Here is a 72,089-nt window from a genome sequence, read left to right as displayed (position 1 = left end):
ATTCAGCGGAGTTTTCAAATAAAACCGTATTACAATGAACAGGTTTGGCAAATGTGTCATTAATTCAAACAATCATATGCCTGGCCATCCGGAAATTGCAGAATTGGCGTAAGATTTCTCACTATATACAGTTCAATTAGGCAGCGATACAAAACTTCAATGCTGCTGGCGTGATTGTTACGTTGTTTGAAGTATGTTCCAAACTATCACAGACACTCGTCTGACACAAGGGCAGGAATAGCTTCAGGACTTTCCGGGTTTTAAGTGTTGAAAAATGGACAGGGTCGGGTAACAGAGTGTAAAGTGAGTGCAATAGGAAACCAGGGATGATATCGTAGCTGCAGAAAGGGAGGACAACGTGGAGCGTTCGTTTGTTAATACACTGTGAGACTAACACTGAAACGTGAAGGGCCATCTGGAGTATTTTGTATAGCCGCCCACCAGATTAACAGAAGAAAACACACACACACACACACAACGGGAACAGCGAGGGACCGATCGGGAGCGGAACATGTACATCGACCATGTTACTGGCACGGGTAATTGAAACTTCCCTAATATTTTTTGGCACCTCCCCAGGTTTAAAGGTTTAGGTATGGCATAATTTCTCAGTTGTGTCCAGGAAAGATTCATGTCACTGTAAGAAGAAAGACGGACTAGCGAGCAGTCCTTACCGGATCTATTATTAGAAAAGGAACCGGGTCAGGTGACAAATCTCTCCGCGGGTCTGCATGTCAGAGCAAAACGGCAGAACTCCCCTATATTTACCTTGCACAGGGTTAGGACCAGGGAGCATGGAATTTGGGGTCTGCGAACTATGGTGCTACCTGGCAGGAACTTGGGAACGTACATTGGGAAATGATGCACTCAGGGAAATACGCAACAGATATGTGGAGATTGACATGGGGTTCAGTATAGGCTTATCTCAGTGACGCAGGGAAAGGATGATACCGTAACGTAATCCTGGGTGACAAGAAAATTTGAACGAGTCAAGAGGAAGAAAGAAAGAAACTTAACATTTTGTAAGAAGCGATCGGATAGGGTTATGGTGAATCACAGTGCAGACAGGAGAGAATGTTAAAATGGACTGAGCGGAGATAGAAGGGGACTTGAGAAGTCCTTGGCGAGTTGCAGTGTGAAGAACAGGAGAATGACTAGAGCGAGTCTGTGCTGGTCAGAAGGAAAAGAGGAAAATATGTGTCTGGAGTCCAAGAAGGCAGCGAAGCTCCTTACTGAATACATTGATGAATATGAACACATTCATATTCATCAGGCAGATATGCTCGAACTTGCCGACGCTAAGAAAGAGGATGTGCTGGATATTGAAAAGCATTATGATAGATGATTCTCCGGTGCCAGAAGGGATATAGTCCAGGTAATTTTAGAAAGACAGCGAAGATATTGCTGCGCTTTTGGAGGGGAAGATTGAGGTGAGGGTGGCAGATGTTATCCTATTACCTTTGTTGACGAAATGGGATACTCCTTCGAATTATAGACCAGTGAGACTTATATCAGCAGTGGATAAACTATTGGAGAAGATTATTATGGAGGGAATTTCTGAATAGTTGGAGAAATGTAGCCAGACTACTGAGAGTCAACATGGCTTTTTGAGTGGCATGTTGTCCTTTACGAACCAGATTGAACTCTTTGGAAAATAAAACAAGCAGAAGAATCAGATCAGTCGATGTGGGTGCATTAATTTCGGTCTGGCGTTTGATCAGTTCTCCATAATAGACTCATTCAGAAAGTGAGGAGGCAACGGGTCCAGGGAAACCTGGCTGCATTGATTCAGAATCGGCTTACTAACAGAAGGCTGATGATGTAGCAGACAGAGTGAATTCTGCTTGGAAGACAGCGGGCATCCGTGTTCCGCACGGAGGGTTAAAATTATATTTTAACTATATTTGGGCTCTGCAGTTACAGAGGGAAATATCCGATTTAATCTGACCACCGAGCAGCAGCTGGGTAATTTGTGGAATTAGGGCTAAGGATGTAAGCAAATCTCTGAGCTATTGACTGAACCGCCACGGTATCTAAACCGACCTGTCATTTACATATTACAGGGCAGATGCTACAATGACATCAAAACAATCTTTTGCAATGGAAACCTACAACTTCAAACCAGTGTTCCAAAGTGTTGAGCAGCAGCTTCTGCTGCTCCTTAGAAGAACCAGCCTTCCAAAATGTCAATTCCAAATTCGCAGTTCAAGTACACACCATTTTATCCTAATGCCAATTTACCTCTTAATTGTAGTTCTATCGTATCGGGTGTAGATGCAAATTTCGATCCCTTTAACCCGGAATCCACATGGCCGGTGTAGAGTCCGTATCTCCCTCTGAAATCAATGATAAATGAATCATACAAAACGACACAGACTTATAACGCTTTGACAGCAAAGCAAACATCCGTGCTCGTACTTCTCTTCCTTCAAAACCATAGCCGGCAAGTGGAGAATACAGAATAAACAACTTCCAAAGCAAAAGGCCTCAGCACGTGTTCTGAAGAACCTGGGAGAGTGAGATGTGGGGAGCTGAGGCTCACGTACACTAACACTTCATAGAATTTCGGAAAGATACGCAGCCTCCGAATTTCGCATCAGTTCTTGGAAATTACATCTCGCAAGGTGACACAAATTTTTTGTCATGTGTATGGTGAAAAAGAAGATCAATTCAATCATTCTCCCCAACACAAACTATAGAAACACACACCTCACATAAAGCCATTCATGGCCGTAATCTTTCTCTCTCTCTTTCAATTGAACTCACTTATGTCCAAACCTCGTGCTATATTTCAAATTGGCAATGCATTCATATTTTCAAAATATTGCAGAAAATGGCTTCCTGTTATGTGTTCAATAGTTAACAAACATCTGTAATTGCAGTCATACGGCTTTTAATGAAGCCTTTCGACTCCAAGACAAAGAGACGCAGAAAGTAACGTATCGTCCACGAGTTAATATTCAACACAATTAAAATATGATGTCTCCACAACTCCAAGCCTCCAACGACTGCCAAGAATTCTCACTTTCAATCTCTGACCAAGGATAGGATTCGGATTAAATGGATCCTTTGTTGTATAGTATCGGGGCGAATGATCCCCATTACCACGGATGAAGCAACAGATTTGTTAACTGTTCCGGGACAACTGTCACACCCACCTCCAGCCCGGAACTACTGTCTTTACCGCGTTACTGAAGGGGTGAACGTGTATTTCTGTCGTGTGACACCCTCGTTATCATCTCACATCTGCGCTTCAGTCTTCTCATGCTGTAACCATCCATTAACTCAGTCTCCGTGCTTCAGTGTGTGCAAAGACAGAGGGATCGAACAGTATCAACGACTTTCTAGATTGGTCGGTGCTGTGAGACACTAACGCTCTAACCCAGACATACAGTCAGACAGCCATAGGGAACCACTGCACAGAAACAGGGTCCTCAGTCCGTCAGGCCGTGAGGAATTATTTGCACTGCCTGCTCCCATCGACGTGCACCCGGACCATGACCATCCACATCCCTCTGATTTTTGTACTTATCCAATCATCTCTTAAATGCTGACATCGGAATCGCAATTACCGTTTGCGTTGGCAGCACTGTCAACACTCTCACCACCCTCCGGGTGAAGAAATTTACCCCCATGTTTCCCTTAAATATTTCACATTTCACCCTTCGCCCATGATCTCCAGTGGTATTCTCGCCCAACATCAGTGGAGAAAGCCCGATTGCATTTACACTGTCTCTACGCCTCGTCATTTGGTATACATCTATCAAATCTCCACTCAGTCTTCCACCTGCATTTCATCTGCCATTGCATCGCCTGTTCTCCATGTCCATCCCAGTCCTTCTGCAGACACCTACCTTCATATCAGTGGTAAAGTTCTTCTCCAAGTTATCAAGTCCTTCACACAAATCGTTGATTTCAATACCTACTACAGCGGAACACCACTATTTACTGGCAGCAAACAGAATAGGCTCACATTGTTCTGACTCCTTGCCTCCTGCCAGTAAACCAATCCTCGATCGATACTAGTACCTTTCGTGTAATACCGCGAGCTGTGATCTTGCTAAGCGGCCTCAGGTACAAGTCCTTGTTACGGACCATCTGAAAATCCAAGCAAACAACATCCATTGTCTCTCCTTTGTCTATGGACAGGGTAAGTGAGGGCAATAGAGCTGGTGGAATATGAAACAGATCGGCAAGATACAATACAACCGAAAGATGAGTATGAAACATAATACCATAAGACGTAGGAGCAGAATTAGATTATTTGGCCCATAGAGTCTGCTCCGCCATTTCCTCATGACTGATCCAATTTTCCTCGTGGCCCCAATCTCCTGCTTTCTCCCTGTATCCCTTCATGTCCAGACCAGTCAATAATCTATCAACCTCTGTTTAAATAAACATAAGGACTTTGCCTTCACAGCTGCCTGTAGCAACGAATTCCACAGATTCACCACTCTCCGTCTAATATCATCTTCATTTCAAAAGGACGCCCCTCTATTAACTGCCTCCTATGGTGCTAGTCTCTCCCACCTTAGGACACATCCTCTCCACATCCATCGAGACATTAGATAGGTTGCAATTATATCACCCCTCAAAATCTCTTTACATTGCGAGACATTCAATCCTGGAATCAGTGCCGTAAACCACCTTTAAATTCACTGCTGTGTCAGCCCATCCTTTCTAATATAAGTAGCCGAAAACTGCTTACAATATTCTAAGTGAGTCTTCACCAGTGCTTCATAAAGCCTCAAAATTAAGTTCGAACTTTTATATTCTAGTTCTGTTGAAATGAATGCTAAAATTGCCTTTGTCTCCCTCACCGCCGACTCACCCAGCAAGTTACCCATCAGATAATCCTGCACAAGGACTCCCATTCCCTTTGTGCATCGTTGTTGCTTTTTTAAAAATTTCTATTTAGAAAATATTCTACCTTTTATTTTTTTTTCCAAAGTGCATGACTATACACTTCCTTACACTGTATTCCATCTGTCTCCTTTTTGCCCTTTCCTGTAATCTGTCGAAGTCCTATCGTAGTCTATCTACTTCCTCAAAACTACCTGTTCCTCCAACTACCTTGGTATCATCGGCATACTTTGCAATAGAGCCGTCAATTCTGCATTCCAGGTCATTGTAATACAACATAAAAAGCATCAGTCCCAACACAGATCCCTGTGGAACACCACTGGTCACCGGCATCAAACCGGAGAAGGTTCCTTTTATTACTCTATTTTATTACTTTATTACTAATTTTGCCTCCAGCCAATCAGCCACTGCTTTATTCATTCAAGAATCTTTCCTGTAATATTTTGCGCTTATAACTTGATAGGCAGCCTCATGTGAACTTCTGAAACGACAGGTGCGCATCATCAGCCGATTCTCCGTTCTCTATCTCCCTTGTTATTTCTTCAATCAATTCAAAGGGTTTCAGCACACTTGTCAGACAAGAATTTCCCTTCAGGAAAACATGCTGAAAATGGCCAATTTTGTCATGAACCCCAAAGATACTGAAAACACATCCTCAACATCTGGCTCCAATATCTTCCCAACCAGAGAGGTCAGACTAACTGGTCTACAATTTCGGTTCTTCTCCCTCTCTATCTCCTTGAAGAGTGGAGTGATATCTCCAAATTTTCAGTCTTTCGGAACCATTACAGAATCCATTGATTCTTGAAAAATCATTACTAAATCTCCACAATCTCTTCAGCCAGCTCTTTCAGGACTCTCAGACGGACATCATTTGGTCCAGGTGACCTTTTTAGTTTCAGACCTTTCGGCTTCCCAAGAACCTTCTCCCGAGCAATGTAACTATACACGTCAGTGAAGTCAACTATTAAACACAACATTATCAATCCGCATCACCGCCTTCACTAATGGTTGGAATTCCATTACCTTGTCCGTCTCAGAAAGGCAGCGTCCATTATTCAGGACCAACAGCAGACAGGGCATGCCCTTTTCTCAGTATGACCGTCAGGTAGGAGGTACAGAAGCCTGAAGGCGCACGCTCATCGATTCAGGAACAGCTTCTTCCCCTCTGCCATCCGATTCCTAAATGGACATTTGATCTCTGGGTGCTAGCTCACTTTTCTATTTAATATACAGTATTTCTGTTCTTGCACGTTTGTTTTAATCTACTCAATATACGTAACTGACTTACATTTTTATAATTATTATTTTTTTATTTTATTTATAATTATTAATATTTGTCTTTGTTACGTTATGTATTGCACTGAACTGCTGCTGCTAAGTTAAAAAAAAATAACGTCACATACCGTTGATAAGAAACAGAAATCTAAATCTGATTCTGAATCAGTACTCACGAGAACTCCGTTACACTGTGAATGTCCTTACACTACTCACCCATGGACAATAATTATCACATACTTCAATATTGATGTTGATCTGCCAATCAGTGACAACTGATGGACTGAATACCATCACCCACGACCCATTAATTTATCACTGCAACGACTATCTAGTCACAGTTTAAGCGTCTTCTTTTACGCCATTCAGTTCAGACCATGCAATACATAAGCACTTCGTTGCGAACAATCAAAAGAATATAGAATATTGTCTTATATTTCCATATAAACATATAACAATTACAGCACGGAAACAGGTCAGCTCGGCCCTTCTAGTCCGTGCCGAACGTTTCCGCTCACCTAATCCCACCGACCTGTACTGAGTCCATAACCCTCCATTCCTTTCCTGTCCATATGCCAATCCTATTTTAATTTATATGACAATACCGAACCTGCCTATACCACTTCTGGTGGAAGCTCGTTCCACACAGCTACCACACTGAGTAAAGAAGTTGCCCCTCGTGTTACCCCTAAACTTTTGCCCCCTAACTCTCAGCTCATGTCCTCTTGTATGAATTTCCCCTACTCTCAATGGGAAAAGCCTATCCACGTCAACTCTATCTATCCCCCTCATAATCTTAAATAACTCTATCAAGTCCCCCCTCAACGTTCTACGCACCAAAGAATAAAGACCGAACTTCTTCAACCTTTCTCTGTAACTTAGTTGCTGAAACTCAGGTAACATTCTAGTAAATCTCCTCTGTACTCTCTCTATTTTGCTGACATTCTTCCTATATTTCGGTGACTAAAACTGTACATAATGCTCCAAATTTGGCCTTACCAAAGCCTGGTACCATTTTAACATTACATCCCAACTCCTATACTCAATGTTCTCCTTTATAAAGGCCAGCATATCAAAAGCTTTCTTCACCACCCTATCCACATGAGATTCCACATTCAGTGAGAAATACACCATTATTCTTAGATGACTCTATTCTGTTGCATTCTCGAACGCCCATCCATTTACCATGTATGTCCTACTTTGATTAGTCCTACCAAAATGTAGCACCTTGCGGTTATCAGCATCAAACCCCATCTGCCATATTTCAGCCCACTCTTCTAACTGGCCTAAATCTCTCTGCATGCTTTGAAAACCTACTTCATTATCCACAACGCCATCTATCTTTGTATCATCTGCATACGTACTAATCCAAATTACCACCCCGTCATCCAGATCATTAACGTATATGACAAACAACATTGGACCCAGTACAGATCCCTCAGGCACACCACTAGTCACCGTCCTCCAACGTGACAAACAGTTATCCACCACTACTCTCTGGCATCTCCCAACCATTCACTGTTGAATCCATTTTACTACTTCAATATTTATACCTAACGATGGAACCTTCCTTACTAACCTTCCTTGTGGTACCCTGTCAAAGGCCATACTAAAGTCCGTATAGACAACATCCACTGCTATACCCTCGTCAACTTTCCTAGAAACCTCCACATGACCTTCCACGCACAAATCCATGTTGATCGTACCTAATCAGATCCTGTCTATCCAGATAATTATATATACCATCTCTCAGAATACTTTCCATTAATTTCCCCACCACTGACGTCAAACGTACAGGCCGATAATTGCTAGGTTTACTCTTAGAACTCTTGTTAAACAATGGAACAATATGAGAAATACGCCAATCCCCCGGCACCATCTCCGTTTCTAGTGACATGTGAAATACTTCTGTAAGAGCACCTGCTATTTCTACACTAACTTCACTCAAGGTCCTAGGCAAATCCTGTCAGGATCCGGAAACTTATCCACTTTTATATTCCTTAAAAGCGCCAACAATTCCTCTTCTTTAATCATCATCGTTTCCATAACTTCCCAACTTGTTTCCCTTACCTTACACAATTCAATATCCTCCTCCTTAGTGAATACCGAAGAAAAGAAATTGTTCAAAATCTCCCCCATCCCTTTTGGCTCTACACATAGCTGTCCACTCTGATTATCTAAGGGACAATTTTATCCCTCGCTATCCTTTTGCTGTTAATATAACGGTAGAAACCCTTTGGATTTATTTTCACCTTGCTTGCCAAAGCAACCTCGTATCTTCTTTTAGTTTTTCTAATTTCTTTCTTAAGTTTCTTTTTACATTCTTTATATTCCTTGAGCACCACATTTACTCCATGCTGCCTATGTTTATTGTAGATATCTCTCTTTTTCCGAACCAAGTTTCCAATATCCGTTGAAAACCATGGCTCTCAAACTTTTAACCTTTCCTTTCAACCTAACAGGAACATAAAGATTCTGTTCCCTCAAAATTTCAATTTTAAATGACCTCCATTTTTCTATTACATCTTTCCCATGAAACAAATCGTCCCAGTCCACCCCTTCTAAGTCCTTTTGCATCTCCTCAAAGTTAGCCTTTCTCCAATCAAAAACCTCAACCCTAGGTCCCGTCCTATCCTTCTCCATAATTATATTGAAGCTAATGCCATTGTGATCACTGGACCCGAAGTGCTCCCCAACACCGACCTCCGTCTCCTGATGTATCTCATTCCCGAACGGGAGATACAACACTGCCCCTTCTGTAGTTGATATCTCCATGTATTACTGCAAAAAAGGTATCTGGCACACATTTTGCAAACTCCAAACCATCCAACGTTTTACAGTACGGGGTTCCCAGTTTATATGTGGACAATTAAAATCTTCCACAATCACAGCCCTGTGCTTTCTACAAATATCTGTTATCTCCTTACAAATTAGTTCCTCCAATTCTCGCTCTCCATTAGGTGGTCTATAATACACCCCTGTAAGTGTGACTACTCCGCTCCCATTCCTTAATTCCACCTAAATAGCCTCCCTAGACGAGCCCTCTAATCTATTTTGCCAAAGCACCGCTGTAATATTTTCTCTTACAAGCAATGCAATACCTCCTCGTCCTGTCGGTCCGATTCTATCACACCTGAAGCAACGAAATCCAGGAATATTTATTTGCCAATCGCACGTTTCCTGCAACCATGTTTCAGTAATAGCTACAACATCATATTTCCAAGTATCAATCCATGCTCTAAGCTCATCCATCTTTCCTACAATGCTCCTAGCATTAAACTAAATGCATTGAAGAAATGTTCCACCTCTTACTCTCTGTTTATCACTAACGGTGCCAACAACTTTACAATCTTCTTTTTCTTCCTTCTCCCATACATCTGTTCCTACACTCTAGTTCCCCTCCCTCTAGCTCTCCCCTTGTATCTAGTTTATATCCATTGTAGCATCTCTAGCAAACCGACCTGCAAGAATATTTTTCCCCCTCCAGTTCAGATGTAAAACGTTTTGCCAGTACAGGTTCCACCTTCCTTGGAAAACTGCCCAATTATCTATAAATCTGAAGCCCTCCCTCCTGCACCATGTCTTCAACTACGTGTTGATCCGCACTATCTTGCTATTTCTAAACCCACCTGCACGTGGCACTGGTTGCAATCCTGAGATTGCTATCCTATAGGTCCTGTCCTTTAACGTGGCGCCTAACTACTTAAACTCACCTTTCAGGACTTCCTCTCTCTTGCTACCCACGTCATTGGTCGCCACATGGACAACGACATCCAGCTGCTCACCCGCCCTCCTGAGAATACTGAGAACTCGATCCGAGATATCGAGGGCCTTGGCACCAGGGAGGCAGCAGGGATTCTCGATCCCTTTCACAGAACCTCTTATCTGTACCCCCATTTATCGAATCCCCTATCACTACTGCTCTCCTCTTTTCCCTCGTTCCCTTCTAAGCTGAGTGTCCAGTCTCGGTGCCAGAGACGCAACCACTGCAACTTGTCCCTGGTAGGTCGTCCCCATCAACAGTGTCCAAAACAGTATTTCCAATGAAAGCGCTGTTCGGTTCGTCAAATATGTTAATCCGGCTACCTACCTCATGGTCAACAAAGCTACCAATTTTGTGCATCTGCAAAACAATTGTCATTGTTGGTAAAAAAAAAAAAATGTAATGGATGCAGATGCTCTGTCGGTTTAAGCATTTTTAACCAATCCGAAGACGGTGTGTACGGTGATTTAATTGCTTTACGTCAGACCGTTGCGAACCTTGACTGGAGCTGGTTTACCATGTGGAGGGCTGCACCAACGCTGGAAGAACACAGCCGGTCCTGCAGGAACTGTGGAAATGAATCGGCCCTTGATGTTTCGGGCCCAAACCTGCAACAGCACTCGTGAAAAATGGAGGAAGGTGCCAGAATAAGAATGTTTGGGAGAGTGGGAGGAGGTCAAGCCGGAAGATGATAGGTGAAGCAAGGTGTTTGGAGTCGGGTGACCAAATAAGAGGCTGGAAGGTGATTAGCGGAAAAGGCAGAGTGTTTGAGAAGAAAGAATCTGATCGGAGAGGAGAGTGGATCATGGGAGAAAGGGAATGAGTAGGGGGATCAGTGGGGAGGGGTGATAGACAGATGAGAAGAAGAGTAAGATTCCAGAGTGGAGAAATGCAGAAGAGGGAAGGGAGAGAAGGAAATACCGGAAGATGGAGATATCCATGTCCATGCCATAAGATTGGAGGTTACTTTGACGGAACAGAAAGTGTTAATCCTCCAATCTGAGAGGGTCATATCGTGGCAGAAGAGGAGGGTATAGATATGTCGGACCGGGAATGGGGATAGAAATGGAAGCGGTTCGCCACTGGAATATTTTGTCGGTGGAGATAAGGCACTCGAAGACACGTTCATTAATGAGAAGAAGGGTCTCGGCCGGAGCGACGACTGTTGATATATTTCCACAGATGCTGCCTGACCTGTTGATTTCCTCCGGCATTTTGCATGAGTGGAATTCATTTGCTTAACGGTTTGGTGCGTTGACTATATTCTATTAGTTTAAGGCTCTTCACTATATTACAAGGAGATACAAACAACTTAATCTGTTTTATATAATTCTATTGTAAGATCTATCACCGAAGCAATTCTCAGAGTGAAACAGAGCAGTCAATGACAATACAGCATTGGCCTATGGTGGCCACGTCCATGAGGCCAACGACATTTCGCAAAACATTCACCAACGTACATCGTCTTTGAGATTTGGAAATTTCGTGTCAAGCTATCTATAGCTCATTACAATTGGGATTTTACTTGAATTACATCATGTGTATTTTTACCCCAACTGTTGGAAGACACGTCAGCCTTGTGTAATATTGAATATTCAGTGTGCTGGAGCGAGTATAAATGAATGACGGTGGAGATTCAACAGCTCAGAGTTTCTTCAGCGCGATCGCGAGCAGTTGAAAGACAGGCTGAATCTCACACAGCATGCTTGAAACATTTTTCCGTGTGAGAAAGATATATTTCTTGATCATTGCCTTTATTGGTGTTCCTGGTAAGAACAGAGGCGAACTAACATTTGCTGTTCTGTGAGCGCGGTCTTTGGACTCGGTGAGTTACCGAAAGCGTTGTGATGGCGGTGTATCAGAGAGTGCGGTGCAGACATTGTGACAAGCTCCGTGTTCGTTCAGAAGATCCCTTGAAGTTTGATCCGTGACCTCGACTGAAAATAAACCGGCAATTGAAACAGCTGCAGAGCGGAAGATAGAATAGATAGATCCATTTTGCGGATTCATGACAGACAGTTGTGATTTATCAATGCAAAGCCTCTGTCAAAGTAAACTCCGATAATCCAGCTCGCCCGGCACCTTTACCGGCTACTTGGTGTTATTCCATATCAATAGCGTAACATGCTTTACAGTCAGATTCATTGTATTGAGCCGTGTTTTAAGCAATTGCTTCAAGTTTGACTGGATCACGGAAACAGATCGCCGGTGAAGTTCAGGGGAGAATGGTAGACAACACTTGTGAGTTAGACTCCGAACCATTGTGAGATTGCAAAATTCAAATAATGGTCTGTGTGCGTTTTAGTGCACCAGGGTTCGTTTCCGCGTCCTACGATACATCTCGTGAAGAAGGAGTTAAAACCCAATCCAGCAGTGTCTGTTGCAGGTCAGACGGGATAAGGTACACGCGATACTCTGCTCTGGAACTATAAGCATCGCAGCATTTAGAATAATGCTGCAGTGATTTTGCAGCAACCTCTAAAAGAGGCAAATATTTTGCAAAAGATAAATTGGCTTTCCTTTGATAATTGGATGGTTCAAGCACTAACGTTCAAAATACAGGCAAAATCATTAAAATCGGGAAATGGAACTTCCTGGTTGCAATTGGTCACGGTCAAGCGCAGTTGCAGAATTTTATATTTTAAAGAGGCGAACCGACGGGAGTTGGGGAGGAGGCGAAGACATGGGAACGGGAGACAGAAGCTGAGGGAGCGGGGCTTCGCTGCATGGGGCTACTCCAGAACCCTGCTCCTCTTCCAGGACCGAGTAGTGTTTCCATTCACCCAGCATGTAATTGTACGAGGCACCTGCGAGTCCCTCTTTACACCTGTTAAAGTCCAGAAATGCGTTGTCTGCAAACTTCGATTGACAGTAATTCACTCATTCTTTGTTGTTTCTCCAGTGAATTTAGTGGCGATTGTGATCCTGTCTCGCGGAAAGTGCGGCCTGTCCACCTGCACCACGTGCTACCTGGTTGCCATGGCAACGGCGAATCTTCTGACAATCGTGTTTCAGGTTATATTGCGGGTCTTTCATTATTATTTGCCCGGGACGTTTCTGGACATAACCCCCGTATGTAGTGTGAATTATGTCCCCTTAAGGGTAGCCACAGACTGTTCTGTCTGGTTCACTGTCACCTTTAATTTTGATCGTTTTGTCGCCATTTGTTGCCAAAAGCTGAAAGCAAAATATTGCGCCGGGAAAACTGCAGCTGTAGTTTTGACAGCAACCGGCGTTCTTTTCTTTTTTAAAAATGTGCCATACTTCTTTATGTATCGACCAATGAAAGTGATTGACAATATACCCTGGGGCTGCATTCGCAAATCGAGCTACTATACGGATCCTGGGTGGGTGGGATACAGCTGGCTTTCTACCGTTCTAGCGCCATTACTCCCGTTCGTGTTAATATTACTGTTCAACGCTCTGACAATCAGACACATTTTAGTGACGAGTCGCGTCCGTAAGGGGCTGAGGGGTCAGAGCAAGGCGGAGAACCGCAGTGACCCGGAGATGGAGAGCAGGAGGAGGTCTGTGATCTTACTTTTCACCATCTCCGGGAGCTTCATCGCCCTGTGGTCGGTAAAAGTTGCCGAATTCCTTTATTACACCATTGCTGGATTGGATCAGAATAATTACAACGATTCGGAATACATATTTCAACACACCGGATACATGCTGATGATATTAAGTTGCTGCACAAACACATTTATTTATGGGGTAACTCAGTCCAAGTTCAGAGAGCAGTTCATCAGCGCAGCGAAATATCTGTTCACGTCAAATATTCAACTGATTAACAAACAAACTATCTAAGTTCTTCCCAGAGGCGGTCGCAGTTTTTATTTTCCAATCTCGACACGACAGAACTGACGGGCATCGGAGAACGAGGCAGCTGCGAGAGTGGTTGAGAGCCCGAGCGAGACCCAGATCCGGAACAGGCTCTTCGGCAACTGCAGCCGGCGGCTTCCACCGGTCATTAAACTCAAACCACCTTCTGTTTGTATTTCCACCTCCCACCGGTCATTAAACTCAAACCACCTTCTGTTTGTATTTCCACCTCCCACCGGTCATTAAACTCAAACCACCTTCTGTTTGTATTTCCACCTCCCACCGGTCATTAAACTCAAACCACCTTCTGTTTGTATTTCCACCTCCCACCGGTCATTAAACTCAAACCACCTTCTGTTTGTATTTCCTCCTCCCACCGGTCATTAAACTCAAACCACCTTCTGTTTGTATTTCCACCTCCCACCGGTCATTAAACTCAAACCACCTTCTGTTTGTATGTTTCACCACATTCCCGTTGCCGTTACCGCCACGCGTCTATCGATAACAAAACCCGCCCTCCAGTGTAAATGCTCACCAGTCAAGTGACCAACATATCTGTTGCTTCTCGGTGACGGAGAGGAAATGGAGCACCGAGCGGAAACACTGCCGGCACAAGGAGAACGGGCGGAATTCACACTGAGCGCACCGGAGACCAGCTCGGGACTGCTCCGTGCTCGCAGTGAGTAGACAACACCGAAGTGAGATTTAACTGTTCGCATCCAACATCGGATCGGCACGTCCGCCAACACGCATTGAGCAGACAACTTCTACGTTTACATACATCCTATTTTCAGCTGTCTCGCTTACCTGTGTCCAGTGAGTTTGTATCAATTTCCTGATGTGTTCACCTGCACAGGGAATGTCTGCATAAGAGTATAAGAGTTTAAAAAAAAATCCTCCAGAGTGATTAAAATTGTTAGGCCTGAATGGGGACAATTTAAAATACACTGTGCTATGGATATCTATATAGTAGCTAAATTATATAGTATACTGTATACATCATTGTGATGTTGAGTTGGAATTCATAGCAAAGCAGGGAGGAGTGTTGTGAATTTAATATTTCAGTAATACTTGATTAATATTGTGAATATATTGTTTAATTAAACAGTCCTTGTTTAAATAATTCATTATAGTTGTATGTACCAAGTGTGTGAATGGCACACATTGCTTAAGGTAAAAACAAAAGTAAACATACACGAGTCATCGCCCAGCTTCCTTTAATTAGTTTTCTGATTTGGAGCTATAAAACATAACAATGGTGTTATAACCAATTTAGCCTGTCTAATACAAATAGTGGTTCCTAAATGAGTTTTGGAACTGGGACATTAAATTGGAGTCATTGGTGAGGCTGCACATGGAATAATGTGTACGGGTTTGGCAATCTGTAATAGCTAAAAAGGTGGTTGAACTGGAAGGAGCGCAGAGAAGATTTACAAAGATGTTGCCAGGAGTCATATCGATAATAACCATCCCGATAGAATATTACAGGACAAACAAGCAAGAACAACTTCATTAATGGATCCATTCCCAATATACACAACATTCGGAAATCCAGGAGTGAAAACAGGAGGAATATCCTGACTTAAAGGAGAAAATTGACAGACTATGGTATGAACAGGGTATACATTGTACCGCTGGTAGCATTTACAACTGTTTCCACCTTAGCGTCACTACATAATAGTATTAAATAATTAGGCTGGCACAATAATATTTATATAAACACGACTAGATTAGTCGGAAAGTTTTTGGTAATTGAGAAGTCATTAACCTTTTTGTTACTCTGCCATCCCATCAGGCACCCGGGTAAATGGGGAGGAAACGAGCTTTTCACACAAAGTAATGCCAGTCACCTTCAGAAACAGGCTTTCTGCAGACATTCCTGTGACGTGTTGGATAGTTTCTGTATTCTCTTGCCATTTTCTCCTTTTGTCGTCTTGCTGATCTTTTATTGTGTATTTTAATATTCTTGTGTGAACCAGCTGATCCTATAATGCCACAGAGGGAATGGAAATTCCAAAAGCATCTTGTTTGGATGTGTTCAACTCCCTCACACTCTTCTTCGCTCCACTCTCTCAGTGCACTCGACTACTTCGGCTCTCCCTTTCTCCATACCCCTCACCGTCCTCACAGCCGACTCCAACAACTCCGTATAGCCTCCTATCCCTCAGCCTCGTTCCTCCATCCTCTCTTACTCTGCTCTCCCTACTCGACTTCGCCTTTCCCCGTCTCAGTCTTCTCACCCCATTTCCTTCATTCTCACTTCTCTTCCCCCTTTCATTCTAAAACCACATCAATTCAATTCAGTTTTAATCGTCATTTGTCCAAATATGGACACTCATGAATACAGACAGACGAGACAGCGTTACTACGGGGTCACGGTGCGAACACACGTTACCAAGACTCACACACAGTAAGCGCGCACATGTTCACAATCACGTGATAGGAGTCCCGAGGCCCACTTTCTCACTCCACCATCATCTCTACCCCGGTGACGCCGCGGTTTCATGCATGCGTCAACGAACCCACATAGAATATCAGCAAAAGTACAAGATTGAGAATAGATTTGGTTTAATATTCGACTCCTCAGTACACCGATATGATCTGTGGACTGTCGCCCGACGCCCGCTAAGCGGCACCGTGTCTTTGGAGCCCAGTTCTCGTCCCGACTACCGACTCCGAACATGTCCAAAGAGGGAAATGATGAAGTGGTGGGGGGCGGGTTCCCTGAACTTTGATAAATCGAAGTTTCTTCACTCCATTTTAAACCTTCAGTCGTCACAACTGCGGTACACTGCCCACGCCCGCTGGGTCGAACGCTTCATACCCGGTGGCTGAAAAGCAACCGGACCCGTATCTCTAAAGTATCTCACGACGTTAACACAGCAATTTTCCCTCAATTTCTCGCAGCGCATTCAGAAAACCTCCACGCTGCGTCTGGCCCCGGGAGTGTGTGATGGGACGGTGTGGAGGGAGCTTCAGTCTGTGCCTGACCACGGGAGTGTGTGATGGGACGGTGTGGAGGGAAATTCACTCTGTGTCTGACCCCGGGAGTGTGTTATGGGACGGTGTGGAGGGAGATTCACTCTGTACCTGACCCCGGGAGTGTGTGATGGGACGGTGTGGAGGGAGATTAACTCTGTGTCTCACCCGGGAGTGTGTGATGGGACGGTGTGGAGGGAGATTAACTCTGTGTCTCACCCGGGAGTGTATGATGGGACGGTGCAAAGGGAACTTCACTCTGTGTCTGACCACGGGAGTGTGTGATGGGACGGTATGGAGGTAGATTCACTCTGTGTCTGACCACGGGAGTGTGTGATGGGACGGTGTGGAGGGAAATTCACTCTGTGTCTGACCCCGGGAGTGTGTTATGGGACGGTGTGGAGGGAGATTTACTCTGTACCTGACCCCGGGAGTGTGTGATGGGACGGTGCAAAGGGAACTTCACTCTGTGACTGACCCCGGAAGTGAGTGGTGGGACGGTGCAAAGGGAACTTCACTCTGTGTCTGACCACGGGAGTGTGTGATGGGACGGTGCGGAGGGAGATTCACTCTGTGTCTGACCCCGGGAGTGTGTTATGGGACGGTGTGGAGGGAGACTCACTCTGTACCTGACCCCGGGAGTGTGTGATGGGACGGTGTGGAGGGAGATTAACTCTGTGTCTCACCCGGGAGTGTGTGATGGGACGGTGTGGAGGGAGATTAACTCTGTGTCTCACCCGGGAGTGTGTGATGGGACGGTGCAAAGGGAACTTCACTCTGTGACTGACCCCGGAAGTGAGTGATGGGACGGTGCAAAGGGAACTTCACTCTGTGTCTGACCACGGGAATGTGTGATGGGACGGTATGGAGGTAGATTCACTCTGTGTCTGACCACGGGAGTGTGTGATGGGACGGTGTGGAGGGAGATTCACTCTGTACCTGACCCCGGGAGTGTGTGATGGGATGTTGCGGAGGGAGCTTCACTGTGTCTGACCCCGGGAGTGTGTGATGGGAGTATTCGGTGGGAGCTTCACCCCGTGTTTCATCCCCATCCCTCTCGTACTACGAAGGGTCATTTAGCTCGGAAGTGGGCTGGGTGGAGATGAGATACTGGGCACCCAGACTCTGCCAGTCCGACCTCCCTCAGCCTGGAGCTGAGACGCGACTGTGTCAGTGTGAGGAGCTCCGACCCACTGTTGCAGTGCACAGGGTGCGGGGGGCAGCAGAAACCTCAAATAAAACTCGAGTCCGGCACCAGGACAGGAAGTTACAACGGTTTATTGATTTCATCATGCAAATGTAAATTAAACAATGTGTGAGAGGGAGAGGGGGAGAGGAGGAAGGAGAGGGAGAGGTAGCGCTCCATGGCAGAGAATAAAAAAAAAGAAAATACAAAACGTGCTTCACCCCAGACTACACTGGTGTACCCCTGCCTAATAGGGGTCAAGAATAATGACAGTGTTGCTCGCTGCACTGTTTGCAACAGTGACATTTCTATTGCCCATGGGGGGTTAAATCACTGTTGAGGTGAGTTTAACGGGTGTCATTCGTTCATTAGCATAGCAAATGTTATTTAAACTAGCTGGCTAGCCGCAAAGGAGCTACAATATTGCAGATATCGCACCTCTCCCGGGAGTTCCGGGAGTCTCCCGCATATTGATGGTGCCTGCTTCCCTGAAATGAGATTTTGCAGGGTGGGATTAATTGAGTGATGGAATGGTGCTGACGGAGCTTCACTGTGGGTTTGGCATTGCAAGTGTGTGATGGAACGGTGTGGAAGGAAATTCACTCTGTGTCTGGTCCTGGGTGTGAGTAAATTTACAAATGTAAATTAAACAATGTGTGAGCTGCTGACGTGCGGGAATAAATAAGCTGCTCCCGACTCACTCTCAGTCACACACAATTAACTGACCGGCGACAACGAGTGACAGTTTGAATAATCAGTCCCGTTTCTCACCGTCACACTGCATCGGGGAACCGATGATTATAAAATCACACTTCAGGACCGTGTCCATGATCGCTGCAGATCCAATATCACTGCGGAGGGATTTGTCAATTTAACATCATTATTTCGGCCAGACTGCCGAATGCACCGTCCTCAGCAAATGGAGATAAAGGATTCTCTCCCGGGATAATCCCCCCCACCCCGGGTCACCGGTGTTCCAGACTGAGCCCCGGCCCCTGGGCTCTTCCTGTCTGGGTAATTCCCCGGGGTCTCACGTCGGGGGTGTCATACACAAACATCCGGCAGAAGCTGCGCTGCTGGACAGTAGGTGTAAATACGTCACTACAGGAGCACAACGATTGACACACATTGCGAGACAGGAGCCAGTTCCGTTAAAACCGTTGGGAGTTACACCTGCAGCGCGTCTAGGAAAGGTAAGTGCGGGAGTTAAAGGGGCGGGCGGGTGTTAAAGGGGAGGGTGATGTTAAAGGGGTGGGCGGAAATCGGCAAAATCTCCTCTTCCCGCGGGCGGGGATGTTCACACATTCAGGATGTTCTCAGATCCACTCTCAGTCCATGTCTGGGTTCCTGCAGAGATCTCAGTTCCTTCCTCCCAGTCTCACTGAATCGATTCCCTGTCAACCTGAAACAGATGGGAGAATAAAGATGAAATAAACAGATTACACGACAGTGTCAGTAACAGGGGACTGGGGTTAATGTTTCAACAACACTCATAGACAAATATCACCAGAAAACCCGCGGATCCGCTGATACTTTATCACATTGAACATTAACACAAACACTCACCCGATCCACCCCAGACTCAGGAGGGTCAGTATGAGGCGGCGGATAGCGGGGACAGATCGGTCTGTCAGCGAGTTTGATTCCAGGTCCAGACCCATCAGTGATGGGTTTGTAGTGAGAGCGGAGACGAGATCCTCGGCACCAGAATCTGTGAGACCGACACACCACAGCCTGGAGATGAGAGAGAGTGAGGGTGAAGGACACAGAGAGATAGGAGACGGTACAAATCCCCAGTGTTTATCAGTAACACAATTACTGATCACATTAATCTTCAGTGTCAGACACCCAGTGACTGTAAACACAATCTCCCACAGTCTGGTACTTACCCCAGTTTCTGTATTTTACACTCCGGGTTCCTCAGAGCCGCTGACACCAGTTTTACTCCTGAATCTGCCAGGTTATTATGACTCAGGTCCAGCTCTGCCAGTGATGGGTTTGTACTGAGAGCGGAGGCGAGATCCCCGACACCGGAGTCTGTGAGGCCGATACTGTTCAGCCTGGAGATGAGAGAGAGTGAGGGTGAAGGACACAGAGAGACAGGAGACAGTACAAATCCCCAGTGTTTATCAGTAACACAATTACTGATAACATTAATGTTCAGTGTCAGACACCCAGTGACTGTAAACACAATCTCCCACAATCTGGTACTTACCCCAGTTTCTGTATTTTACACTCTGGGTTCCTCAGAGCGGCAGACACCAGTTTCACTCCTGAATCTCCCAGGTCATTGTACATAAGCCTAAACACAAACAGACAGATTGATGAACAAAGTGATTCAAACCGTGGGTCTGAGGGAACTTCTCTCACTCGGATATTTCAGAAAGCATTAAACCCTTCAGTAAATCACTGATTGGAGTTCCCATCACTGTCAATGTCCCTCACTGTCCAGCTCCAGCGTATTTACCGAATGTCAGTAATTTAGTCTGTCGGTGTGACCCAGTAATCTCCACAAATTCTGTCCAATTCCCCGATGGTTAGAAAAGTGTCCCTGACGTGAGAGGGTTTGGAGGGGCAGGGATGAAGGATGGGAGAAAGTACCACAGTGAGGAAGATTTGTGAATGGGAAAGTGTCGATGGGAGATGGTGGAAGAGACACAACCTGAGGAATAGGGATATGAAGACAGAAACTGCAGGAGAAATGGGATGGGGAAGAGAGTTCCCATAGGAGGAAGGGGAATGAGGATTTGAGATCCCACAGGAGGATGGGGAATGAGGAAGAGCGGTCTCTCAGGAGGAAGGGTAATGGGGATGAGAAATCCCACAACAGTATACTGATGGGAAAAGATAATTCAATAAGATGAGATGATCCAGAAATAGATTGTACGGGAGTGTTGGGTCTGACCTGAGGCCAACAATCAGGAGAGGAGATGCGCCCATTGGGTCTGGGTATCTGGTAGTGAGCAGAGTCACACAGGTGGACTGATAATGATTGCCACACACGGGGAAGGGCAGGGGAGGACAATCTCCCAATGGTATTTCTTTCCTTCTCACTGGGACAGGCTGCTGACGGTCTCTTGTCCGTCACCGGGAAGGGGGTGTGAATCTCTGACCCACCTGCTGCAGTCAATGTCGGTCTGGGTGTCAGTAACAGTGAGAAGGAAAATTGTCAATGGACGCGTCACAGGCAGCGAGAAACACGGCCATTCCTGTGATTTACTACCTTTAAACCAATGGCCGTTGTTTACCGATCTGATGAAGTCTCCAACATCCCTTCATAAGGAACCACAGAACCCTCCCGTCCTTGGGGAATTAATGACCGATCCCCTGGGCATTTGGCACGAATGTTCATAATCTGATTTATTACAGTTTTACCCAAATACCTTTACATTGAAACAACACAATGGAACAGTTTCACAGTTCAGAGTGAGAGATAAATCAAGTTACCACAACTCCTGGCACTTGTGCAGCCCAGGTCCCAGCCGCTGGATTCCTTCACACTGAATGTGGCAGCTCTCTAGGTCAAGATGTTTTATTGTATCACAGAGTCCGATGACATGAGACAGGACCGCGCAGTCAGTCGGGGTCAGTGTCATTCCACTGAATGAAAGTGTTTCCACAGATTCCAGTGCGGCCTGAGCCAGCCCACGATTCTGAGATTCAAACAGATAGTGCAATGTGTTCAGGAGGCTCCTTTTACCAGCTTCACTCCCCGTGTTTCTGCTCTGGTGTTTAACCTCCTCCTTCACCCAGTCAATCACCCGGCAGGTTGTTTGATGAGGAAATGGACCCAGAAACTCCTCCAGGCCCCGGGCTGTCATTGGAGAGGAGAGACCGGCAACAAAACGGAGAAATATCTCAAATCGCCCGTCTGTTGTGTTGTGGGCTTCAGTGAGGAATTTCAGGATATCCCCGGGATGTGGATTCAGGAACTGTGCGACTGCAGCTACAAACTCTTGGATGGTGAGGTGTGGGTATGTGTACACCACGCTCCAGGCAGAATCCTCTCTCTCCAAAAGCTCCATCAGGAACCCGGTCAGGAACTGGGAAGGCTGCAGATTGTAGTTGATCAAATCTCCATCTGTAAACACAATCTTCTTCTCAGACACTCCTCTGAAGGCCATCTGACCAACCCTGAGTAACACATCACGGGGGTTCTCAATCTCACGGCTGTGATTTTTTAGGATGTTGTAAATATAGTAGGAGTACAGTTGGGTGATGGTCTTGGGAACTCGCTGTGGGTCCCTGACTCTTTGTGTGAAGAAGGGGCCCAGTGCCAGAGCGAGGATCCAGCAGTAGGAGGGGTTGTAGCTCATGGTGTACAGGATCTCGTTCTCCTTCATGTGTTTGAAAACAGCTTCCGCCACCGTCTGATGTTTAAAATACCTGATGAAATATTCTTTCCGTTCCTCACCAACAAATCCCAGGATTTCAGCCCAGACACCGATCTCTGCCTTTTCCAATAAACCTAACGCCTTGGGGCGGGTGGTCACCAGCACTGAACACCCTGGTAGCAGCTTGCCCTGGATTAAACTGTATACAATATCAGACACCTTGCATTTGAATTCAGGGTCTATGTACTGTGATTCTTTGTCTCTCTGATCATCAACAAAATTGATTGTGTCCTTGAATTCATCCAATCCATCGAATATGAAAAGCAATCCCTCTGTGTGTTTCCAGATATCTCCCAGGATATTCCCAAAGTAGGGATACTGATGCAGAATCAGTTCTTTCAGGTTTATTCTGCAGTTAATGACATTTATATCCCGGAATTTGAAACTGAAGACAAACTGGAATTGTTGGTATATCTTCCCCGCGGCCCAGTCATAAACAATCTTTTGTACCATTGTTGTTTTCCCGATTCCCGGGACTCCGGCCACTGCTGCTGACATCCCGGATTTGTTTCCAAAGGCAGATCTCTTCAATTTTTGAACAAAACTCCTCTTGAATAACTGATCAGTCTGGATTTTTTCCAGCTCTCCGCGGAGATGTTTTTCTCTCCACTCCTCGTGGTCTCTGCCTCTTGCCAGCAGCTCATGTTCCACCAGCCTCCGATCTCGAACAGTAGAAATGACCGTGAGCTCAGCGTATCGATCAGCCAGCTGGAAAACCTTCACCTTCTCCGTCATCAGGAACGTGTTCACTCTCAGTTTTTCAGTCTGTGTCCGCAGAGTCTCCATGTGTTTCCTTCGAACATCTTATGACGGACAGAAATAGGTTGTCAATGCCTGATCTGATGAACATGGGCCTAAGAACATATTTCCTTTAATAAAAAAAACCACTTGTTAAAGACAGTGTTTGGGTGAAATTTGGAGATCAGAGAAAAGAGTGTCTGAAAATGAACGACGGCCCAGAAACAATTCTGCTCTGATTCAGATTCGCTGTTAAAGTCTCCACTCTCCCCTCTGTTGGTAGTTTGCAGATTCCCCGGTGTTCCAGCGAGCACCAAGTGCACACGTGATTCTGGAGAGGAGAGTGTTGTGTGGAGCGGGTGGTTTCACTGCTTTCACTGCTCAGCTTCTGCTGAACTGTGCAACCCTGCAGAGGGTAACAGTGGGGGGTGAGGGGGGCATTTACTTGCTCTACTGACTTTTACTTTTCTCACAATGGACCCCATGTTCTTGACACTCCTTTAGGATCAAGCTGTCAGCACTGAGCCACAGAAAAGGAACATAATTTCTGTTTCCTTTCCCAGGCTGAGCCAGTCACGATGTAACACACCCCGCACTGGTCTACAGTCTCTTATTCTCCGAGGAGCCGGTACATGAACTCCGGCAATTCGCTGATAATGCGCGGAAGAGCAGGAAACTGAAGAGGATGGGGAACTCTAAAGTTTCTGTGATTCTGTGGACACCGATGGTGCTTTGCCTCTCAGGTGTCATCGTCCGAAATGTTTCTGGACGCGTCCACATTATCCTGAGAAGGGACTTTGAGCAGCCAGAAGTTGTGGCCAACTTGGTACCAACGGTATAGGAAGAGAAAAGGGAGGAGGTCTGGAAAACTGAACACGGCGAGTTAGGAAAAAAGCTGAGAAGCAGGACGTCAAAAGTAGTGATCTCAGGATTGCTGCCTGTGCCACCCGACAGTGGCAATAGGAATAGAATGAGGTGGCAGAGAAATGTGTGGCTGAAGATTCGGAGCAGGGGGCGGTTATTCAGATTTCTGGATAATTGGGACCACTTCCGAGGCAGGTAGGACCTGTACTAAAGGGACGGATTGCACATAAATCCGATGGGGACCAATATTTTTTCAAGCAGATTTACTGGAACTGTTGGGAGTGTTTTAACCTAAAATGGCAGGGGGTCTGGAACTGGGACGATAGAGCTGTGGATGGACCAGAAGGTTAACAAGTAGATGATGGGTGTAACATGAACGTAAGGAAGGACAAGCCAATGATTGGGTTCAAATACAGACAGAGCAAGACGTTAAATTGTATCATATGGACAACATTCAAAAGGGCGCAGATGGAGAACTGAACGCATTGTATTTAAATGCACGCAGCATTCAGAATAAGGTGGACGAACTCTTGGTGCAATCAGAGATTGGTCGGTCTGATGTTGTGGGCATCTCTGAGTCGTGGCTCAGAGAAGACCATAGCTGGGAGCTTATCGTTAAAGGATAAACGTCTTATTGAAAGGACAGGCAGGAAGGCATAGGCGGTGGTGGTGTGGCTGTGCTGGTTCGAGATGGAATCACATCTTTAGAAAGAGGTGTCATAGGGTCAGAGAATGTTGAATCTTTGTGGGCGGGTTAGAGAAAAAGCTTATATTGGCCTGAAAATAGCAGCAAAAGATTGCAAAGGGAGCTAGAAAAGGCATGTAATAAAGGTAATGTTGCATTTGCAATAGGGGACTTCAATATGCACGGGGAATAAGAAAATCAATCAACAGGAGTTGGATCGGAAGAGAGGGTAGAGTGGGAAAAAGGGGCTTTTCTGATTGGCTGCCAGTGACTGGTGGTGCTCCGCAGGGATCAGTATTTGGACCTCTGACTTTCAGATTGTTTGTCAATGATTTAGATGACGGAATGAATGTATTTGTGGCAATGATTTTGGATGATACAAAGATAGGTGGAGGAGTAGGTAGAGCAATTGCAACAGGACTGAGACAAATTGGAAGAATGGGCAAAAAAGTGGCAGATGGAATACAGTGTTGGAAATGCATGATAATACATTTTGTTAAAAGGAGCAGACTATTGTCTAAATGGGAAGAAGGTCCAAGCATCAGAGATGCAGAGGGACTTCGGAGCCTCAAGCAAGACTCCCAAAAGATTAATTTAAAGGTGCAGTCTGTGGTAAAGGCGGCAAATGCAACGTCGCCATGCATTTAAAAAAGAACCGAATATAAACGCAAGGAGAAAATGCTGAGCCTTTACAAGACTGTAGTCAGGCCGCACTTTGAGTATTGTCAATAGTTTTGCGTCCCCCACCTTTGAAAAGATGTGTGGTCATTAAAGAGAGTCCAGAGGAGATTCAAGAGGATGAATCCAATAATGAAGGGGTTAACACATGAGGCGTGTTTTGGCAATTTGAGCCTGTACTCACTGGAATTTTGAGGACTGCGAGGGAATCTATTTGAAACCTACCGAATGTTGAAAGGACCAGATATGGTGGATGTAGTAGCATATTTCCCCTGGTGGGTGCATCCTGAACAAGGGGGCACAGCCTCAAAATTGAGGGGCGTTCCTTTACAACAGCTAAGGAGGATTTCTTGAGCCAGAGAGTAAAGAATCTCTGGAAGGCTCTGTCACGCACTGAAGTGGAGTCCAAGTCCATGGGTATATTTAAGGCAGAAGTTCCCGATCGGTTAGGACATCAAAGGATAATTGAGAAGGCAGGGGTATGGAGATGAGTGGGATCCCGGATCAGCCGTGATGGAATGGCGGAGAAAACTGATGGGATGAACGGCCTAATTCTGCTCCCATATCTTATGGAGTAATAACAACAAATCTCGGCTCCACTTTGGATCGGAGGTGTGAGATTTCCCTTGCTGAAGTTGGATGTTCTAATTGGAATGGTTTGGTTTCAGTTTTGTCAAATTTCCAGATATTCGGACCGATGGAAAGGGGAACACCGAGGCTTCCTCTCTGACCGACGGGAATGTCTGTTTATCAAACTCATAGAGGCCACTGGGTACAGAGCCCGAGACCGGGAAGGTGCCGGGTTTTGTGACAAATGCAAATTGCTTCCTGTTCTCCAGACACAGCAACAAAAACCTGTCTCCCCGTTTCTCACCGTCTCTAAACACGCCTCTAAAGACAGGTATTCAGACTCTCAGAGTGAAATAAATTCTTTGAGATTTCCATTCCATCACTTACCTATCAGATGTTTGGGCACTTCAGATAAATCCCGCTCAGTGTCCATGTAGGCGAACTGGCCGTCACCTGTTCAAACAGATTAACCTGCATGAAGCCTGTTCTGTGTAATACTGTAAATTCATCAGCATTTACATCTATAACACACAGTTTATTGTTCACCGTACCTCGCTCCCGTATTTCATTCAATATTCTGCTCAGCTTCGGTAAATGGTGATGTCGTTTCACAAAGGATTCCCACATCACCTTCCGGGCCCCGGAGCCCTTCTCCATCACCAGATCCAGGAGGAGTTTGGAAGCGCCCGCTCGGTTTCCCTTCTCCGCGAGCTCAGTCACGCTCTGTAATGAACAATGGGGAATATATTGATGAGTGGAGGGATGGGCACAAATCTACCCTGAGCATGGACTGACCCAGCACATTCCGCTCGCCACAGATCACTAACAGCCATTGAAGTATTCATAGTCGGAGAAAGACCTTAACAGAAGCGAGCAGCATCATTCGGGAGACCCTGCATGCTACAGATTGCGGGGTAATTATCCACGGCGAGTTTTAAGCAGAGCACACATAGCGTTTCTCCGGCTGGTGGCACAGTGACATCAGCGCTGGACACCGGAGCGAAGGTTCCCGAGTTTGAATCCATTCGGGCCGCTCCCGGACACGCTTTCCATCCGTGTCGAGTTCACAACTCGGTCTCGTAAAAAAAAATGGGCGCAGTGAGAAAGACGTGGGGCCGAGGCTCTGGCAGAGTATGGCACACAGAAGTAGAGTGGGGATTTGAGGCTTTGTTCTGGAGAGATTTCAGTGAGGAGAGGCGGAGGTAGATTTTAGATAGTAATTTCCCTTCCTTTTCATGGTTAGAACAGTGAGAATACCAGGCAGGATAGCGAAATGCTCTTTATACGGGGTGTAGCAAGACAGGGAGACCTCCAGTGTCCCCGAGAACTACACCTTCAGGATTTGCATCCCGCTGCAGCTTCTTACAGACTGTGCTCAGGAATTGGAGCTGGAGCTGGATGAACCCGGGATGATTCAGGAAGCTGAGAGGTTGACTTACAGGCTATAATGGGAGGGAGCTATACCCAAGGCGTAGGACACAGGTAACTGAGTCACCATCAGCGAAGGGGGGAGGGGTGATGGGTTGGAAGGAGATAGACAGCCACTGCAGTATACCCTCTATAACAGGTACAAGGCTTACAGTTGCGGGGTATGACCTAACAGAGAAAAGCCACGGCGATTATGTCTCTGGCACTGAGTATCGTTTTGTGACTCAGAAGGGATGAGAAGAGAGAATTTCACTTACAGGGGAATTCAATGGTTAGTAGAAAAGACAGGAGATTCTTTTGAGGAGAACAAGATTTCTGGATGGTGCGTTGTCACGGCCAGTGATATCTCGCATCGAGTCCGAAACTTTTGTAAGGGCGCGGGGAGTAGGGAGTGTGATGAGGTCCTGCAAAGTGAGTTCATGGAGTTATATGTTAAGCTGAAGTGCAGGATCTCCAGTGTTGTGTTCTCGGGATTGCTACCCGTACCTCGTGCTAGTGAGGCCTGAAATAGGACGATAATACAGTTTAACGTGAGGCTGATGAGATGGTGCATGACTGAGGGCTTCAGATGTTCGGATGATTGGGCTGGAGTTTGGACATACGTGATCGTTTTGCACCCGAATTGGAAGGGGACTGATACCCTGGCGGGAAGGGTTGCTAGCGCTGCATGGGGAGGGGGGAGGTGTTAAACTTAAGTAGCAGGGGGATGAGGAACCAAAGTGGATAGTGGAGTGGTTGTGTGGGAAAGATGTTGTTAAGGCGACATACAAAGTCAGGAGACTAAAGGATGAGTATCGTGAAACTTTTTTGTTCCAAAATGCATATTATTTCAATGCAAGGAGTACTGTAGGAAAGACAGATCATCCTAGCGCATGGATCAGCACATTGAGTTACAGCATTGTAACCATTAATGTGATTTGGTTGGAGGAGGTGCAGGATGGGCAGCTCATCTTTCCTTGTTCCCTTGCGTTATAAACGACTCGATGGAGCTGGAGGGATTACAGATGGAAGGGTGGTTAACTAGTCAGAGAAAATGTCACTACATTGCTCAGACAGGACAAACTGGATAGCTCGTCCAATGAGACTACATGAGTGAAACTATGGAACAAGAAAGGGTTGACCACGTCAGTGGGATTATATTGTAGAGCACCCAATAGTCAATGGGATTTTGAGGAACAAATGTGCAGGGAGATCATAGAAACAAGAAAGACAAGATTCTGATGGTAGATAATTAACTTTCCATTTACTGACTGGCACACCGAGTTAAAGGGCTGGATTGGATAGTGTGGGTCAAATGTGTCCAGGGAAGTTTCTGTAATCAATATATTCAGGTCCGAACTGGAGAGAGTGCATTCCCGAATTCCTATTAGAGAGCAAGACAGGGCAAGCGACAGAGGTGTGTGCACGGGAAAACTTTGGATCTGCTGATCATAATGCCATTAGTTTAATGATCATTATGGAAAAGGATGGGTCTGGTCCTTGGGTTAATATTCTAAATCGGAGAAAGGCCAATTTTAGTGGTACCAGAAAAGATCTGACGACAGTGGATTGGGACTGGTTGTTTTCTGGTACAGATGTGCTTGGTAAATGTAGGGCCTCCAAAACTGATATTTTGGGAGTACAGAGCTCAAATGCATAAATTAGCACAAGAGTTCGAATATTCCTGACGGAATAAGAGGCAAGAGTATCTTTGTGTCGGGATATCAAGGCCCTGAGCGCATCGCAAGTATAGGCTTGAAGGATCAAATGAGATATTTGATGAGTACAAGTAATGCAAGAGTTACTAAAGGAGGAAATCAAGAGGGCTAAAGTACCGAATGAGTTTGCTTTAGCAGAAAAGGAAAAAGAGAACCCCAAATTCTTCATAAAATATATTTAGAAGAACAAATATACCAACGGACTAAATTGGTTCTCTTGAAGTTCTGAGTGGACCTTTATGCATGAAGCTGAAAAAGGTGGGGGAGATGTTAAATGGATTTTTTTCATTTACATTTACCCGAGAGACATACAAATTCTTTAGTTTGAGGCAAAACAGCGGTGAGATCATGAACTCTATACAGATTACAGAGGAGGATGTGTTTGCTGTCTTGAGGCAGATAAGGGACTGTAAATCCCTAGGGTTTTCCTTTGTACCTCGTTTAAGGCTAGTTCAGAGATTGCAGGTCCTCCAATAAAGATATTTAAAATGTTAGCTCCGGAAGTATTGTAGGGTAGCTAATGTTTTTCTGCTGTTTGAAACGGCTGTAAAATTAAGCCAGGGAATAACAGGTCGGTGAACCTAACACCAGTGGTGGTAAAGTTATTGGCAGGGATTCTGACGGACTGGATATGAGTATTTGGATGGGCAAAGATTCATTACGGATAGTCAACACCGATTTGTACCTGGTATATCCTGATTAACTAACCTTATGGTTTCTCGAGGATGTTACCAAGCGAGTAATGAAGGCAAGTGAGTGAATGTTATCTACGTGGACTTCAGCAAGACCATTGACAAGGTCCATCTTAGGAGAATGGACTATAAGATTAAGTCGCTTGGCATTCATGACATGGTGTTAAGTTAGTTTAGATATTGGATATTGGAGAGAAGCTAAGAGTGGCAGTAGAGGTTTGCTTCTCTGACTGGAGGTCTATGACTAGTGGTGTGATTCAGGGATCTGTACTGGGTCTGGGGCCGTCCGTAATATATATAAACGCTCTGGATGGCAATGTGGTAAACTGGGTAAGTAAATCAGTGGATGACATCAAGGTAGTAACAGCGAGGAAGTTTAACAGAGCATGCAGCAGGACTTGAAACAGCTAGAAAAAGGTGGAATGGAAATCAGCAGATAGAATTTAATGAAGACAAGTGTGAGGTGTTGCACTTTTTGAGGAGAAACCACGATAGCACTTAGACAATTGAGTGGTAGGGCATTGAGCAGTGCGGTAAAACCAAGGTATCAGGGAATACAGATCCAAAACTGCTTGAAAGTGTTGTCGAAGGTAGATGTCTTGGTAAAGTCTTTAGGATAGGGGCTTTCATAAATCAAAATATTGAATATAGAAGTTGGGATATGATGTCGAAATTGATGATTCAGAGGCGATTTTGAAGCGGTGGGAGCACCTACCTCTCGGAAGGATATCAATAAGATAGAACGTGTGCAGAAAAAATATACAGACTGTTGTCAGGACTTGAGGGCCTAAGATATAGGGAAAGTGTGAATAGGCTAGGGCTGTCACAGAATGTAGGAGAACCAGGAGAGATGTGATAGAGGTATTAAAGTTTATAGAAGGTATACATAAGGTAGATACGAACAGGCATCTATTACTGAGGTTGGGTGAGACCGGAACTAGTGATCATGAATTAAGGATGAAAGGTGAAAGAATATTTGAGGGAGAACTTCTTCACTCAGAGGCTGGTGAGAGTATGGAACGAGCTGCCACCGGAAGTGGTATATCTGCATTCCATTTGAACATTTAAGAACTATTTGGATAAGTACATGAATGGGAGGCGTCTGGATGTTTCTAGTCCATGTGCAGATCAACGCTACCAGGCATATGATAGGTCAGTGTGGACTTGATGGGCCGAAGAGCCTGTTGCTGTTCTGTAGAGTTCGATATCTATAGCTAAGTCAAACTAGGACAGGGTCACTTTCCCTGGGATAAACCCTGGTGAACCGCAGCAGGTTCACATTTCACTGCCAGGCTCCGTGAGGGTCCAGTGTCAGCCTGCAGCTGGGAACTGGCAGTGAGAGGCAGCCAGCAATTGCAGGACTTTTGTGCATGTCAGAGAGACCAAAGTCAAATGGTATTAATGCAGAGAAGGAAGTTTGGATTAAAATTGTCAGCTGTCTCGTGTGGAATGTCAGAGTTAGGGATAATGCGTGGATCTTCTCTAAAATTCAGTCTGGTGAGCAATAGGTGAATGTGTCCCAGTAAAACGAGGACCTTTAGCAAGGCGTTTCTTGGTAATTCCGTGTTAGCTGGAGATTTTCAATTGGACTATTTTCAATTGTATGATTTTGCAGTACCCAGTGTTAACAGTATATGCTGTGGTAATTACAAACTCCAAATGGAACAGTCACAAAGAACGGAAGGTAACTGAACCACGAGGCATGTTGGGATATTTGATCAAATGCAAGAGGGTCAGTAGTTGAAAAGAGAGACGATATTCAGTACTGCCTGTTCAATTGACGATGGGGTTGAAGGTAGACTCGAGAAATGAGCTGAGAAATAAGTCACTATATATTTGATTTGTGGGAAACCCATGGATAATCAAGACAGTCTGGTGAATGACCATTAAGGTCGAGCATTGGGGACATGTGATGTCAATGGTTCTCTGTCCACTTGCGATGTCCATCAAGAGTCACATCATTAACTTCCCTTCTCTATCATTGTTTGTATCCTAACACGTCTAAAAGTGAATATGCTCAGAAATATGGACAGAGGCGTGTATTGGTAAATAAAAGTTCAGTGTTTCTGCAAATGAAAACACTTTTCTTGATGTTGATCACGAGCATTGCAGGATTTTCACTGCCCAGAGGTGCCGTTACACCGGTTCTGTCGGTCTGTGATTGATTCAGTGGAATCTACACTCAGTCTATGTTCTTCCACTTACGTGATACTCTGGCCCAGTGAAGTGATCCTCTCCCATTAACATGAAGCCGACTCCCTCCACACCCTCCTCAATCGCCTGCTCCAGTCGCTCCTTGTAGAATTTCGTCAACCGGAACAGTTGCTGATCCTCACAATTTGACAGGAAGGCCGAGATTGCAGTGTTCAGATCTGTAAATAGTCATAGAACATAAAATAGTGGATGTACCATGCGTATGCAGACACGATGCCAATTTAAACCAATCCCATCTTCAGGAACATGGTCAATGTCCCTCCGTTCCCAGCCTACTCATGAGTTCAAACGCCTCTCAGATGCTGCTGAGTAACTGTTTCCAGTCCCTCCCTCGACAGCTCATTCCAGACACCGATCACTCTCTGTGGAAGACATCCATCCTAAATCCCCTTTGAACTTTACCCTCTAACCTTAAACCTATTCATTCCAGAGCTTGATATTTGCATCGAGTCACAGACTATCGAACTGTGTTATGCCTCCCATGAATTTATGAATTCTCTGAGATTGACGTCTCAGTCTCCAACGCTCCAGACAAAGCAATTCAAGCGTGATCGACCTCTCTCGGAAGCCAATATTCTGTAATCGTGGTGAAACTCATCTGCACCCTCCCCAGAGCCTTCACATCGTTCTCGTGACGTGGACACCAAATCTGCGCACAATATTGAAATTGTCTCTTCACCAACTTTAGTTCAGTTACAGCACAACTTCCAAAAATACATACTCACACCTGAACTCGTCGCTTGCACGCTACCAATTGTGTTGCCACTTTCAGGGTGCTATTCTCATAAGGAAGCTTCCGGCACTTTCAGGGAGCTATGGACAAGACCCGTCCATATATCAGTATTCCTAAGGGTCCCAGCATTCACCGTGCACATCGCTCGCGAACTTGACCTTCAAAAGAGCAACCTCTCACATTTGCCCGAATTAATTGTACCTACCGTCTCTCTGAGAACTTCACGGGCGTTTAGCCATTGAAGAGGCCCTATCAGCAGCGGAAGCAAAGCACTGCAAACTAAGTAAAAGTAGAGAAGGGACAGGCGGGGCGGTGATTGTCGGGAGTAGGCTTGTGGCGAGAGTAGAAGCCTCAGCCTTTGGCTCAAAGGAAGCTTCAGCTAGGAAGAGGCGTTGTCTCTGAGCAAGTTTCTACAAGTTTTCCTTCTTTTTGTATTTCTCTTACTGTGCCTGGTATAGTAAATGGAGGTTGCGTGTTCTTCATGCCAGATGTTGGAATCCTGGGAGACCCAGAGTGTCCCAGGGAACTACACCTGCATGGTGCATCCAGCTGCAGCTCATGTTAGGGATGGTACATAGAGCTTAGTGATTTAGAAGGCTGTAGGTCAGCCTGGTAATTTCTAAGGTAGGGACACGTTCGACACAACTTTATGGGCCGAAGGTCCTGGATTGTGCTGTAGGTTTTCTAAGTTTCTGTGGATCTGGAACAGGACTTAGATGACCTTTGATTTGTATGGGAGAGTGGAAGATAATTGGACAATAATTGAACAGAGTTACAGAGAAACAATGACCCCGACACCACGAAGTTGCAAGTACCCTGAGGTAACTGGGTGACTGTCAGGAGGAACTGAAATGTAAATAGGCAATTAGAACAGAGTACACCAGAGGCCACCCCCTTCAAAAAAATAAGTATATAAGTAAATAAGTATACCACTTTGGATACTTTTGTGGGGGATGACCTCCCGCGGGAATACCACGGCGACCGTGTTACAGGCACTGAGCATGGGTCCGTGGTGCAGAAGGGAAAGCGAGAGAAGAAGAGAGCGGTAGTGAAAGGGGCCTCAATAGTGAAGGAACAGACAGGAGATCCTGTGGACGTGAACGGGCCAACCGGATGATATGTTGCCCCCCGGTGCCAAAGTCAGGGACGTCTCAGATCATATCCACAACATTCTGGAGAGGGAGTGACTGCAGCTAGGTATCTTGGTACATATTGGTACCAATGACATAGGAAGGAAAAGCAAAGAGGTCCTGAGAGGAGATTTTAGCGATGTAGGTAGAAAGCTGGGAAGCAGGACCTCCTGGGTAGTAATTTTTGGATTGCTGCCTGTGCCACGCGCCAGTGAGGGTAAAAACAGGATGATTTGGCAGATAAATGCGCGGCTGAGAAACTGGTGCAGGGGGAAGTGCCTCAGGATCTTCCATAATTAGGATCTCTTCTCGGAGAAGTATGACCTCCTCAAAAGCGACGGGTTGCACCTGAACCCGAGGGAGACCAATATTCTTGCGGATAGATTTGTTAGAGCTGTTGGGAAGGGTTTAAACTAATTTGGCATCGGGGTGACAGCCTGGGTGAATGGCCTCAGGATAGGACTGTCAGGAAGGGCTGGCAGGTGATGGGACGTAGTTGTAGCCAATAGATTGAATATCAGTACATTAGGGAGGCAAAATCAAAAAGGGTAGAAAATGCAGTACACAGGGTGCATCCCACTGCGCCGAGTGTAAAAAATAAGATGGATGATCTTGTTGCACTATTACAGCTTGCCAGGTATGATGTTGTGTCTATCACCGCATCGTGGCTGAAGGATGTTTGTAGTTGGGAGCTGAATGTCCAACGTTACTCGATATAGACAATAGACAATAGGTGCAGGAGTAGGCCATTCGGCCCTTCTAGCCAGCACCGCCATTCACTGCGATCATGGCTGATCACACACAATCAGTACCCCGTTCCTGCCCTCTCCCCATATCCCTTGACCCCACTATCTATAAGATCTCTATCTAACTCTCTCTTGAATGCATCCAGAGACTTGGCCTCCACTGCCTTCTGGGGCAGAGCATTCCACATATCCACCACTCTATGGGTGAAAAAGTTTTTCCGCATCTCAGTTCTAAATGGCCTACCCCTTATTCTTAAACTGTGGCCTGTAGTTCTGTACTCACCCATCAGCGGGAACATGCTTCCTGCCTCCAGCGTGTCCAGTCCCTTAATAATCTTATATGTCTCAATCAGATCCCCTCTCATCCTTCTTAATTCCAGTGTATACAAGCCCAGTCGCTCCAATCTTTCAACTTATGACAGTTCCGCCATTCCGGGAATTAACCTTGTGAACCTACGCTGCATTCCCTCAATAGCAAGAATGTCTTTCCTCAAATTTGGAGACCAAAACTGCACACACTACTCCAGGTGGGGTCTCACCAGGGCCCCGTACAGCTGCAGAAGGAACTCTTTACTCCTATACTCAATTCCTCTTGTTATAAAGGCCAGCCTGCCGTTAGCTTTCTTCACTGCCTGCTGTACCTGCATGCTTGCTTTCATTGACTAATGTACAAGAACACCTAGATCTCGTTGTGCTTCCCCTTTTCCTAACTTGACTCCATTTAGATAGTAATCTGCCTTCCTGATCTTGCCACCAAAGTAGATAACCTCACATTTATCCACATTAAACTGCATCTGCCATACATTTGCCCACTCACCCATCCTGTCCAAGTCACCCTGCATTCTCATAACATCTTCCTGACATTTCACACTGCCACCCAGCTTTGTGTCATCAGCAAATTTGCTAAAGTTACTTTTAATCCCTTCATCTAAATCATTAATGTATATTGTAAACAGCTGCGGTCCCAGCACCGAACCTTGCGGTACCCCACTGGTCACAGCCTGCCATTCCGAAAGGGACCCGTTAATCGCTACTCTTTGTTTCCTGTCAGACAGCCAATTTTCAATCCATGTCAGTACTCTGCCCCCAATACCATGTGCCCTAATTTTGCCCACTAATATCCTATGTGGGACTTTATCAAAAGCTTTCTGGAAGTCCAGGTACACTATATCCTCTGGCTCTCCCATGTCCATTTTCATAGTTACATCCTCAAAAAACAGATGATTAGTCAAGCATGATTTTCCCTTCATAAATCTATCCTGACTCGGACTGATCCTTCTACTGCTATCCAAATGTGTCGTAATTTCATCTTTATAATTGACTCCAGCATCTTTCCCACCACTGACGTCAGGCTAACCGGTCTATAATTCCCTGTTTTCTCTCTCCCTCCTTTCTTGAAAAGTGGGACAACATTAGCCACCCTCTCGTCAGCAGGAACTGTTCCTGAATCTATAGAACATTGGAAAATGATTACCAATGCTTCCACGATTTCTAACGCCACCTCTTTAAGTACCCTGGGATGCAGACCATCAGGTCCAACACCGTTTATCCAACTCAGTCTATCCAACACCGTTTCTTGCCTAATATAAATTTACTTCAGTTTATCCTTTACACTTGTTCCTTTGACCACTATTACATCTGGGAGATTGTTTGTGTCTTCCCTAGTGAAGACAGATCAAAAGAACTTGTTCAACTCATCTGCCATTTCCTTGTTCCCAATAATAAATTCACCCGTTTCTGTCTTCAATGGTCCAATTTTGGTCTTAACTATTTTTTTGCTATTAACATACCTAAAGAAGCATTTACTATCCTCCTTTATATTCTCGGCTAGTTTATCTTCGTACCTCATTTTTTCTTGGCGTATTGCCTTTTTTGTTATCTTCTGTTGCTCTTTAAAAGCTTCACAGTCCTCCGGTTTCCCGCTCATCTTTGCTATGTTATACTTCTCTTTTATTTTTATACTGCCCTTTACTTCCCTCGTTAGCCACGGCCACCCCTTACTCCCCTTAGCATCTTTCTTCCTCTTTGGAATGAACCGATCCTGCACCTTCTGCATTATTCCCGGAAATACCTACCATTGTTGTTCCACTGTTGTCCCTGCTAGGGTATTGTTCCATTGAACTTTGGCCAGCTCCTCCCTCATAGCTCCATAGTTCCCTTTGTTCATCTGTAATACTAACACATCCGATTTTCCCTTCCCCTTCTCAAGTTGTAAGTTAAAGCATATTATATTATGGGCACTACCTCCTAATGGTTCCTTTACTATTTACAAGGTGGAATATGGAAGATTTTTTTAAAGTATGTTAAAAATAAAAGAGAAATTGGAGTGAATCTAGGACCGCTAGAAAATGAGGCAGGAGAAATAATAACGGGGATAAGGAGATGGCTAAACTAACTTACGTAATTTAATTAATTAAATTAATATCTCGCATCAGTCTTCACTGTGGAAGACACTAACAACGCGCCTGATGTAGTAGTGCGTAAAGGAAAAGAAGTAGGTGCAGTTACTATTACAAGAGAGAAGGCGCTCAAAATGCTGGAAGACCTAAATGAACAAACGTCACCGCGACCAGATGAAATGCACCCTGGGGTTCTGAAAGAGGTAGCTTTAGAGATTCTGCTGGCATTAGAAATGATCTTTCAAAAATTATTGGACTCCGGCATGGTGTCAGAGGACTGGAAAATTGCAAATGCCACTCCACTCCTTAAGAAAGGAGGAAGGCAGCAGAAATGCAATTATAGACCAGTCAGCCTGATCTCAGTTGTTGGGAAGATGTTAGGATCAATTGTTAAGGATGAGGTGATGGAGTACTTGGTGGCACAGGGCAAGAGCATGATTTCCTCCACGGACAATTCTGCCTGACGACTCTTTTGGAATTTTTCAAGGAGATTACAAGTAGATTAGATAAAGGTGATGCATTGGATGTTGTACATATGGAACTTCAGAAGGCCTTTGACCAGCTGCACACACATGAACTGCTTACCAAGTTAAGAGCCCATGGTATTACAGGAAAGTCACTAAAATGGTTAGAGCATTGGCTGATTGGCAGGAGGCAGCGAGTTTGAACAAAAGTACCCTGGTCGGCTGCCAGTCACTAGTTCCGCAGGGCCCAGTACCCAGAGGCCTCTATGCTTTATATAAATGATTTAGATAATGAAATAGATTGTTTTGTTGCCAAGTTTTCAGATGATGCGAAGGTTGGTGGAGGGGCAGTAGTGTAGAGGATTCAGGTAGGATTGAGACGGATTTAGTTTAGGAGAATGGGAAAGAAAGTGGCAAATGAAGTACAATGTGGGAAAATGCAGGGTCATGCAATTTGGTAGCAGAAACAAATGTGCGGACTATTTTTTAAACTGGCTGAAATTCCAGGAATCTAAGATGCAGGGGGAGATGGGAGTCCTTGTGCAGAACACCATGAAGGTTATTTTGCAGGCTCAGTCGGTGGTGAGGAAGGCAAATGTCATGTTAGCATTCATTCCAAGAGGTCTAGAATACAAGAGCCATGATCTGATGCTGATTCCTTATAAGGCACTGGTGAGGCCTCACCTTGAGCATTTTGAACAATTTTAAGCCCGTCGTCTTAGAAAAGATGTGCTGCCAATGTTGCACGAAATCTATCCCGAGGCCTAATTTGGAGCAGTGTGCGCAGTTCTGATCACCTATCTACCAAACAGGAATGATTGGAAAACTGCAGAGGAAATTTAAAAGGATGTTGCCTGCACTTAAGGATTTGAGTTATAGAAAAAGACTGAGTAAGTTAGGAGTTTAGTTTTGAGCGGCATGGTAGCATAGCGGAGAGCGTGTTGTTTTACGGCGTCAGTGACATGCGTTCGAAACTGGCCGCTTTGCAAAGACTTAATCCTTTCTTCTCACAGCATGTGTTTCCGGTCTCATCCCAGATTCCAAAGATATTTGGTCAAGGAGGTTAATTAGTCATTTGTGTATATTTGGTGGCGCAAAACTGTTGGATCATGCTGTATGAAGGAATGAAGGGAGGAAGGAATATATTGTTTGCCATGTTCGCTGCCTGCTCCTCAGTTATTTGACATGCTACATTTAGTAACACATGGTTCAGCAGAAGATTGAAGCACTGGTTAGTAGGGTCACACGGTATTCTATTTTCTTATCGATTGCAGAAATAGTCAGAGACTTATCTTTGACAAGGAGCTCAATGTTTCATTTGCAAATATTTGCAGTCTACTGACCTGCTCCATGGTAAAAGCTTCCAGATGGTTCCCAAACACTTCTGTCAAAAGCAATCTCTTCAGGAGGAGAGGCTCCGGTGTGTGGATCTCCCTGAAATAGATCAGGATCCAGAAAAAGTTTTTCTTCACTGACACTCAAAGTTGTTGCATGATCAGCTTCCGCATCCGACAAGTCCTCAGACTGGGTGTTAACGCATGCGTGTATTCCTCCCATTTCAGTTGTTTTGTCAGCTGGAAAAGGCAAAGTTCAGGTTAATGATCAAGAAGCACGTGACTGACGCCAATTAGAATTTGGCAGACAAAACTCTCTGGTCCCAATTAAGTGGCAGGTTCCCAAATAATCAGGCGGCGGCCATGATAAACAACCTTTTCACATCAACTGTCTTTAGGCCTTTCAGCATTAGAAACATTTCAATGAATTTCCCCCTTATCCTTCTGAATTCCAGAGAGTACAGACCCAGAGCCATCAGTCACTCCTCGTATGATAACCCTTTCATTACCGGAATAATCATTGTGAAACTCCTCTGGACCCTCTCCAATGCCAGCACATATCATCTAAGATGAGGGGCCGAAACTGTTCCTAATACCCAAGGTGAGGCCTAGTGCACCAGTGCCTTATAAAGCCTCAGCATCACATTCTTCCTATTGTACTGTAGACCACTTGAAATGAACGCTAACATGGCATTATCCTTCCTCACCACCGACTCAACCTCCACAAGTTTAGGGTGCTCTGCACAAGGACTCCCAAGTCCCTTTACACCTCAGATTTTTGGACTTCCTCCAGCTTTAGAAAATATTCCACAAGTTTATTTCTACATTCAAAATGCTTAAACACGCATTTTCCAACATTGTATTTCATTTTCCGCTTTCTTGCCCATTCTCCTAATCTGTCTAAGTCCTTCTGCAGCCTACCTGTTTCCTTAACATTACCATACCAATGATCGTATCATCTGCAAACTTGGCAACAAAATAATCTATTCCATCATCTAAACCATTGCTATTAAGCATAAAATTAAGTGGTGCCAACACCGTCCCACGCGGTAAATCACTAGGCACTGGCAGCCTGCTAGAAAAAGGATCCTTTGATTCCCACTCGCTGCCTCTTACCAATCAGCCAATGCTTTAACCATGTTAGTAACTTTCTTGCTATACCATGGGCTCTTAACTTGGTAAACAGTCTCATGTGTGACACCTTGTCAAAGGCCTTCTGGAAGTTCAAATAAACAACATACCCCCATCCATCAACTTTATCTATCCCACTTTTAATCTCCTCAGTGAATTCCAACAGGTTCATAAGACAGGAGTTTCACTGACGCAAACCATGCTGACTTCGTACTATCTTGCCGATCTTCACCAAGTACTCCATCACCCCATCATTAACAATGGACTCCAACATCTTCCCAACCACTGAGGTCAGGCTAACTGGTCTATAATTTCCTTTCTGCTGCCTTCCTCCTTACTTCAGGAGTGAAATGACATTTGCAATTTTGCAGTCCTCTGGCACCATGCCAGAATCCAATGATTTTTCAAAGATCATTTCCATAACACCACAATCTCTAATGCTATCTCTTTCAGAACCTTAGGGCGCAGGTCATGTGGGCGGGTGACTGTGTACCTGAAGGTCTTTTAACTTTTTGAAAACCTTCTCTCTTGTAAATTAACTGCACCCACCTATTTTCCTTCACACACTGTAACACTAAGCATACTGCTAGAGTGTTCCACAGTGAAGAAGGATGCAAAATACTCATTTAGTTCATCTTCCATTTCCTTCATCCCCATGACTATTTTTCCTGCCTCATTTTCTAGAGGGACTATGTCCGCTCTCATTTCTTCTTTATTTTTAACATACTTGAAAAAGCTTTTACAATCCAATTTGATATTGTTTGCTAACTTGCTTTAATCTTTTCCCTTGAAAATGATTTTTTTTTCTAAATTTCCCGATCGCCTATCTTCCCACTAATATGTTCTTTGATGTATGCCCTTTCTTTTGCTTTTATAGTAGCTTTGACTTTCCCTGTCAGCCATGGTTACTCTATTTTACCATTTGAGTGTTTATTAATTTTTGGAATATGTCTATGCTTCACCTTCCCCATTTCCGTCAGAAACACACGCTATTGCTACTCTGCTGACATCTCTGCTAGAAGCTCCTTCCAATTTACTTGTACCACTGTAATTTCCCTTACTCCACTGAAATACTGCTACCTCGGAGTTTACTTTCTCCCTATCAAATTTCAAGTGATCTCAATCATATTGTGATCACTGGTTACTAAAGGTTATTTTACGTTAAGCTCCCTAATCGCCTCCGGATCATTATATAACACCCAGTCCAATGCAGCTGATCTCCTAGTATGCTCAACGACAAAGTGCTCTAAAAGCTATCCCTTAGGCATTCAGTAAACTCACTCTCTTGAGATCCATTACCAATCTGGTTTTCCCAATTGATCTGCATGTTAAAATCTCCCATGACTACCATAACATTGCCCTTTTGATTCACCTTTTCGACGCCCTGTTGTAATCTGTCATCCACCTCCCAGCCACAGTTGGGAGGCCTGTATATAACTGCCATCAACGTCCTGTTACCCTTGCAGTTCCTTAACTCAACCCACAAGGATTCAACCTCTTCCGATCCTATGTTTCATCTTTCTTCTGATTTAATGTCATTATTTATCAGTGGAGCCACACCATCCCCTCCACCTACCTTCCTATACCTCCACTATAACCTGTAACCTTGGACAATCAGCAACCAACTCCTATACAGAATGATTTGATACACAGCCGGTTCGCTGCAAATTTGTCCCATCACCTGTCTGCTCTGATTGGCAGTCTGATTGCACTCCATCTTTAATTTGTTACCATCTGTCTTATGTTTTCTCTCTTTACTCCGGCTCCAACCCTACCACACCCTCCCCCCACCACCAAATTAGTTTAAATCATTCCCAACAGCTGTAACAAACAGCCCGCGAGAATATTGATCCAGCTCGGGGTCATGTGCAACCCGACACTTTTGAACAGGTCAGACGAGATCCTAATGATACCAGAACCTGAAGCCCTGCCCACTACGCCGGATTCTCAACCACTCATTTATCTGCCAAATCATCCTGTTTCTACCCTCACTGGTTCGTGGCGCAGGCCGCAATCCGGAAATTACTACCCGGGAGATCCTGACTCTCAGCTTCCTGCCGAGCTCCCTACATTCTCCTTTCAGGAACTCTTTGACTCTCCTTCCTATGTCATTGATACCAATATTGAGCAATACATCTTTCCTATTGCTCCAGATAGGAATTTCCAAAACATTTCTATCACATAGACCCCCATATTAGCTGAGGGGTCCTTGGAGCAAGGTTGATAGTACCCGTCTACTCTGCTCGTTCTATTCCCATTCCCAATTTGATTTTCACCAAGAATCCTGCGATGATAACCCTCGGAAATCCCATACTACGGGATGTTTAAGGTGTTTTCCTGACCGTGAAACACGCTGCTATATCAATATCTTGTACAAGTCAAGAAAGTTCTGATCTATCTTTATTCTAGGCAGGGTGCCTTATGCCACCTTCCATTAGACTTGCCAAATCCAAATCGGTAACGCCATCTCCTCGGCCACCATCGTGCAGGATTCGCTTGATGTCTCATACGCAGTCCCCACACCCTCCCCGTCTCATTCCTTCACCATGTCACGCGTCAACCCATCCATCGGTTCCCCGCATTTTTCAGGCCGTGAGTTGCCCTAGTCCAGGGGCCCCACATTCATCATTTCAAGTTCTTAACGCCATGATAATTACGCCAAAGATGGGAGAATTCCACTTGCCATCCATTATGGAGGATTAAACCAGTCTGGCAGGATGCAGGAGGAATTTAACAGAAAGATAATCTTTAAACTGGGAAATGGATTTTAATACAGCCAGATCAAAAGTAATATGTTGAACTTTGCAGGGATATTTGAGTAGTAATTACACATCGATCTGTAAGAAGTTGAGCAGCGTGGTAGGACAGAGGTACTCGATGTTTTATTTGCCACTATTTGCAAGCTACTGACCTGCTCCATGTTCAAAGCTCCCAGACGGTTCCAAAACATCTCTGTCAAAAGCAATCTCTTCACCAATAGTTATTCCTGCGTGTGGAACTTCTTGGAATTGATCAGGACCCAGAAAATGGCTTTGTTCACTGTCACTCGATTTTGTGGCATGATCAATTTCCACATCCGACAAGCATTCAAGCCGGGTTTTAATGCATGTGCATATTCCTCCCATTTCAGTTGCTTTGCTGTCTGGAAAATGCAAATTCAGATTAATGAGCAAACAACAAACACGTAACTGACGCTAATTAGAATCTGGTTGACGAAACTCTCCTGTCCCAATTAAGTGGCAGAGTGTCCTAAATAAACAGACAGAATCCCAGCTATGCTCTTGATTTGTTTTTTGTCTTAAGAGATATCCCAGATAAGCGGCTGCCATGATTAATCAACAGCCGAATTATACTGAATCGACTATACAATGCCTTGAAAAGCCCTATCCTACATATGTGTATTACATCCAGGGGTTTTGACCAATTCGGTTGAGGAGTTTTACTTGTGAATTATATTTTCTTATTTAACGTAAGAACAGAAAATTAGGAAAAAAATTAAAGCATGAAGAAACGAGAAGTTCAAAAACTGAAATGTTAGCTGCTCAGAGTTACTTTGCCCTGTACTTAGTTGAAACACCTCTCGCAACTATTACAACCAGAGGATATTTTGGATACGTCTGTATTAGCTTGGGACAACATGACTGAGCAAGTTATGCCTATTCCCCTTGCAAAACTTGCTCAAGGACTGTACGGTGAGTTAGGGAGCTCAAGACAGCAATTCAGGGATCTTTCAGAGATGTTCGATCGGGTATGCATGTGTCCATATATATGATCATCCGTTATTTTTCTTCAAACTATATAAAGTACAACAACTATATCTTTAGCTACATATTATAGGACGAAGATTTCCATCCCTTGAATGAGCTTTGAACGCCCCTTTTAGACTGATTTCAATACATCCCTTCTATAATAATTGACCAATATAAATCGAGACGGACTGAACGTGAATTCTAAGAGAGCGATTTTCCTCCTGGCGGGCATCTGTAGTAAAGAAACTTAGTTCGAGAATAAAGAGATTAATTTAATATAGATTTAGATGTATATCCTCCCTGTTGCGTCTCTTTGGAATCCTCTAGCCCAGAGGGTTTCAGTTTCATCCAGAGATTGCTAGACACGGTAAATCGGGACGAAAGAAAGAACAAGGAAGTCGTGCTGATACTATGTTTCACACACAGAAAATGCTGGAGGAACTCAAGGGGCCAGGCAGCTTCTATGGAAAACCGTATAGTCGCGTTTCGGGCCGAGACCCTTCGGCAGGACTGGAGGAAAAGGACAATTAAGGAGTCGATTTTAAAGGTGCGGGGAGAGGAGGGAGAAACAGGAGGTGTTAGTTCAAACCGGGATGGGGAGGGATGAAGTAAAGAGCTGGGAAGTTGATTGATGAAAGAGATACAGGTGGAAAAGGGGGGATATAATAGGAGAGGACAAGAGGCCATCAAGGAAAGAAAAGTGGAGAGAAGCACCAGAGGGAGGCGATGGGCAGGCAAAGTAGAAGTCAGTTCGCCAGACTAATACGGCACTTAGTATGTTACGGCAGAAGTCAGTTCGCCAGACTACTACAGCACTTAGTTTCTTCACGGGTTTGATGGTGAGGTTGGGATTAGTGATGAGGGACTGGAGACCCAGGCGTTCGGAAGGAGTGAGGTTTGAATTGGAGAGAGGAGTTTTGAAGTCGAGACGGATGACGATTTTCAGTCCATGGTCTCCTCTACCATCGTGTTGAAGCCACACTCTGGTTGCAGTAACAACACATATTCTGTCTGGGTAGCCTCAAACCTGATGGCATGAAGTCGATTTCCGCTTCACTATTCCCCATCCCGTTTGCCCTCTCACCTAAACTCCTTGCCTAACCATCACTTTCCTCTGGTGTTCCTCTCCCTTTTGTTTCTTACAAGGGCTTCCGTCCTCTCCAATTATATTTCTCTTGTTCCGCCCCTGTATCTCTTTCACCAATCAACTTTCTAGGTATTTACTTCACTCTTCCTCCTCCTGATTTCACCTATCACCCTGTGTTTCTCCGTCCCCAATTCTCACATTTATCAAATAAATGAACGGGCAATGACCATGTACACTACTTCACTTATTTTCTTCTTTATTGCTCTCTGTTTCATTACTTAGTTAATTTAATTTTGTGTGTCTTATTGTAATTTATGTTTTATTTTCTTTGTATGTTTTGCAGTGTACTGGCACCGTGAATCAAGGTATTTCAGACATATGCCAATGATATTAAACTTGATTCTTGTACTTACGTGAGAAACAGTAGATAATATCTGTGGAGAAGAGAACAAACCTAATGTTTCTGGAGCAAAACCCTTCGTCAGCATGGTTTCAAACAATGTCTGATATTATGCAGCATCTAGAGTTCTTTGTTCTTTTTGTTCACTAGTAGGCTACAGTGAGGGGAATGTCTAAACACGGTTATAATACTGAATTCGATTATGCAGACAACAAACAGTTATTTACTAACCTCTGTGTAGTTTCTCTAACGACTCTTAAATATCTTGTTTTTTATCCTTTACATGTTGCCTCTGCTTTCAGTTTCTACAATCCCGGGAAAATGACCATGGCTATCCATATTATCTATTCTCCTCGTGATTTTCTAAAGTTTTATGAGGTTATCGTGATTTCTCCCACACATTGGGGAAGTAACATCCATCTTGGCCAACGTCCTCCAAAGCTCAGGCTACCTTATCCAGCCGGCGTCCTCGCAAATCTCTTATGCTCCCTCGTCAGCAATATTTATTCTAAAACGGATTGACCAAATCAGTCCACAAATACTCTATGTCGCCTACCCAACGACGTATGTAACTACAACATAATGTCGCCTCTCCAAAGAAACATGTCCTGACTGATGAAGTCAAGCGTGCTAAGAGCATCCTTCACCACCTTCTACACTATTGTTGCCACTTTCAATGACGGTACACTTGTACCCCCAGGTCCCTCTGTTTCACAATACTCTGTACCCTATAGCATCCATTGTTTTATGTCTCCCTTTGAAAGGGATGTGGTCAGCCAAACCAGGAACGAGACGAGCAACCGTCCGTGCCTTCCTTACACTGGCCGGTCTTCGATTTTTTTGTTTTTTTTTTTGCTTTTCTTTTCTTTGTTTTGTTTTTCAAAACACCGTTATAATACCAAATCTGAGGCATATAACCAATGATGCAAACAGCAAATAGTTACGTAGTACCATCTATGTAGGTCTCACAAGTCTCTATATCTCTTCTCTTTTATCTTCTACCTGTGCTCTCGGATATTGGAATTGCCAACCCTGAGGATGTAACCATGGCCATTCATATTATCCATGCTCGTCATGATTTTATAAACATTTACGAGGTTACACTGAATTGTCCTACACTCTGGGGGAAACACATCCATGTTGGCCAACCACTCCTTATCACTCAGGCTGCCCTGTCCAGATACCATCCTCATAAAACTCTACTGCAACCTCTTCAGCAATATCTCTCCTAATGCAATGTGGCCATATCTGTCCACATAGACACTGTGTGTCCTACCCAACGACATCTGTAACTACAAGATTGTTTCCGTACTCCGAAACTCCATCTCATTTACCATCCTCGCCACGTGTGGCCACTTTCAATGAACCGTGCACTTGTACTCGCAGGTGCTTCCGTTCCACGCACTGTGCAAGGCCCGCCCTGGTGTGATTGTCCAGAATGTATCAGCTGACAATGTCATCGCCGATAAGTGGACTCAGAACACACACATTTATTACAACTCAATCTCACTTTATTTTACTTATTAGAACATAGAACATAGAATAGTACAGCACATTACAGGCCCTTCGGCCTACAATGTTGTGCCGACCCTCAAATCCTGCCTCCCATATAACCCCCCACCTTAAATTCCTCCATATACCTGTCTAGTAGTCTCTTAAACTTCACCAGTGTATCTGCCTCCACCACTGACTCAGGCCGTGCATTCCACGCACCAACCACTCTGAGTGAAAAACCTTCCTCTAATATCCCCCTTGAACTTCCCACCCCTTACCGTATTTACACGGAGAACACTGTTCTGAAGTCTGAACAGAGAAATTCTACTTTTACAGAGAATTGACTAGTGGTTCCAGATATTGGCTGTTTTTTCTAAACCGTGAGTGTTTGAAATCCTTACTTGAAAAATCAATCACCATTCACCAACAGTGAAAAGTGACTGCAAGCTGACTACCAAGGTTACTTTGTATTTAGTAAAGCAAATTTATCGCGCCCATTTGTTATATTCTTATCTCGTTTCCAATAATGGTAACCTGCTATGCAAACGGAATTTATGCGCTTCAAATATCTTTCTTCCCTGCATATTATGTTCAGGCTTGCTTTGTCACAACTTCCACAACATTTGTTCAAGTTGAAACCTGTTTGCCATCTCTCAGCACATCTTCCCAAATGAACAAAATATATTTAAAATCCATTTTAACCTACTTCATTATCATGGTGATTTAAATCATCAGTCTTTCTAATCATGCCATGTATATTCCTATCCAATTATCTACGTTAATTATGAACTGCAAAGGTGCCAACACTGAACCAGTCACCGGCCGACAATCACTAAATCCAAATTCAGCCAACACAATCTGCTTCTCATCATTTAGCTAATTGTGAATTCGCTTCCCCTTATTTTAATCTGTAAGGTTTTGTGAGCTTCCAGATCTGTCTACCATGCAGGACGTTATCAAGGGTCTTATTAAAGTCCATGTTAACAAATCAACTGGACTATCCTGATCTTATCCAGTTATTTCTTCGAAAAAATCCAAATGCTTCTAGTCACAAAACCATGTTGACTATTCCGGGTCAGGCCTTGACTATCTAATGCCTCGATTAGGAATAGTCAGCAGGATTTGATCGTAATCCTGTTCGCATGATTCTTGTCCAGTAACAGTCCTTGAATGAGATCAAGCTGATTCTCCTCCCGTCTTTTTAATATTCCTATTGTACCAGCCGTCAGCACTACTCGAACCGAATGCTCAAAGCATCCACCACTTCTGTGTAACGAAACCTACCTCTGACATATCAGCTGAACATTCCGCCACTCTCTTTAAACAGATGATTTTTGGCTTCAGGCGATGCGGGTTTGGAGAGATTTGTTCGCAGTCCAATCTATCCATGTTTCTCATAATCTCACACACTTCGATGAATAAAGCTCCCTCACTCTCTATCACTACAATGTGAAAATCTCTAGTTCACTTAAACTTTCCTCATGAAACATGTTCAGGCAGCAACCAAAAAAATCTCTTCTAAAGCTCCACATTTCCACATTAACGCTCCATCGGCCACTCCTCCAAATGACGTTGCAATTGTCTATAACGTACAGTACATGTGGATATCTTTGATATCGCTTTTTTTCCCTTTAAAGTTCTTTTGAAGACACTGACCTGGAGTTACACGCTGACTGCGGTTTTTGCGGAAATGGAACCCGCTTTCCGGGGCTCACGACCGACCGCTTTTCGACATGACAAGGATACGGCCTGAAAGACGAGCGCGCTATCAGGTTTCCGGATATTCCGGCTCTGAAGACAGGCGGATTCAAGGCCGCCGCCTGGTGCACCTTGGGAGACAGATGATCGTAAGCAGCGAGCTGACTGCAGCATGTGCGCAGAGACCCGAGTTCTTTTGGCACAGGGCTGGGAAAAAGTGGCCTTCGAACCCCAGAAATCAGCGAGTTGCTTTGATATATCTCCCATCTCGCTGTGAAACGGGGATTACTCTTTTTTTCCCTTATTAAGGAGAGAGAGAGAGAGAGCCTGTGGTGTGTCATGTTACGAGGTGAACGAGTAGCCTTTGGGGTACTGCAAGTCTGTGTCTTTATAAATGCTTTAATGCAGGCTTGAGCGCTCGGTGGAGGGCGCCGATGCGCTTTTTTTCTGGTCGTTGCATTGCTGTTGTTTATGCGTGGGAGAAAGGAGTTGGGAAGGGGATCTAACGTTTAACTGTCTTTCATTATTTGCTGCTGTTTATGCGTGGGAGAAAGGAGTTGGGGAGGGGATCTAACGTTTAACTGTCTTTCATTATTTGCTTGCACTCCTCTGTTTTCGTGGATGTTTGTGAACAAAAATATTTTCTGGGAGTACATTGTATACATTTCTCTGACATTAAATATACCTATTGAGTACAGGACCGAAGGCGTTATATTTGTTTGCATGATGTTTACACAATAATGTGCATGATTTCGCAGCACGGGTAGAGTTTGACAGAGAGGATATTGTGGGCATCCTTGAGTCGTGGCTGATAGAATATTAAGGAAAATTAAGTCAGATTCTTCGAAAGAGTTGACAATGGATCGGAGGATGTATATTCCTTGTGGGCATCAAAGAGTCTATGAGGGCAAATGGGCCATAGTGGGAGTAGATAGGATTTATCTACAAATTACAACGTTAAATAGAATGACAATCTTACAAAAATGTAATGTTGCACCAGCAATTGTAGATTTCAATATGCAAGTTGCCGGTGGATCCGAGGAAAGTGAATTTGTAGAATGTCAACGAGATAACGTTTTGTAGCGGCGAGTGGCTCAGCCCGCTCAAGCAAAGGCAACTCTTGAATAGGCGTTGTGCAATGGACAAGATTTGACTGGGGAGCTTGATCAAATTAGGAAGCTTAGGAGGTAGTGATCATAATATACTGGAATTCACCCTGCAGTTTCAGAGGGAGAAGATGAAGTCGGATGTCCTATTATAACTGTGGGGTAAAGGGAATTACAAAGACACGAAAGAGCAGATAACCAAAGATATTAGCAAGAGAACACTAGCAGGATTGACGGCAGAACCGCAGTGGCTGGAGTATCTGAGTACGGTTCTGAAAGTGCAGAGTAGATACATCCCAAAGATGAAGATGTATTCTAAATGGAGGGTGAGGCAATTCTGTTTGAGAACGGAAGCAGAAGATAGCATTAAATTCAAAGAGAGGGCATATAACATTGTAAATATTAAAAGAAAGTAAGAGTACTGAGAAATTTTCACAAATGAACAGCATGCAATTGAAATGTCATTGGGAAAGAAAGGATGAAATATGTAGTAAAGCTGCATCAAAGACGGTACTATTTTTTCAGATATATATAACGTCAAAGAGAAACGAGTGTAGATATTGGACTGTGGAAACTGACACGGGAGATATAGTAATGGGGGACAAAGACACGGCACAGGAACGTATTAAGTATGATCGAGGGACAATTGCGCTAGCGTGTGGACGTCAACCAGTTAGAATAGCGAGAGAGTTTAAAAGGAGCACAACTTTATCGAGCGGGCGTTTAAGGAGCGGGCATCAAAGCAGGTAGAGTAGGATTGATTTGGCTCAGCACGTCTTAGGCGATAACGGGTCGTGTCGAGATCAGTTATTTGTGAGGAATAGAAACAGGAAGTATGTATGTAAGGCCGGTGTTCAGTGATGGGTGTCAGATGTGGGAAGGTCTGGAGACTCCCAACGACCCGGACGGCAACATCTGCATAAGGTGCAACTCTTTAGAGACAGTGTTAGGCAACTGGAACTGCAGCTTGATGACCTTCGCCTAGTCAGGGGAAGTGAGGAGGTAATAGATAGGAACTATAGGTAAGTGGTCACACTGGGGCCTTGGGAGACAGGTAAGTGCGTAACAGTTAGGAGAGGGAAGGGCAAGAGTCACATACTAGAGAGTACCCCTGTGGCTGCTCCCCTTAACAAAAAGTACTCCTGTTTGAGTACTGTTGGGGAGGGGGTCAGCCTACCTGAGGGAAGCAATAGTAGTTGCGCCTGTTGCATAGAATCTGGCCCTGTGGCTCAGAAGGGTAAGGAAAGGAAGAGGATGTCAGCAGTGATAGGGGACTCTATCGCTAGGGTTTCAGATAAGCGATTCTTTGGTCGCAGGAAAGAAACACCGATGGTAGTTTGCCTCCCATGTGCCAGGGTCCGGGATGCTTCTGATCGCGTCCACGATATATTGAAATGGGAGGGAGAACAGCCAGAGGCCGTGGTACAGATTGGTACCAACGACATAGGAAGAAAAAAGAGTTAGGAAACTACAAAGAGTCAGGAATTAAGTTGAGAAGCTGGACCTCAAAGGCAGTAATCTCGGGATTACCGCCTGTGACACGCGACAATGAGCATAGGAATAGAATGAGGTGGAGGATAAATGCGTGGCTGAGGGATTGGGGTCAGGGATTCAGATTTCTGGATCATTGGGACCTCCTTTGTGCAGGCCTGACCTGTACAAGTAGGACAGGTTGAGTTCTACGGGACCAATATCCTGGCAAGAAGGTTTGCGAACAATGTTGAGGAGAGTTTAAAATAGAATTTCTAGTGGGTGGGAACCGAACTGAAGGGACGGAGGAAGGGCAGTTGGTTCATAAATAGAGAAAGCTTGTAGACTGTGCAAGTGGGTGGATAAGCAGGTGATAGAGAAGGGACGCGCTCAGACCGATGGTTTGAGATGTTTCTATTTGAATTCAAAGAGTATTATGAGGAAAGCGGACTCGTTAAGAGCGTGGATCAGTACTTGGAGCTATGATGCTAGATCATAAGACCAGAAGACCATAAGCTATAGGAGCAGAAGCAGGCCATTCGGCCCATCAAGTCTGCTCCGCCATTCAATCATGGGCTGATCCACGTCATCCAGTCTTCCTCACTCCTTTGCTTTCACCCTGTACCCTTTGTTGCCCTGGCTAATCAAGAACCTATCTGTCTCTGCCTTTAATACATCGAATGACTTGGCCTCCACAGCCGCTTGTGGCAACAAATTCCACACATTTACCACCCTCTAACTAAATTAATTTCTCTGTATCTCAGTTCTAAAAGGACGTCGTTCAATCCTGAAGTCGTGCCTTCTTGTCCTGGAATCCCCTACCATGGGAAATAACTTTGCCATATCTAATCTGTTCAGGCCTTTTAACATTTGGAATATTTCTATGAGATCCCCCCCCCATTCTACTGAACTCCAGGGAATACAGCCCAAGAGCTGCCAGATATTCCTCATATCGTAACCCTTTCATTCCATTGAATTAACTCTTTAAACACTGATTCAAAACACAGATAACGGTTTTGTTTAAATAAAGATCCGAAATCGATATCAGAAGCTGAATTATTCTCACCTTGATTCCAGAATAATATTCTGATAGTGCGGGTATGTCGTTTCTTTCAACTAACCCTGCCCACTGTTCCACGCCGAAATCATGGAAACATATAAAATAGTGGAAGAAAGTAGCCTGTCTGGAGGTATTTATGGATGGGATAAACAGTTTCGAACCGACATATTTTATTAGGACAAGATTGGAAGGTGGAAGAGGCCAGCTGTATGATTGATTTGCAAGGAGCGGGTTGTTGTGTGAGAGGCGGAGCTCAGTGTCTGGGTTTCAGCAGCTGTCTCTCCGGGGACATTGGTCAGAATTAGCAGCCGCCTTTCTGCTGGAATCAAATCGAAACGGTTCGAAAAAAATACTTTCATACAGAGGTGGACCAGTGCCGCTTTGATATTGCATTTAACCCTTTCTGCAATATAAAATAGCGATAAATCCTATGTCGTGATGTAAAGAGTATTACCTGGGGCCTCGAACCGGCTAAGCTATCAGTTACCGCTACTGTCCTGTCTGCTGCGAGTTTCCTGAACTTATTTTTGACTCAGTTTCCTATAATTTTCAGATGTGTCAAACATAATTTTCACATTTCGTTCCAATAAACCATTCCGGGACATTCATCAAAGCGACATTGATAAGAATAACTGGGCGGTCATCTATATAGCTACTCTATAGAAAGCATTCCGGAGTGCCCTTGTGGTTCAAAGGAACGACGTCGTCGTGCTGAATCGATTTGTAAAATAATAAACCTGTTAAAATCAATATGACAGGGATCCCATCTGCAACACAATTCACTCCCTATCCCCAGCTAAAAGGATCCTTGCTGTTAACGCTCACTGGTTGTGCTGAATCAGAGGGATCACTTACCTCCGTCGTTGTAACTGGACGGCGTTCAGAAAGGTCCCGGGATATCACAGTCTGACTTGCCGGGTGAGAAACAATGGGTCTGCACCGGTGTGCTCACCGTGTATGGAGAGTTGAGTCTGAGCTGCTGCTCCCAAGGCCACTCGGCTGTGATGTGTCCGTCGCTCATTACAGATGGACAGGGCCGGGTGAGCCGGGGTAGAGCGGGACTGCCGCAGTCTCACCGGCTCAATACGGGTCTAAAAGAGGGAGGAAACGGGAGTAGGATAAATGTAGCAAACCGACAGAGGAAAAGAAACAGGCTTCGTTAAACATTCTGTCTAGATTTCCGTGTATGTTTCTCCTATTTCTTTCATCGCAACCAGTAGGGCGGAGTTTATCTGTTTACACTGAGTTCCAGGCTGCGAATTTGATCCAGTCCGGGTTCTGATAGGGTCTGATCTCCGTGGAAATAGGACTGTCCGGAGTAGGTATAGTTTCAGTTCTAACGTCCCTCAACCGTTCAGGTACAGGAAGCCGAAAAAAATAATTAAACTGAATATGTTGGGCTAAATATATTGACACTCAACTGGAATAAATTAGGCCAAAGATTTTCTCAGCGCCTCTCGATTCAGAGGAATTTATTAGCATCCATTTATTAACTCTGTTATTGAGAGATTATTGTATTTCCATCCAGACAACTATTGTCACAAGAAACCCACTCGCCCACGGTTAACAGCGGGTGCCATTTCATAAGCAGTGTTTGTTGATCCACACTCCGCCGGAAATACTAGTGGAATTAGTTTCTCATAGAAGTTATCTGTTAGAAATGCCCAGAAGTTTTACCGAGGAAGGTGGTGATGGGCTGATTGAAAATTGCCACTACTGTAGGACGTTGGTGTCAGACAGGCCGACTGGGGGGGGGGGGGGGGGGGGGGAATGACATATTCACAGAAAACATTCACATCAGTTAAAAAGGCCGACAGGGAGGGAATGACGAACTGATTGAAAAGGAGCACTAGGGAGGGAATTGTGTGCTGATTAAAAATGGGAGCCCACTCCTCTCTATTCCGTATGCTAATCCTCACACTCCCCATCCCTCTACCGCATCTATACCCTATCTATACACCTCATGATTTTGTAGACCTCTATCAAATTTCCCCCAAATTTTCTATGCTCCAAGTAACAAAGACGTAACCTATTCAATCTTCCCCAATAACTCAGGTCCTCCAATCGCAGCAACATCTTTGTAAATTTTCCTTGTACGCTATCAAACTTATTTATATCTTTGCTGCAGGTGGGTGACGTAACTGCATTCAATACTCCTAACTAGACCTCATAAACACAGCAAACACCTTCAACGTATCATGCAATCTCCTGTACTATATACTTTAATTTATAAAGGTCAAAATTACAAAAGATTTCTTTACTACCTTATCGAGGTGTGCCGCCACTTTCAATGAATCACGGACCTGTATTCACTTTGTTCTGCCGCACTCCACAGTACCCTACCGGGCCCTGTGTAAGATCTGCCTTGGCTCATCATAATGAACTGCAACAGCTCGGAGCCCTGCATTAAGTTCGATCTGCCACTTTCAGAGATTTTTTTCATTTGATGCGGATACCAATGCAAGCTCTCAGAGTCTTCTTCGCAGCCAAATACATGCCAGATCTTGGTGTCATTAACACATTTGCTGATCAAGTTAATCAAATTATCAGCCAGATCTTTGATATAGATGACAAACAACAACTGATATCAGTACCGACCCCTGCGGCATTCCACCAGTCACAGGCCACTAGTCAGCGAGGCAACCATCTGTTGCCACTATTTGTCTTCTTTCACTACCCCAAAGAGTACTCCAGTTAACTTCCTCACCTTGAATACCTGGCGAAATAACTTTATTCGCCAATATGTTATACGGGGCCTTGTCAAATGCATTGCTAAAGTCCATATAGACAACATCCAGTTTATTGCCTCCATTAATTTTCCTGTTAGCTTTCCTCGTATCATCTTCGAAAAACTCCATACGATTCGTCTAGATTACACCGAATCATGTTGAATGTACCTAATCAGTCTTGTTCATTCAAATACTCATTATTCCGTCTCTTCCAATGCTTTCCCACTACTGATGTCAGGGCTCCGGCCTAGAATTTCCTGCTTTAATTTTAGAGTCTTTCATAAACAGAGGAACAAAATTAGCTATCCTATCATCCTCCGATACCTCTCCGGTCGCAGAACATAATTTAAACATATTGGGTACATTCCTACAATTTCCGCACTCGCTTTCTTCAGAGTCCGAGGAATTAACTTGACAGTCGCTGGGGAACTAGCCACTGTAGTTTGCCTAAAGTCAGCAAACACCTCCTCATACGTAATCTGTATAATATCCATGGTCTCACTTCTACAGATTCTGTGTCCTTTTTCCCGAGCGAACACAGATACAAAATTCCACTTAATAACTCCTCTATCTCTTTTGGCTCCACGCGCAGATTACCGTTCTGGCAATCCACAGGATCAATTCTGTCCGCTGCAATTCTCCTGCTTCTACAATATCCGTATAATCCCTCAGGATTCGCCCTCACCTTGTCTGCTAGGGCAGCCCTATGCCACACTATAGCCTTCCTGGTTTATTTCTCACCTTGCATTTCCCTGTCTCTATAACTACATCACTTTTTTCAATCTGCCTACACTTGCTATGCACCTCGTATGTTATTTTTTTTTACATTGCCAGGGTCTCAATATCTTTTCAAAATCAAAGTACCCCAAAACTTGCATGTTTACCTTTTATTCTGAGAGGCACATAAATGCATTGAATTCTACAAATGTTATCTTTCTACGTCTCCTAAACAGACATTCGGCAGAATATAAACTGCCCAATCCACACTTGTCAGATCCTTTCTGATACCATCAAAATTGTATTTTCTCCTATTTAGAATCTGCACCCACGGAGCAGTGCTATCGTTTTCCACAGCTCCTTTGATTCTCGTGGCAATGCGATCACCAAATGCAAAGATTTACCCTACACACACTTCTGACACGTTTGTCCTGTCTCATTCCCTAGTGGGAGATCAAGTATCACAAACTATCTCTTTGGGACATCGACGTGTTGATGAAGGAGCCCTCCTGCACACATTTCTCAAATAGATCGGTTCATCTACTTACTTTACTGTATGGGAGCTCTTGTCCTGATGTGGAAAGTTAAAACCAAATTCTAACAAATTATGCTTTTTGTAATAGTCCGTGACCTCCAATAATTTGTTCTCCTTAACCGGGCGAACTCTTGGGTGCTCTATAACACAGAACTAATAACATGTTCAAATATAAAGCATAAAGCACAGAAATCTAAGGCACATTACAGGCGCTTCGGTCCACAATGTTATGCCAAGCATGTAACCTATTCTAGATACCGCCTAGAATTTCCCGAGCGCACGGCTCTCCATTTTTCTAAGCTCCATGTATCTGCCTATGAGACCTTTAATGACCCTATTGTAACGGGTTCCACCACCGTCGCCGGCAGTGCATTCCACGTATCCACCACAGTCTGTGTGGAAAACTTACCCCTAACATCCACCAAGCCCACTTCCAAGCACTTTAACACTAATGCCCCCTCGTGTTAGCCAGTACATCCCTGGGGAAAAAGCCTCTTGCTATCCACACGAAGAAGGCCCCTCATCATCTTATACACCTCCGTCAGTTCACCGCTCACACTTCGTCGTTCCAAGGTGGGAAGACTAAGTTTTCGCAAACTATTCTCATAAGATACACCCTCCAATCCAGGCAACCTCGTTGTAAATATCCTCTGCACTCGTTCTATAGTATTCAGATCGTCCCTGTAGTGAGTTGACCGGAAATGAACACAGTACGCCAAGTGGAATTTGACTAAGGTCTTATATAGCAATAACATTACCTGACGGCTCGTGAACTCCATGTGCCTTCGGAACGACACTGTCAACCTGCGCTACAGCTTTGAGTGTCCTACCGACACGGACCCTAACATCTCTCAGATCCTCCACACTGCCAAAAATCTTATATTACCACAAATGTCCCCGTGGATCCCATGTTCTTTACTTTCTGAAGGAGACTTGCATGGGGAGCGTTATCATATGTCTTGTTGAAATCCATAAACACTGCATCCACTGCTCTACCTTCATCAAACATTTTTGTTACTTCCTTAAAGACCTGCCCTTGACAAAGCCATGCTGACTATATCTATTCAGATGATGTCTCCCCAAATGCTCATAAATCCTGCCTCTCAGGATCTTCTACAACAACTTGCCCACTATTGAAGTGAGACTCACTGGTCAATAATTTCCTGATTATCACTTCTCACTTTTCTGAACAAGGGAACAATATTTGTAACCATCCAATCCTCCGGTATTTCTCTCGGAAAGATAATCGCAAGAGGCTCAGCAATTTAGAAACTTAGAAACATAGAAAACCTACAGCACAATACAGGCCCTCAGCTCACAAAGTAGGGTGGAACATGTCCCTACCTTAGAAATTACTAGGCTTATCCGTTTAATTACCTTCTTCGCTTCCCAAGTATATCTCATCCTTTCCCTAACGTATCTAATTTATTTCTTTTCAAAAGCTCCTGCACTCCTCTTTCTTAATGTCTATATGCTCAGGCGTTTCAGTCCGCTTTAAGTTATCCCCACAATTGCCAAAGTATTTTTCCCTGGTGAATACCGAAGCTACCTCCTACGACGCCATGCACACGTTGCCACTATCGCACATGTTTTGTCTTATGCTCACACAGCTAATCTTCTTGCCATTCACGTACTGCTCACTGCACTGTCAATGATCTCATTCTCACTCGCCCGTCTTTCCTCGCCGCCCAACTCAGTCACACTTCCTCCTCAAAGTACAGCCCGACCCACCTCACTCCTCACCGCCTATCTCACTCATCCACCTCTCCTTACCTTCCAGTCACACCCTACTTTCTCGCTCCCCCTCTCGCTCATTCATTCCTGCTCGACACCTCGTGTATCCCTACTTCCATATCCCACTCACTCACCCCCTCCTCGACAGACTTTCCCCCTTCCCCTTGCACTATCGCTCACTGTGCCTCCTGCTCCCTCTGTCACCCCCTCACTAATCAAATCTCTCTCTCTCCACTATTTACTCCTTCCGCGCTCTCGCTCAACCCTCTTTCCCATTCTCTTCACACTCTCTCCTATCCCACTCCACTCTCTCTTCTCCTCTCATCATCATCCCTCACTTCTTTTTTCTCCACACACTTTCCACTCTTTTCGTCCCTCCCTTTCTCTTCTTTTCCTCTGTAACTCACTCCCCTTCTCTCTGTCCCTCTCTCTCCCCTTTCTAGCCTTCTCCCCAACTCACTCGCCTTTGTCCCTCTCTGTCCCCCTTCTTTCCCTCTCCACTTATCAGTCTCCGTCCCTCCTTCGCTCTCCCTTTTCTCACTCCCGCCCCGCATTTTCCCCGCCTCTCACTCCTCCACTCTCCCAACTCTGTCTGCCCCTCTCCACAATTTGAAATTCACCCTGTCCACCTTCCACACACGCACCCTGCCTTTCCCCTTACCCTGCTCACCCCATCACTCTCCTCCTTACCCTCATAGTCTGCCCCTATCCGCACCGTTACATTAACAGTATTTAAAAAAAAAAAATTGGTGGAAACTTTAACCGGGAAAGAACAATGTTCCATCCCCTAGGGTAATATTGTTTAAAGAAAAGAATGTCCCAGTTGGGAATGACATGGTCTAGTTATTTAAAGGAATCGTGAACAAAAGGTAAAATAAAATAAAACAACTTCAGATGATGAGGGTTGGGGTAAAAATAAAATGTTATAAACACACAGCAAACGGGGCAGCAGATGCGACTGGTAAAGTTACGGGTTCGAGACCCTGGGTCATGTTCATTATATCACGATAAAGGCTCTATCACTCTACTCTGCAGCAAAAATGGTTAAATACAATATTAAGGAGGCTTTGTTCACACCCGAATGAGAGAGATTTGTCGAGCCGCTTCCATCTGATTTCAGCAGACCTGCCGTTTACGGTTGTGAGAAAAGTGGGTGTGGCCGCTTGAAATGACGTCAAAACATACCCACGCAGATGGACTATTCTTGGGGAATTACTGTGTGAATTATTCAACTTTTGATATTTATCAAAAGTTCCTGTTGAACCAAAGGACGCGGATGGAAAGACACGAGAATGTTAGACGGTCAGGGTGTGACAAATTTGATCAAGAACAAAAATGAAATATATGTAAAGTTTCATAAGTTAGGGTCAAACAAAACACAACAGGAGATGGGAAAGGAAGAGGGAAGGGGCAACATGATTGATTGGTTAGGAAGAAGCGGGTTGTTGTTCTGTGAAACTCGGAGGTATCTGTGTGTAAGCAGCTGCCTGTTCGAGCACATTCCTCAGAACAGGGAGTGGCTTTTCTGTTTGAATTAAATCTAAGTGCTCAGACAATTCACTCTCGTTCGGTAATTATCAAAGTCTCTTTAATATTGTAAACCCGCTCTATTGCAGGGGTGAGAAATAAACTCTATAACCTACTACTGGAAATATCACTTCCATGCAAGCTGATAGGCTTCAGTGCGGTAACCACAGTCTGCAGCACTTCAAATCCGCTGTTTATTAAGAATCTCGGCCTTCAACAGAATTAAACACTTTGCTTCCACTGGCCATTGAGTAGAAGAGCTTAAAACACCCACAATCGATCGACACCGGAAAAACAGATGTATTCCTGCGAAACAGGAAATTCTTAAAACTAAGCAGATATTTGCTATACAGGTCGCGCCCTCTTGCTTTGAAACAGGTGTCTATTGTTCTCGAGCTGTTCTTTATGTTTACTGAACCTGTGAAAAATGTAAATCATGCCAGCAGGAAACAGTTGGAACACAAAAGGCAGCACAGCCAGAAGTGGCTTAAAAACAACAAATATCTCCCTGATCGCTGATCCAATGCAGAGACAACTGGCTATTTGGAAATAAAGATTCGAAATAAAAATCAGAAGCTGAATTATTCACACCTTAATTCCCCTAGAATAGTCTGACAGTGTGGATACGGTGTATCGTTTTTTTACAAATAACCCCGCCCACCGCTCCACACGGATCTCTCGTAACCATGGCAACACATGGAATGCTGGAGGAATTCAGGCGGCAGCTGTGGATGGTTATAAGCAGTCGACATTGCGGACTGACACCCTTCATCAGGATTGGAATGGAAAGGTAATGATTGACTGATCTGCAAGGTGTGGCTTGTTGTTGTGAGAGACTCGGTGCTCAGGGTCTGTGTGTTAGCAGCTGCCTGTCCGTGCACATTCCTCAAACCAGGGAGCGGCTGTTCTGCAGAAATGCAAATACAGCACTGTCATTCCAGCGTGAAGAACGTTTAATATTGTATTTAACCCTTTCTGCGACAGGGAAGAGCGATAGAACCAAAGACGCGATGTAAAGGACATTACCTGGTGTCGCGAACCCGCAACATTACCAGTTACGTTGCTGCCCTGCATGTTGCGAGTTTCCACCATTTTGTTTTTTTTTCTCGCTGACGCCCTGCATCTGTAAACGTGCTAAATATAATTTTCAGGCTTCCTTCAAAGAAGTCAAGCCGAGGCATTCCCAAAAGCGACATTTCTTAATGTAAACGTGAAGTCGCCCTGTTATTCTGTGCAGCTGCATTTTAATGAGGGAGATGGTGACGGGTCACCGTCCCGTGGGTTATTTCACGTGCCACTATCGTTGTGAAAGGTGTTTCTGCTCGCACTCAGTAGAAACCACCCTGGAGAGTATTTCTGGTTGAAGGCAACGGCATCATTTCACTTAATTGATTTGGACAATAATTGACTCGTTTACATGAACATGTCAGGACTCCCTTCTCCCACTAAATTCACTCCCGATTCCGATCAAAGCCGAGCCTTGCTGTAAACGCTGAATAGTTGTACAGAATCATAGACAACACTAACCTCTGATGATGTAACCGGACGGCGTTCAGTGTGGTCCCGGGAAATCACAGTCTGTCTACCCGGGTGATCGACAATGGTCCTGCACCGGTGTGCTCACCGTGTACGGAGAGTTGAGTCTGAGCTGCTGCTCCCGAGGCCACACGGCTGTGATGTGTCCGTCGCTCATTACAGATGGACTGGGCCGGGTGAGCCGGGGTAGAGCGGGACTGCCGCAGTCCGGGTCACACTAACTCTCACCGGCTCAGGACGGGTCTGACAGCGGGAGGAGGCGGGAGTGGGATCAATGTAGCAACCCTAAAGAGGAAAACAAACAGGCTGCGTTAACCTTTCTGTCCGGATTTCCGTGTGGATCTCTCCTTTTTCTTTCATCGCAACCAGTGGGGAGGAGTTTCTCTGTTGAACTCAGCGAGTCCCAGGCTGCGGATTTGATCCAGCCCGGATTCAGGGAGGGTCTGAACTCCGCCCTCTGTGTAAGAAAGACTGCCTGACATGGATAGTGTTTCAGCTCAAACATCCCTCACCTGTTCAGGTCCAGGGAGCGGCATTTCTGCTGAAATTGAACCAAACACGTACAGGTATATATATACACACACACATATATTCACACTCATCTAGAATAAATCTGAACAAACCTTTTCTCGACACTTCTCTATTCAGGTGAGTTTATTCACACTTATTTATTAACAACAAAATTGAGAGATTATTGCATTTCCATCCCGACAACCATTCTCACAAGAAACTCCCCCGCTTAACAGAGGTTTCGTGTCACAAGCAGTAGTTGTTGATCCAAGCCCCACTGGAAGTACTTGTGGGATTTGTTTCCCTTAAAATTCGACAATTCCAAATGGCCAGAAGTTTTACCGGGGGGTGGGGAGTGAAGTGATGGGCTCATTGAAAATATGCGCTATTAAGGGAGTTATGCAAGAACTTAAGTAAGAACAGTTGTCACAATGGTCGCCTGGGAAGGAGTGACGTACTCATCGAAAATGAGCGCCAGGGAAGGAATTGTGTGCTGATTAAAACTGGGAGCCTCATTCCCCACTATCCCCTCACCTAACCCTTATTCTCCCCATCCCTCTACCAAATCTATACCCGTCATCATTTTGTAGCCCTCCATCAAATCTAACCCAGATCTGCGTTCCAAGGAACAACGTCGTAACCAATTCAATCATCCCTTATAACTCAGATCCACCAATAACAGCAACATCCGTATAAATTTCCCTTGTACTCTATCAACCTTATTGACATGTTTACTGCAGGTAGGTGACATAAACTGCACACAATGCTCCAAATTAGGCCTCACAAATGTCTTGTACACCTTCTACATAGCATGCAATCTCCTGTACTGAATACTTTAATTTATTAATGTCAATGTCCCAAAGATATTTTTACTACCTTATCTAGGTGTGCAGCCACTTTCAATGAATTATGGCCCAGTATTCCCGGTCGCCTTTGTTCTACCGCACTCTCCAGTGCCTACCGTGCACTGTGTAAGATCTACCTTTGCTGATCCTACCGAAGTGCAACAGCTCGCAGACCTGCAACAAATTCCTTCTGCCATGTTTAGCCCATTTTCCCACCTATTGCAGATTCCACTACGAGCTCTGATAGTCTTCTTCACTGTCAAATATACCCCAAATCCTGGAATCCTTGCTGATATAATCAATGAACTTAGCATCCAGATCACTGATATAGATGACAAACAACAACGGATATCAGCACCGATCCCTGCGACATTCCACCAATCAGAGCGGCAACCATCTGCTGCCACTATCTGCCTTCTCCCACAACGCCAATGTCTACTCCAATGCACTACGGCACCTTGAATGCCAAACGACTGAACTTTATTAAACAATATCCTATGCCGGACCCTGTCAAATGCCTTGCTAAAGTCGATGAGATAACATCCAGTTTCTTGTCTTCATTCACTTTCCTGGTAACATTCCCCGAATCTTCTTCGAAAAGCTCTGTAAGATTACTTATAGAAAGATAACATTTTCTTAGGACAAACAAATTAACAGGGAAATGTACTGGGTATACACAGGGAAATGTATAGGGTTATGTATCGGGGAACGTACATGGAAATATATAGGGAAATGTACAGAGAAACGTAAAGGGAAATATACAAAAATGTATCAATCACATGAACATCTAATGCACATAAAACGTGCCACAGGTAGCCCTCAAGTGTGTCTACTCTATGCCAACATAGTATGTTTAGATAATGCCGGCTTCCGCCATCAGCATTGGAGACCTAAACTTCTGAGAGACGTTTGGGCTTCGATCTTCAGTCCTGTTTATTCAAATACTCATTATCCCGGTCCTTCCAATGACATTGATGTCAGGCGCATTGGCCTGTGGTTTCCTGGTTTAATTTTAGAGGCTTTCTTAAATAGCAGAACAAAATTAGCAATCCTCCAATCCTTTGTCAGCTGTCCTGTCGTGAAGTATATTTTAAACATATCGGCTTCGTCCCTGCAATTCTCGCACTCGCCTCCCTCGGGATCTGTGGGTTCAACTGGTCGGTCGCTGGGGCTCTATCCACTCTAATCTGCCTAAAGTCGGCAAACACCACCTCATCCATAATCTGCATAATATCCATGGTCTCATTTCTACAGCTTATGCGCCATTTTTCCCCAAGTGAACACAGATGCAAAAATCCACTCAGGAACTCCTCTGCAACACACACAAAATGCTGGTGGAACGCAGCGGGCCAGGCAGCATCTATAGGGAGAAGCTCTGTCGACGTTTCGGGCCGAAACCCTTCGTCAGGACTAATTGAAAGGTCTAACTTTTAGATGCTGCCTGGTCTGCTGTGTTCCACCAGCATTTTGTGTGAATTTCCAGCATTTGCAGATTTCCTGGTGTTTACTTAAGAGCTCCTCTATCTCTTTTGGCTCCACGCACAGATTACCGTTCTGGCAATCCATAGAATCAACTATGAACCCTACAATACTCCTGCTTCTAAAATATCCGTATAATCTCTTAGGAGTCATCCTGCACCTTGTCTGCTAGGGCAGACTTATGCCACTCTATAGACTTTCTGGTTTATTTCTTAAGTGTTATCTTTCATATTAAAATCTTTTTTTTATTAATTATTATTGAAGATTGACAAAAAAGATACATTAAGTCAATATAAAAAGCAAACACGAGGAAATCTGCAGATGCTGGAAATTCAAACAACAACACACACAAAATGCTGGTGGAGCACAGCAGGCCAGGCGGCATCTATAGGGAAATACACTGTCGACGTCTCGCGCCGAGAACATTAAGTCAATATATCATTATGCGCAATAAGGAATTAAACTAGTAAATAACTGATTAACGAAGCTAAGCAATATCAATAATAATAAAGTGTTAAAATATTTTTTAAAGAAAAAAGATAAAAAGAACCCCTGCTAACTAAAAAACTCTACTAAATATAAAAAGCAAACAAAAAAACATTGGGAGCACAACCCCGGAGCTTAAATGTTATCTGTCATTTCCCTGACTACATAAGTACTTCATTTTTCCCAACCTACCTGCACCTGCTAGGCACCTCGTATGTTTTTTTTACCAGAGTCAATATCTCTTGAAAATCAAAGTTCCCCCAATCTTGCATATTTATCTTTTAGTCTGACACACAAAATTGCTTTGAACTCTACAAATTTTAAATTTCCGTGTCTCCCACTTACAAAATAGACATTCGCCAGAATACAGCCTGTCCCAATCCACACTTGTCAGGTCCTTTCTGATACCATCAACCAATAGGTCTTTCTCCTATTTGGAATCTCCATCCACTAGATGCAAAGAGTTCCCTTACATAGACTTATGTTATGTGTATCCCGTCTCTTTCCTTAATGAGAGATCTAGTATACAACACTCTCGGTGGGACATCAATGTACTGATGAAGGAACTTTCCTGAACACATTTGTCAAATAGATCAGTACATCTACGCACTTTACAGTATGGGAGCTCCTGTCCTTATATGGAAGTTAAAATCACATTATAGCAAATTATGTTTCTTGCAATAGTCGTGACCTCTACTAAGTTTCTCCTCTTAATCCCGCGGGCTGTTGCGTGGTCTAAAATACAAAGCTATTAACATGTTCAACCAAATATCGAACACAGAAATTTACAGCACATTAAAGACCCTTCGGCCCACAATGTTGTGCCGACCATGCAACCTAATCTACGTTTGTACAGACTGCCTAGAATTTCCCTCGCGGAGACTTCTATTTTTCTAAGCTCCATATACCTATCTAAGAAACACTTGAAAGACGCTATTGTATCCGTTTCCACCACCTCCGTCGGTAACGGCCCATTCCACGCACCTACCACTCTGTGTGAAAGACTTATCCCGATATACCGTCGGTTCCTTTTTCCAAGCTCCTTAAAACTATGCCCCCCCCCCCCGGTTCCATTTCAGCTTTGGGGAAAAAGCCCTCTGGCTCTCCACAGTATCAATGGCCCTCATCATCTTGTACACATCAATCCGCTCACCCCTTATACTCTCTAGAGTATCCGCATCTTTCCAGCAGAACTGATATAAGTACTCCAAGTGGGGTCTGACAAAGTTCTTATATAGCTGTAAATCTCCCACGGTTGATGAATGCCTTCTTAACAACACTGCCAGTCTCCGCAGCAGCTTTGTGTCTCAGACCCCAAGATTTCTCAGAGCCTCAACGCTGCCAAGAGTATGACCATTAATGTTATTGTCACAGGTGCGGAGTAAAGGTGGACCTAAAGGCAGGACACATACGTTTTGTAGGGTTAATTAAATAGAGTTTATGAATAATTACAAGGAAAGCCCTGATGCAAGGACAGAACAGAGAGAAATCAAGGAGAGAGCAAAGCGGAAGCGGGAATAAGCGTGATGGACTAGGAACAGGACTAGGAGTGTCCAGAAAGCAAGGGAACAAACGACGTTGGACAAGACACAGGCCCTGGACGACTAGGATACAGGGCCTGGGCTAGGAGTAGACTAGGAACGCAGCACCTGGATGAGGAAATAGGAACTTGGATCCTGGACAAAGAATGCGAGCCAGATACTGGACAGGGATCCGGAACCTGGGTCTGGGATCGGGCTCGGACTCCGAATCCAGGCGAGGACAAGACGAGGCAGGGCAACAGGACTGGACGAGGAACTCCTACACAGGATGAGAACACAAAGCTTTGACTTGGACTTGGAAATGGAACCTGGAACTCGGGACCCAGACATGTACTTCATACTTGAACCTCGGAGCTTTGATTGGATACTTTAACATCGGAGTTTGGACTGGACCCTTGAACCTCGGAGCTTTGATTGGATACTTTAACATCGGAGTTTGGACTGGACCCTTGAACCTCGGAGCTTTGATTGGATACTTTAACATCGGAGTTTGGACTGGACCCTTGAAACTCGGAGCTTGGACTTGCTCCACAAAACCTGGACTTGGACAGGAAAAGATAGTTATCTCAGGGTAGGTACAGATGGCCTGGCCTACCCTGTGGAGGCGAGGACAAGAAACACTGAGCCAGGTCTCCTTCTTGGACACAGGACGTAGTCGGGGCTGTTTTTGACACAGGGTCAGGTCCCTTCTACACAGGGTCGGAACCCCTTTTAGACACAGGACATGGAGACGGCGACCACACAACGATAGACAGTTTTTTTTACCTGGGCACAAGTTTGCTCCAAGCAGCAGTGAGCTCTTCACTCACACCGACGGGTTAACTTCGACGGACCCGCTCTGGCGATGAAAGGCAGCTTGCTGGCACTTGCTTCGGGGAGGAGACTTGGCTTGCTCCGGCAAAAAACTTAGTTGGCTCCGGAAAGATGACTTTGGCTCGCACTAGCTTCGATGACTTCATTAGCACTCCATAACGCTCTCGCCCCGACTAGCTGGAAGCCGGAGACTTATGAACTGCGGGTTTAGTCGAGAGTAATCACCGTGCCAGAGGTACACGGGAAAACAGGGAATTAAGGGGAAACAAGGAGTCAACGGTCCCAATCGTAACACAAACAAGGGAAATTTAAAGGGAACCCGATCCGGACCATTACAATTATATTCTGTATTCTAATTAGACCGACCTAAATAAATCACTTCATAATTATCTGGTTTGAGGTCAACCTACCTACTTCTCAGACCAGTGTTGCATCCTATCGATGTGCTGGTGTAACCTCTGACAACCATCCAGACTATCCACAACACCCTCAACTTTTGTGTCATCAGCAAACTTACTAACTCCTACTCTTCCTCCAGGTCATTTATAAAAATCAGAAAGAAGAGAGGTCCTAGAACAGATCCTTGCGGAGCACCACTAGTCACCGACCTCCATGCCGAGTACGAACCATCTACAACCGCTCTCTGCCTTCTGTGAGCGAGCCACACCGCATGGCCTCCTTGGACTCGTATACACGACATCCACTGCTCTAACTCCATTAATGTGTTTTGTTACTTCCTCAAAGAATTCAACCAGGCTCGTAAGGCACGACCTGCTCTTGACAAAGACATGGGGACTATTCCTTATCAGATTAAGTCTCTCCAAATGCTCATAACTCCCGTCTCTCTGGATCTTCTCTAACAACTTGCCCACCACTGAAGTCAGACACAGAGTCTGTAATTTCCTGAGGTATCTCTACTCCCTTTCTTGAACAAGGGAACCATATTTGCAACCCTCCAATTCCCTGGTACTTCTTCCATCCCTATTGATGATGCAAGGACCAACGCTAGAAACTCAACAATCACCTCCTTCGCTTCTCACACCAGCCTGGGGTATATCCTATCCGGTACCGGTGACTTATCTAACTGAACGCTTTGCAGAATCTCCAGCACAGCCTCTTTCTTGATCTGTATATGGCCATGCGCATCAGTCCGCTGTAAGTGATCCGCACAATTGTCTAGGTCTTTTCCCCTGGTGAATTCTGAAGCTAAGTATTCATTAGCGGATTATTCATTAGCGTTAGTGGGAGAGTAACTCCGCTATCTCTCCCACTTCATGCACACGTTTCCACTTTCGCACCTGATTGGTAATATTCTCACACGGTTCCATACCATAGGGGAATGTTAGTTACATTAAAGAACGTCTCATTTTGGAATGGCACGGACTGGTTTAGTTAATGGAATCCTGAACAAAAAAAAACACAACGGCTGATAGCGAGAGCTGAGGTCAAAATAAAATGATGTAAACTCACAGCAAAAAGGGCAGCAAATGTAACCGGTAACGTTACGGGCTCGAGACCCTATGTCATGTTCTTTATATCACGTTAAAGGTTCTATCACTCTACCCTGCAGGTGAAATGGTTAAATACAATATTAAGCAACACACACAAAATGCTGGTGGAACGCAGTAGGCCAGGCAGCATCTATAAGGAGAAACACTGTCGACGGTTCGGGCCGAGACCCTTCGTCAGGACTAAGGAAAGATACTAAGAGATTTGAATGTAGGAGGGGGAGGGGAAATTACGAAATGATAGGAGAAGACCGGAGTGGGTGGGGAGAAGTTGAGAGCCGGAAAGGTGATTGGCAAAAGGGATACAGAGCTGGAGAAGGATCATGGGTCGGGAGGCCTAGGGAGAAAGAAAGGGGGAGGGGTGTACCAGCGGGAGATGGAGAACAGGCAGAGTGATGGGCAGAGAAAGAGGGAAAAACAAACAACTAAATATGTCAGGGATGGGGTAAGAAGGGGAGGAGGGACATTAAAGGAAGTTAGAGAAGTCAATGTTCATGCCATCAGGTTGGAGGCTACCCAGCCGGTATATAAGGTGTTGTTCCTCCAACCTGAGTGTGGCTTCATCTTGACAGTAGAGGAGGCCATGGATAGACATATCATTAAAATGACTTTGTTAACACGCGAATTAGAGTGATTTTTCGAACCGGTTCCATTTGATTTAAGCAGAAATGCCGCTCACTGTTGGCCGTTTGAAATGACGTCAAAGCATACCCAGGCTGTTGGACTGTTTTTGGTGAATTACTCTACGGATAATTCAAATTTTGATATTTATCGAAAGCTCCTGTTAAAAGAAAGTTCAGGGCTGGAAAGACTGGAGAACGTTAGATTGCCAGGGAGGTGATAAATTTGGTCAAGAAGGAAAAGGAAACGTACGTAAAGCTTCACAAGTTAGGATCAAACAAAACACATAAGAAGTATAAAGATGCCAGAAAAGAACTAAAAAAGGGAATAACGAAGAGGGATCATGAAAAATTCTTGGCAAGCTGGATTAATGTGAATCCTAAGCCTGATTCAGTAACTAGCTCAAATCTCAGGCAAGCTCCAACCCCAGCATTCACAAAACTGCATGTTATATTATATCACATAACACCTCACAGATAACTTCTTTGGAAATTTTCTCTACTTTGCAGATGACCTGAAACATTGTTGTGTCTATTTTAAAACACAGAAAGCAAAACAACTTCATTTCACAAAATGGGGGAAGTAAAACAGTTCCACAAAATGGCAGTTTCCGTTTCCAAGCACAAAGAAATAGCGTGAACATCAATTGTCACCAAGTAAAAGGTATCATGTCGATGAAGTGCACATCCTCATGAAACGAGGATAGAGCCTGGTGGGATATTTAATCACAAATTGTTGAAGAAATAATAAACAACACTAAATGTGATATAAAAATAATAGCAGTTAAAGAAGTTCTAATTCTCGTCCGGCATATATGACGAATAAACTCATCTCCGGCTTCAAGCTGGGTACATTATCGTTTATAACCGACATTTCAATGACAAGAAGAAGATAGCGAAGTTTGTCATCGAAACGTCGGATGTAATCGATGCCTGTACCCGGCTTGAAGCCCGAGAAGAGTTTATTCACAACAGAAGTTGTTGAACAAGGAAACTAGAGGTTAATGGGGACGTGGTTCACCATTTCCTCGATGACGGTTAAGAATATTTTTACATATCAAGATCTCTATAAAGATAAGTATTAAAATATGTGGTTTTCAGAAAACAAGAAAAATATTTTGTTCCCTGTTCAGAGGACGAGGGTCATTTTGATCCTAGAAACGTTTAAGATGATTTATTGCATCTCCAGGCAATAACAGGGAGGAGCTGACACAGCAATGTTGATATCAAGTTCTAAGATTGCGATTGATTAGGATAAGTGACTTTCAGAAAATAATTCAAGAATTTTGGTCCGAATGCAGAGGACAGTGATCCTTTTGTTCCGAGAAAGGTTTAATCTGATTTCATTCCATAAACAAGCAGTATCGGGGCGGAGCTCACAGCTTGGAGTTTGTTTAATAGTCTCTCTGTGGGTTGTAATGGGATATCACAGAAATAACTTGCGAAACTTGCAAAGACAGCGAGCCGGAGGACGTGTTCATCAGACAAAATAAGTTTGACACAGCCTCGGCGATTCCTTCTGCATTCCCCCGTCATCCCCCACTCTACGCTTACCCATCCGCTGACCAGTTCCAGGCCTGATCAAGGTCGTTCTTGTGCGTGGCAATTCCAGTCACGGGGTACAAATCATGACTCTGATTTCGAATTATTGTATTTAACGTGATCAGGAGCCCTCCGTGCCTTTGCGAGAAGTTGAAATCCCAACAGACTCTGTTAGTGACCCCACTTCTGCACCCTCATGTCGGCTTTTCCATTTACATTCCGCACTTGGCTGGCAATGCCCCGTATTTCCTACTTTCGAATCCATTATCACAGTCTCCTCAACTAAGGAAATGATGAGCACAATAACACGAAAATATTCGCGATACGGCCATTGGCCATTTTATCAATCGGGCCCGCTCCGCCATTCCATTATGACTCGTTTATTATCCCTTTAAAGACTGTTTTCCTGCCTTCTCCTCGTCGTCTTTAATCGTGCAAACTCCGCCTTAAGTATAACTAATATCTTGGACTGCACAGCCAAAGAATTCCACAGATTCACTGCGCTCTGGCTGAAGAAATTTTTCCCCATCTGTGTTCTAATTGGATGTCCTTCAATTCTGTGGCGTTGATCTCTGATCCTAGACTACCCCACTGTAGGAAACGTCCTTTCAAAATCCTCTGTATCGAGAGGTTTCAATGTTCGATAGTTTGCCACGAGATCTCCCTTCATACTGCTAAACTCACCGTGAGTTAATCAGTCTGATGGCCTGGTGGAAGAAGCTGTCCCGGAGCCTGTTGGTCCGGGCTTTTATGCCGCCGGATGGTAGCAGCCGGAACAATTTGTGATTGGGGTGCCTCTGGTCCCCAATGACCCTTTGGACGCGTTTTTTCACCTGTGTTTGTAAATGTCCTGAATCATGTAAAGTTCACAACTACAGATGTGCCGGGCTGTCCGCACCACACCCTGCAGAATCCTTCGAGTAAGGGAGGTACAGTTCACATACCAGTTAGTGACGCAGCCAGTCAGGATGCTCTCAATTTTGCCCCTTTAGAAATTTCTTAGGATTTAGGGGCCCATACCAAATTTCCTCAACCGTCTGAGCCAAAGGAAGCGCCGTTGTGCCTTTTTCTCAACAAACCAGGTGTGCACAGACCACGTGAGTTCCCCGATGATGTGGATGCCGAGGAACTTAAAGCCGTTCACCCTCTGAACCCCAAATGTCAACAGGGATTATCCCGCCTCCATTTCTCCTGTAATCCTCAACCAGCTTCTTTGCTTTTGCAACATTGAGGGTGCGCTAGTTTCCTTGCAACCACTCTGTCAGAGAGATGACTTCTTCCCTGTAGGCCACCTCGTTATTGTTTAAGGCCGATCAATGTAGTGTCCTCGGAAATTTAATTAGCAGATTAGATCTGTGGGTAGCGAAACAGTCATGGGTATACGGGGGATAAAGGAGGGGGCTTAGTACACAGCCCTAACGGGCTCATGTGTTGAGAGTCAGAGGGGTGGAGATGATGGAGCCCACTCTTGTGAATTGTGAAGTTATACATTTTAACATTATTGAAATTACAAAAAGTAAATTATTTTAACTTGTTTCTTGTTTTCCTCATGTTCGACATCATTACTGTAAACGGCCGTGCTGCAAACCTGCTATAGCAAGGTTAACTTATATTTACTGTATGAAAATACTCTCAGGCCAATAGGAAATGTGTCCCGATATGTTGTCAGATTAGAGACAAGTTGGGCCGATGAAGAACTACATCTCATCCATACTGTAGGATTCGATGTTTGCTGAAACTGGAAAGCTTCAGCCGGACGGAGAAAGGGCAATTATTCTCCCAGCAACATACTGGTATAGGAGATAAACCAGAACTTTAAATAAAGGGAAAACTCCGAATAAGAGGGAAAGAGAATGGACGTCGGGATTGGCAGACACGGCCAGGTCACTAGGAAGGTTTAGAAAATGTACTCTTCGACAGTGGATCTGTGTGTTTTCAATCCCGGATATCAGGGTGATATGACGTGCAAGGTAAAATACATTTTACAGGATGGAAATTACCACGCAATCCAATCTATAATAGAAAATATATTTTTTTCTTCTGAAATAAAGGCATAACTGCTGGGAACAGCAACTCTTTCAGGCAGTTCAATTCACTAATATGCTTGCAGAG

At 44.5% G+C, this 72,089-nt stretch overlaps 1 protein-coding gene across 1 annotated transcript; it reads right to left on the bottom strand.

The window, feature by feature from the left end:
• Positions 1–17,970: 17,970 nt before the first annotated feature.
• On the bottom strand, positions 17,971–52,793 carry LOC140724154 (NACHT, LRR and PYD domains-containing protein 3-like). The gene is made up of 11 exons (XM_073038639.1): positions 52,711–52,793; positions 42,703–42,933; positions 38,670–38,900; positions 31,846–32,012; positions 26,375–26,546; positions 26,211–26,276; positions 21,342–23,091; positions 20,110–20,196; positions 19,784–19,954; positions 19,461–19,628; positions 17,971–19,296 (listed from the first exon to the last, which is right to left on the bottom strand). The coding sequence occupies exons 2-11, from the start codon at positions 42,914–42,916 to the stop codon at positions 19,200–19,202; spliced, it is 3,123 nt and encodes a 1,040-aa protein (XP_072894740.1). The 5' UTR covers positions 42,917–42,933; positions 52,711–52,793; the 3' UTR covers positions 17,971–19,199.
• Positions 52,794–72,089: the final 19,296 nt, after the last annotated feature.

This window comes from Hemitrygon akajei, unplaced genomic scaffold (genome assembly GCF_048418815.1).
Source record: "Hemitrygon akajei unplaced genomic scaffold, sHemAka1.3 Scf000168, whole genome shotgun sequence".
In the NCBI taxonomy this organism is placed as follows: domain Eukaryota; kingdom Metazoa; phylum Chordata; class Chondrichthyes; order Myliobatiformes; family Dasyatidae; genus Hemitrygon; species Hemitrygon akajei.
The sequence above is the reverse complement of the archived record's forward strand: the minus strand, read 5'-3'. Positions and strand labels throughout refer to the sequence as shown.

What these genes read in the sequence shown, in the direction of transcription:
- LOC140724154 (XM_073038639.1), bottom strand. Translation starts at nt 42,916, where the DNA reads ATGGGAGGAATATGCACATGCATTAAAACCCGGCTTGAATGCTTGTCG. An exon ending in TGTAAAATACAGAAACTGGG is followed by an intron (nt 19,955 to 20,109) that starts GTAAGTACCAGA and finishes TCTCATCTCCAG; the next exon opens with GCTGAACAGTATCGGCCTCA. An exon ending in CTGAGTCTGGGGTGGATCGG is followed by an intron (nt 19,297 to 19,460) that starts GTGAGTGTTTGT and finishes CATCTGTTTCAG; the next exon opens with GTTGACAGGGAATCGATTCA.